At 32.3% G+C, this 65,929-nt stretch overlaps 4 protein-coding genes across 6 annotated transcripts; 3 read left to right on the top strand and 1 right to left on the bottom strand.

Annotated features, from left to right (window-relative positions):
* The first annotated feature begins 33,926 nt into the window (after positions 1-33,926).
* Positions 33,927-35,685, top strand: LOC7460428 (transcription factor SCREAM2). 2 transcript variants are annotated; one of them, XM_024587575.2, is made up of 4 exons: positions 33,927-34,170; positions 34,339-34,458; positions 34,585-34,758; positions 35,413-35,685. In XM_024587575.2, exons 1-4 carry the CDS (start codon positions 34,102-34,104, stop codon positions 35,485-35,487), a joined length of 438 nt encoding a protein of 145 aa, XP_024443343.1. In that variant the 5' UTR covers positions 33,927-34,101; the 3' UTR covers positions 35,488-35,685. The 2 variants fall into 2 exon arrangements, with proteins under 2 accessions (XP_024443343.1, XP_002323657.1); XM_002323621.3 differs by having other exon boundaries at positions 33,931-34,170; positions 34,582-34,758.
* Positions 35,686-37,585: 1,900 nt separating this feature from the next.
* On the bottom strand, positions 37,586-39,531 carry LOC7460427 (EP1-like glycoprotein 3). Its single transcript, XM_002323017.3, has 2 exons — positions 38,917-39,531; positions 37,586-38,812 (listed from the first exon to the last, which is right to left on the bottom strand). Exons 1-2 carry the CDS (start codon positions 39,301-39,303, stop codon positions 37,802-37,804), a joined length of 1,398 nt encoding a protein of 465 aa, XP_002323053.2. The 5' UTR covers positions 39,304-39,531; the 3' UTR covers positions 37,586-37,801.
* A 4,970-nt stretch (positions 39,532-44,501) lies between these two features.
* LOC7488769 (uncharacterized) lies at positions 44,502-47,481 on the top strand. Of its 2 annotated transcripts, none has more exons than XM_024587328.2 (4): positions 44,502-44,757; positions 45,094-45,530; positions 45,962-46,342; positions 47,049-47,481. In XM_024587328.2, exons 1-4 carry the CDS (start codon positions 44,601-44,603, stop codon positions 47,322-47,324), a joined length of 1,251 nt encoding a protein of 416 aa, XP_024443096.1. In that variant the 5' UTR covers positions 44,502-44,600; the 3' UTR covers positions 47,325-47,481. The 2 variants fall into 2 exon arrangements, with proteins under 2 accessions (XP_024443096.1, XP_006374042.2); XM_006373980.3 differs by having other exon boundaries at positions 44,502-44,763.
* A 6,176-nt stretch (positions 47,482-53,657) lies between these two features.
* On the top strand, positions 53,658-57,577 carry LOC7460426 (alanine--glyoxylate aminotransferase 2 homolog 2, mitochondrial). Its single transcript, XM_002323619.4, has 9 exons — positions 53,658-54,001; positions 54,201-54,431; positions 54,553-54,723; positions 55,487-55,630; positions 55,727-55,906; positions 56,216-56,441; positions 56,911-57,024; positions 57,107-57,193; positions 57,293-57,577. Exons 1-9 carry the CDS (start codon positions 53,759-53,761, stop codon positions 57,334-57,336), a joined length of 1,440 nt encoding a protein of 479 aa, XP_002323655.3. The 5' UTR covers positions 53,658-53,758; the 3' UTR covers positions 57,337-57,577.
* The last annotated feature ends 8,352 nt before the right edge of the window (positions 57,578-65,929 follow it).

The raw sequence follows: 65,929 nt of genomic DNA, 5'->3' as shown, positions 1-65,929 counted from the left end.
TGGTGAAATAACATAGCATGTTATATTCTAGAAACATGATTTTTATTAAGTGACGTCATTCTTAAACACAACAAGATATATTTATCGTGCTTGAGAATAATAATATTTAATGTTGTGTTTTTGAAGCGTGATATTATTAAAATATGTTATTTGTGGCTCAATTAGTTAACCGGTTTATAATGGTCAGGGAAATCGGTTTTGAAAATAACAATAATGATGATCTGCGTAGCGATGCAGTAGTTACTACAGGTAAAATAACATCTAAAAACTACTGTAAATAATTGAGCGCGATCTAACGGTCAGATAAAAAGTTATTACTCTTTTGAGCTGTTATTATGGTCTGGTGCGACCAAACCTCCTCTTGAACCTAGACTTGTCCCACCGGTCCATAAATATATATGTTAGACAATTCACGTAATCTATTTGGGATAGTTTCTCATTTAGTTATGATAGACTTACATCTAACTGCTTAAAATCACTCACTATTATATGACATAATAACATATTTGGAAGAAAAAATTCATAAAATCGGTGTCTGATTTTGAGTTTATAAATTATACAAAGATAATTTTGACTCGTAAAATATATTTGGAAGAAAAACTTCATAAAATTATGATTTTTATAGTTTTTATATGAAACAGTCGATCAATTAAGATGAAAAATTAGAATTTAATCACGTCATATTTTAAAAGTGTGACATGCTTAACCATTGTAATATTAAAAAAATAATTTAAAACGATATTATTGTGTGAAATTTTTCCGGTTCTACTTTTTTGTTTTTTAAAAAATCCTACTTCTTTCAGATTTTGAAGCTCAAAAACTCTCCCAAAAAGGTGGAAAGGGAGTTGTTCGCAAGTCCTTGTGGCATTTTTCAACAAAAAAATGAGTGATGCAAGGCGTGAATGGAGCATCTCCAATCAAGAGTTTTACGCAATGATAAGTCCTTTCTGACATCTCATCAGATACAGTAAAGGTTGGGAAACTAAAAGGAAAAAAAAAGAGGCAATGTCGTATAAAAAAACTACCCATTCAGTCTCCAACAATCATTCCAATTTACTATATAAAAATAATTATTCCAACGTATTTACATATATGTAGTTCTCCAATACTGTCAAAGATCGAGTATTCAAGTTGCAGTCCCATGTTAGGCAAAATATATTATTCATCTTCGCAAAACAATAAACAAAATAATTTTAAAATATTATCAAATAAGAGCATTAATTTGGTTCATCTTCCTCTATCCGGGAAAAATATTAAACCAAGAGGTAGTTGTATATGGTTGCCTTTGAGTGAATTTACTGAATAAAGCATATCAAGGAGATGATTCTTAGTTGATGGGTTTTATAGGATTTCTAAATTCAAAGTCTCAGGTAAACTTTATGATTCATAAATGAGATTTAGGGAAAAGAGTAACCTTAGAACCTCTCAAAAAAACAGAAATAAACAAATAATACTTAAGAAACATTATCGTTTTCTCTATGTTTCTCGCGAAAATATTTCTTTTTTATGTCAAAAGATGAAAAGAAAACACATATATATCCATACTATCATTATTCAATTTGACTTAGGCATGCAAGCATTGTCAAGGGATCTTCATCCAATTTTCATGGGAATTGCAGCTAAATTAGTTTAGTTTATCTGATCATTGGAATATTGAAAAACCACATGTAACTCTGCCGACTTCTCAACGTGTTTCGATGGAAATGGCAAAAACCTCCAAAAGTCACCTTCTCTTTTTTTATTTTATTTTTTTTGTCATAAAATTAATCACAAAGTAGGTACCACATCGTTTCACCTACAGTTTGATGTAATTATGTACTAGCTTTAAATTCATAGTCTTGCGATGTGGCATCATGTCTTGACGAGGTGCGTGTCCCCTTCTTTCCTTGTATATGTCACAGAGAGAAGAAAAACAAAAGTCTTTCCCTTCCTCTCTGATCTCCTAATGTGTGGGGGATTAAGCATTTTGTTCAAAGTAGTACTAATTAATCAGCTTAGCTGTCTAGTGGCTAGCTGAAGAACCTACACCTGATACTTGATAATGTAGGGATTTTACGATTTGCAGCTAGCATGCATTTTGGATGCTAGGGAGTTTGATGGGCTACGTCTACATGTGAGGAAATTGGACAGAGACTTGTTCAATTCAATAATTGATAGTTCGGTTTGCACCTCAAAACTTAAGCTTTCTAGTAGCTAGTGTATTAATTCTAAACTATGATTTTGAAATAGTTAATATATATAGAACTATTTTCAAGGTTTTTGTTTTACTTTTTAAATTTTTTAATTAATATGATTTGTGTGCTTAATATTGCAGTTTTAATAACTAAATGATTATAAGTTTTAGATGTGTTCCAGAATTAATATAAAATTACTAATAATATCTCAGTTTAAGTACTTGATTGGAATTTGTTTTTTTTTTAAATTTTATTTATACCATAATGAAGTTGAATATAAATTGATGTAATATGCAGGGATTTAAAAAATCTAGATTAGACTATTTGGCCATATTATTTAAATGGTGGGTAAGATTACATATTAATTTCGAGGAAAATTATAATGTTAATATTTTGTTAAGAGTATAACAATCTTATTAATAATTATTACAAACTAAAAAACTAGAGTTGTACTTCGCTAGTGAATACCCGGGTGAAATTCAATTCGACACTGTTTTGGATATGAATAAGAGATAAAAATCTCTAATTTCCCACAAGCAGAAGAGAATAAACATTCCCTTGTGCTCGTCTTCTGCACCCAACCGGCTTCTTCTTTCAATTTCAATGTCCAGCAGATCAAAAAGTTGCTGAAATTTGTGAAAGTGGTGCCTACTTTCAATTAGATTGGCTCATCATTCTTTCCAAGGTATAATGACCAACAACTATTTTAAAATAGCAGATTCATGTTCTACTCCTCCCACCACTGAGAATGATCATTTTCTTGGATCTAAAGATGACCTGAGATGGGACTTTCCAAAGCCGCCATCATCATACAATGCCTCTTTCTTTTGAAGCATGCCTTATACTTGAAAGAGATTGTTTCCTCTTCAAAACTTCTCTGTATAATATTGCATTCAGTGGCTTTTAATTTCAAATCTGAATTGCAAATCTAATTATATATATATATATGTCACATTTTAATATGTGATGGTAAATCTATTTTAGATATTGTCAAAGAACCATCTCAACCCAATAGCTTAAGTTGTTAGGTGAGGTTCCATGATATGATTTATATTATTCTCTAACAGATATGATGTTTCTTTATGATTTACAATGTTTTTTTTATTATTATTTTAAAGGTTGACGGGTTTACCCTCCCGACATGTAAATCGATAATTATATTAGGATGACCACTCAATCACTTTTATTAAATTGGTTTATTTATGTAAGAAAAAAACATCTTATCACAAAATTTGAAGTTTTTAGTTACTTTCTGAAATTTTGTCACCTTGCTCTATTGAATTTGAATTTGATGGAAAAATAACTTATGACAAATGATTTATTCTCAACTTTATTTATATCCGTTCTCACTGGATGTTGAACAACACTTATACCCTCCAAATTAAAATGATTTTTAAACACCTGACCACATTTTAAGGACTACCATCTATATTTTGGCCCGTGAACCATGATGTCACAAATCCCATGTCACAACAGAGAGGAGGCATGTTTGTTTGCCTGGACCTGGCCCCTAGATGTATCACTTGAACTATCATTTGTCAATTTGTCATACCCTTAAAAGATACCCCACGATACCAGCTAGCCTTGACAGTTCATAGAAAAAAATTGTTTGTTGTAAGTGAAAATTACCATGGTTTTTTTTTTTTCCTTATGAAATGAGAGGTTGGAATCCGAAATCTATACAAAACATGGGCATCATCCAAAATCGACTAGGCAAAACCTCCATGCTAGCTATCTCTGGTTGTTCAAAAGGAAAAGAAAATGCCAAGAGCCTTCCAAATCGACTAGGCAAAACCTGCTTGCAAGCCAGCTCAAGATACGTGAGATGCATGCAAGAGGTAATAGTAGCTCAGCAAGTTTCAATCACTTGTAATTATTTCTTTCTCTTCTGCTCAGCTTTTATTCTGCTGATTTTGACGTTTGATTGATTCTTCTCTATCATCTTATTTTACTGATTAAACTTCATCATTGTGTTTCTAAACACTAATATGAAAACAAGAGATTTAAGGTTATTTATTTCTTCTCTGTAATGATTACTGTTCCTAGAAACGTTTTTGCTTTATAGGGTTTGCTCGAGTGTTCATTATAGTTTGTAAACTTCAATGTAGACAAATATACATAGCTGTCAAGAGATTGTGAGACTTGTTTCTGTGGTGTGTCTTGGATATATATGTATATTGAATACTACAAGTGCCATCAATCAATAAAATTAAGAGACTGTTTATGGGAACCCTAGTCACTTTAAGAATATGGAAAATCACCGTTTTTGTTTACCCTGATCAGAGTTTTGTCTGTGCCCATGGAAAATCTGAAACCGACCCCTCTCGTCAAGTAATCAATATTTCTTCTTTGTTTTTTTACATTTTAAATTAATTATCATTACATGTATACATTCATGTGATCCTACATAATATTCGTAAGCACTGGAATACAAGTCTTGGACAGATGTCATGTATAAAATTAGAAATCTACCGTAATTAAAAACTGCTAAAGCATAAAAAAATTAACCAAAATTCGTAAATCTTTTGAAAGTCACATTTAGCCATATGGGTTTTGATAATTACAACTCATTTCTTGATTGCTGGCATTTCTACCCGTGATAAAGGGTTGCTGCTACTGCTGATAAAATGTACGTGAGGCTAGGCATGAGCAAAGGAGCACGAGCTTGATCATCAACAGTTGCTTGGCCTTTATTCATTCGTGGAAGATTCAACCAATCATCTCTTTTAATAACATCTATTCTTTACAATAAATCTTTTAGAATAAAACATAAGCTAATAATATAATTAAAGTAGAAAAGATGTAGAAACCTAACAACACAATGGAAAAATAAAAGACTTACGACAAGCATCGATTCATCATGAGGGAAAAAAATAAATTACCTCTTGTTTCCTTGCTTTTCATCATGAATCTCAAGTTTCAACAATTCTATAAAATAAAAAAGGTCATATCAATATCCACTTCATCTATAGTTTTGCTTACTTTTAATAAAAAACAACATTAAATTCAAACCCGAGAGAAAAACATAATTAAAAAAAGAACATAACGTAGCAAACATTCCATGTGTCGCACCTTGGCGCACGTCACGAATAACTAAATGTGCTAAACATATCAAGGAAAATTGAGAGTCACCACCCAATTAATTTAAAAAACTAGGGATTTTAAAATATGCACTAGTTCTAGAGACTGAGATAAATGGTTAATTATGCTTAAAAAAATAACATCACCCTCGTAGCATCCTTTCTTACGAAAGACCACCTTTACTATGTGTTTATTTTCTCAAATTTATCTTTTTGATTGACCTTAATTATTCTAATTGTTTTTAGCACTATACTTTTATTATTTTGAGAAAAACTTGACGTCGGTCTTTAGACACGTTAGAAAATGACATTAGTCCCTAAAGCTAGAAGACTTGCCAAAGATGTTGACATTAAATCTTAAAAAAGAATTTTCATCAAAATTACTAGAAATGAAGCGCTTCATTCAAAATTGCTAGCATAACCCGTATTTGATTTGAAAAATTGGACATTGGTACATTTAAAAACGAGACCTATAAAAAATATGATATTTATCTATAAAATAAAAGATTTCATCCAGATTGTTATAAGAGTGGGTATTTAACCCCTATAGATGATAAGAATTGAGCTTTGATCCCATAAGAGTAATGAAAATAGGCTTTGGCCTTTATGTTCAAAAAATCATGTAAGTTCCACGTGCCATCACAACAAGCAGTGCATGGAATCATACACCGTTGTTCATGGAAGACCGATGCCTAATGGATTTGAAATGTCATTACCTTCTATTTCTTATTTGGTTGGCGGTGTTGTTTCTTATTACTTGTAAACAAAAGAAAATCCCAAACACACACAATCAGTTTATTTCCTTATTTTTTTCAAAGATCTACTTTTATGATCAATCAGGTCGAAAGGCGAGAAGGATGATTGGTCGGTGGTTGGTAGTGGGGCATCGATGCTTCTCTATCCTTCTAGTCACTGGTGATGAGCTGGAGGTGGAGGGTGACATTGTTGTGACTTGAACTAAGAAGGCATTGTGGCTAGTGTTAGGTGAGGCAATGGTTGAGATTTCGGTTAGAGAATATGGTTGTTGTGTGTGGTTATTGGTTGGAAGAAATGATGGAGATAGGTTATAAAGGGTGGCTCATCGCAAAAAGAGGTTTTGATAGTGAGAGTGAGCAGTAATGGGTGTTGGTGAATTGAAAGATGAAAGGCAATATGTTAGTAAAATGGGGCTTTGTAGAAATGTTTGGTTTTTTTTGTTGGTCCCTGTGTTGGTTTTATGGTTTTTTTTCTATGTTACAAGTTCTTGAAAGACTGGTTGAGGAAGGCAGTGTTTGTGGGTGTGTTTTAATGGGTATTGTTTTGGTGGTTGTCACCATGAAAAAGGGTTAAGAGTTGAGTTATATAGAAAATGAGGGGTTAGTGGTGGTGATGAGGGGCTGAATGATGGTGGTAGTTGAGGAGTATTTAGCCAGGGGCTGCCACTATTAGTGTTCTAGAGGAGGTGGCGTTGCTGCTGGCCGGGAGGAAGAAGGGGTTGTGTTGATTTAGCCTTTTGTTGGTGGATGGTGTATGGCTGTCACAGGTGGGATCTGAGATGGTGGTGGTCTTAGTTAAGAATTTTTCACGTATAGTCTGTAGGTTTTTGGAATAAGAAAGTGAAGGGATTGTGTGGTGGCTCTTGCGTCAGTCCAAGGGAGAGCGAAGGGTTTTGTGATGGTGAATGTGTTCTGAGAGGCTCTCTCGATATCGGTTGGTTCTTGAGTGCTTAAGAGTTTTTTCTTTTTATGTTGTTCTGTTTTTTTTTCTATTTTTGGTTCTCCCCTTTAAAATAGAGAGGGAGCTTTAGTTTTTGAATGGTTTTGAGACTTGATTTCTTAAGGATTTGATTGAAGATTTGAACCGAAACTCTATAATTGAGGATTTGAAATTAAAAGATTGGAATCTAGACTTAAATGTTGGATCTCTGGTTTAAATGTTTGGAATTAAGTTGACTAAATTGAACCAAATCAATTCAATTAGACTTAACTGTATTGAAATCAGTGAATTAAATGGATTGAATTGAACTGGAAACAATACGACAAACATTTCCTCATTCTTATTACTATCCTTAGATTCTGAATTTTTCCAATTTTATTTAATTTGCCTTAAATCACCTTTTTTTTTTGTATCCCTAATTGAATCAATTTAGACCTTTAGATTTAACATGTTGCAAATTCATCAATGGTTTATAAAATTATGCAATTTTGATCAATTTAACTCATAATTTTAATTTTTCCATTTAAATAAGTCTATAATTGACCTTTTAATTTGGTCAAATGTTTTAGATTCATCATTGATTCTTCAATTTTTCTAATCTTAGCCAAATTAAAGAAAACTTAAGTTTTCTCTCTTTAATTTCTCTTTAATTGAATCCTTAATTGTGGCCTAAAAATTTCAAAACTTCTTTTCTGCTTGTGATACTCAATTATCCGTCAAACTTCAACCGCAACTATATTTTTATTTTATTTTTTTTGCATTTTGTATTTTTGCATTTTGTATTTTTTATGATTTTCAAGATTTGTTTTACACACAAAAATTAAATAAAAATAAAGAAAATAACAAAATGATCAAAATTAACTAAAATCACCGAAAAGATATATTTTTGAAACATGTAGAAAAATAAAGATAAAAAATTGAGTTACAACAATTTCTCCCTCTCTACAATGCTTATAGTATAAAATCTTTTAGAAGGCTATGTATAGTAAGTTTTGGAAAGAAACACAATGTTTGAATTTGAAGGGATCTGACACCCTTAAATTTAATAAAGGGATCCAACACCGTCAGAAAACATATAGTTGGAAGAAAAGAATCTGACACCCTTAAATTCCAAAATATAGTCACATTTTTATAGGTGATCTACTTAAGATGGTCTCATTTTTATTAGTGACCTACCCAAAATGGTTTCATTCTTATGAGTGACCTACTCAAGATGTGAAATGTTTTGGAAATTTGGTAGTTTAGAGAGGTGACCTGCCTAATGGCTTACAAATGACTTATCTGGTTGTAGGATATGGCCTGAGATGTCCTCATTGTATGGCCGAGTACTAACTTTTTAATGGCAAGGTTAAATTTTCCTTCCTAATGGTAGGGTTAGATTTTTCTAATTGTAAGATTCAATGAAAATTCATGATGACAAGGTTGAATTTTCCTTTCTTAAAGGTAGGTTTGGATTTCATAATTAAAAGGTTGAATGAAAATGCATGATAACATTGTTGAATTTCCCTTTCCTAATGATAGGGTTGAATTTTCCTGTCCTGGTGGTAGGGTTATATTTTATGATTATAAGGTTAAAACTTGGAATTTCTGATGACAGGGTTAAAATTTTCTCTTTTTTTATGGTAGGGTTAAAATTTCCCGATTACATGGTTAAATAAAAATTCTTTATGATAGGGTTAGATTTTCCCTTTCTAATCGTAGGGTTGAATTTCTTGATTGCAAGGTCAAAATCTTCATTGGTATTATGGCTCAAGAATAACTTTTTCATTTACTTGGATTCATTAGAGCTTTCTTAGACTTCATCGAGGATTTTTCCTTTAAATTTTCTGCAAAAACATTATGCAATGTTTTGAGGTTAAATTTATCTGGTTTGAAATATAAGTCCTTCTTTTTTCCTTACAAATTATCTCTTGCTTGATGGATGCGGTTTGTAATTTTTAAAATTAGTCTTCTTGGTCACTTAACTCTTCACCCCACTTGAATTTTTGTTTGTGTGATTAATGTGTTTGACTTCCACTTTTTCATATTGTCTGGACCTTGTGCCACAGATATTTCTCTCTTATCAAACAATGTCCCCTAAGTATGGTATTTATGTGTCATGGCACGCTCATCGTTTTCCTTTATTGAAAATCAATGCTCTTTTTTCTCACTTTCTGAAGGATTTTATGAAATCATTTACTGCTAAAGATCATTTTGAATTGCCCCTAGCTGATTTGGTAGTGAAAACCCTTTCAAAGAACATAAAAAAAGTACTTATATAGCATCATCCTCATCAAGTATCATAATCATCATTCAAAAAAGGAAACTGCCTTCCATCCATGAAGATGCTCTTTAGTTGGATCATGTTCCTCAAGTGTTATGTTACTCTCAACTGCTAAGGGGTTTCACCAAGTCATCCACTGTCATGGACTGTTCCAAGACACAATGTTACCAGTTAAATTTTTTATGCATATTCTTCTCATATAATTTCTTATTGGGTTGATTTGGCTTTAGATAGCATTACCCCTTAACTGGGGTGGCTCTTATCCATCATCATCATCGTTCAGCCTTTTAGACAACCATGACGTTGTTATTATCTAAGATATGCATTTAAGCTAAATTTGACCACTAGTCTTCTTGATGGGCCACATGAGGTGCTCATATATTAAAATCATTCTTCTTGTCCTAGGAACATACCATATAATTTTAAAATGGTATTTTTTTTTTGAAATCCAATTGTTGAAAAGAAATTTTTAAGATATAAATTTAAAAGTATTTTTCTAAAAATTAAACTTATTTGGTTGAGAATCCAAAATTCATCATTAAATGATAGGTTGCACTTTGGTATATGGGTTGAATGTTAATTGGGCTTGAGAAAGAAAAGGTTTTAAAAGTAATTTTTTTAACTTAAAAAGTGAAACCTTTTGCTCATATTGTGTTAAGCTTATCCATTTATTGGTAAGGATTGGATGATTCAATGACATATGATGCATATTCATATCATGATCTTTCTTCTCTTTATAAAGGCTGACAACTTTCAAAATAAAAAAAAAATTATCAAAAAATACTTTTAAAGATATGTAACATAGGCTATGACTCACAGCTACAAAAAAAAAAAAAAGGATTACCATGAGGCTCAAATGGTGTTTATGGAAAAAAACATTGGATTGCTTGCAGAGGTCTTTCGAGCTTGCCGTCTGGATTTTTATGTCATCATGATCTTGATTCTCCTAGTTTTCTCTTTGACATTTGTCTTTTAATGAGGTTGGCAACCAAGATATGCCTTATGAAGTAAAGAGTGGTCATTTTAAATTGGGATATCTTTTGAGGTATTCTAACTTTATCGAGAGGGCGTCAAGGTTGGTAACCTGTCTTAGCATGTTTTGACGAATGCATTTTTATTTTTTTGAAAAAAAAAGCATTTGAGAGAATGTCACCCATCATGATAATAATGAATATAATTCTGAAAAATCACGATTCACTTTCACAAACTTCTTTGGATCTTTTGAGATCATTAATTATCCTTCTTCGCAGTCTGTTTTTTTTTTTATTATTATTAGAAATGACTTTTACATGCATGTAGCATCAGTTATGGTTCTGGGTTATGAAAAAGAAAGGATGCAATAAACTCAAAAGGTGTTTAAAGGATTTAGATGACCCATGGTCACTTCAGGATCAATCTTGTTGCATGGTTATTCATCTTTGAGAATTTGTCTTGACGAGGCATCCTTTTAGCTTTAACTTTACCTTAACTTTTGTTTTTGGTATTTCTTTTTAGCATTTTGCTTTACATGCTTTTCTACAGCATGGTTGTCTTGGAGATTTTTAGAGGTTTTTTTTTTTTTTTGCACTTAGTGTGAAGTGTGATCCTGGTTAGGGTTATGGTTAGGGTTTCTTGAGATTAAAATTTCCAAGCTTAAATGGGACTAGCAAGGGATTATTTGGATTCATAGCATTGATCTTATCAAATGTGATTTGTTTGGACTTAATAGAGAATTTTTTTAGGTGAATCTATGACTTATGAACTTTCTATGCATCAATATTCACAATGCTCATCATATATGGAATTGCAAAAGAAGTTGTCATGCATGCTTTGGACTACAATCTTTCATTTAGGAATTTTTGTTTTGTCCCTCTTGGAGAATTCCAAAAATTATATATATATATTAAATGAGTATAACAAGGATAACAATTAGAATTATGAGGAATTGTAAAACAAAAATGTCTTTCTTCATTTTGAACTCAAACTTTTTTACATTGATAAATGTTAGCATTATTCAAGGAAAACATATTGGCTAACCTTGGAAAAGATGAGGTGCGATGAGTGATTCCATAACCTAAATGCATTTAGCAAGCTTTTCTCTTCATCAGGTTCATATGGAGGTGGAATGAACTTAGTCTTTTTATTTCTATCAATAGTGGATAAGGATTTGTGTTTTAGTTTTCAAATGAGTGATTGCCCCTTAGAATTTACATGTTTCATTTTAGAGTGTGACCAAATTTTAGTACTTTTGTCATTTTACTTATCTAATCATGTATGTAAAGAAGATGCTAAAATACTCTATAAAAACATTTCAGAATTTCAAAGCAACAATAAGATATATGAAAAGATACTTTATTGAACGTGCGATGAAGTTCCAAAACAAGAAAAACAAAGTGCAGAAAATATGGTCTCAAAGACCGTATTTTAATAATTGAAATGACAAAGCAATGTTGCAGCATCTACCTCATATTCACATTTGAGGCTTTCAAAGTCGACCCATTTACACCTTAAGATTGGTGTTGAACCTAATGTAATCCAATGAAGGAGCTTATTCTTGAAGGCATGACAATGTCAATGTTGTGTTTAACTGTGATTTTTCCTTAGCAATAAAGGTGGATTGAAATGGAAAACATCCATGGAGTAAGCCCTTCCCTAATCGCAACACATTAATGTTTTTAGTCTTGAAGTAAAAAAAATATCACGTTGGGAAAATATTCTCCTAACAGCATAATGTCAGCATTGCAAAAGGTCAAATGACATACATGCGTTCTTTTCTTGTTAAAACCCTTATGTTTATTGAATGTCTTTTATTCCATTTTTTTTGTTATAAACCTTTAGGACCCATACTTCCATGAAATCATTTTTCTCATCAATGTAGGTTACAATAAGTTTTTTTTTCATATTTGACAAGCCCAATATCTTTGTTATCATTTTCCTTAAAAACTGGTAGAGGCATTGGTAACAAGCTATAGCTTTTCATCTTCACATCAAATACAAATATGTTTCTTTTCCATATAAGCCAATGAAGTGAACCATTCACGGATACCTTTATTGTATGATGAAGTTACTTTTTTGTGATAACTTTACTTCCTCCAACTCCTTCCATCTCCAAGTGTTTGAGTCAAACAACTCACATCTAATGCAGTGATACAAGTATAATTATTTATCATACCAGCAAAATTTAAGCTTTGAGAATCTCACAATCTTATAGTGCAAAGGCTTTGATCTTTCTATTATCATGCCAATTTTTACGGTATAGTATCATGTCTTTGGATTCGAGGTCCTTTGCCATTGTCTAGTAGTAAGGTTGTATACATAATATTCTGGTCCATTATATGTATGACAGAGTAAAACACCTTTATTTATCGATGTCACAGTCTCTACACGGTCAAGTATGAGATCAAAGGACATTTTAGGATGGGGTATCGAGGTATCAATTGATATAGAGAAAGCATGATATTCATTTATTATCATGGTTTTTTTTAATAAAAAAATCAGAGACAATGTTGGTTCTTTGGTTATGTAGCTTTATGAAAGTGAACTTATAGGTGAGCTTGTTGCATTCCTTGGAAACAAAACTACACCTTTTTATAGTCTTTGTTGAGCAACATGTTAAAACTTCATAGATGATATTTAGGCATAGATCACGAGCCAAGTCCATAATAAAACAGAGGTTTTCATCGGTTTAAAGAACACCACAACAATGCTTCTAGATTGAAATTTCACCCCCTTGAATAAACTCATCAAACTTTTCAGCATCTCTTTGCACTCTTTCTCTTTCTTTTAATTCTTGAACTTCAAAAGGAAATTAGATGTGGGGGACCTATATTTCTCCTTCAGGTTAATAAAGTGTGCAAATTGATGGGAATACATAATTGATTGTGTGTGTAATCTGTAAAAAAAAGTGATAATGGACTAGATCAACTTTTTCTTGGAAAGTTCTCACTAAGGACTCCAAACCTATAGGAACTTCAACTGATATGGGAAAATTTATTGGCTCATCATATTAGCCTTTTTTCAAACTAGTCCTTGTATCCTCAATAGTAATGTATCCTCCATTTCACACTTTCTATAAGGATCGATGGAGATCTGACAAAACCATAGTATAAGGTGAAAGTGTATGACATGTTGTTATTAGTGTCCTATGAAGGGTCCATCTTAAAAGATAGGATCTAGACCATAAATGTCACACTCGTCATCAAATCTCCCTATTTAATCTTAAATAGGTTGAGCTAGGGTCTAGATCTTTCATTGTCTTTTCGTGAAGTGTGTGAACATTCATAATAAATATGCATATGTATGCAATTATTAAATGACATGAATAACAATAAATATCGTAAGAACAAATAAATGGGAAAATATACATAAAAAAAATTCATAGGCAAATATCTTGGCAAACAAAAAGAAAAAATTATTAAAGAATACATAAGTAGTAGGCTCAACCCAAAGTCTTTAGCGGAGTCGTCATTTTGTCACTCATCGGTGGATGTCACGAGCGACTAAATGTATATATCAAGGAAACTTAGGAGTCATCACCCAGTAATTAAAGGAAATTAGTGATCTTAAAATATACATTAGTTCTAGAGATTTAGGTAAGGGGTTAATTGTGCTTAAGGAAAAAACGATGTCACCCTTTCAGCATTTTTTCTTACAAAAAACTATCTTTACTATGTGTTTTTTTCTCAAAATTGTCTGTTTGATTGTCCTTGATTATTCTAATTTTTTTAGCCTTTTATTTTTATTAATTTGTGAAAAATAACTTCAGTCTTTAGACACTTTAGAAAATGACATTAGTCCCTAAAAATAGAAAACTCTTGATGTTAATTCTTAAAAAAGAATTTTCATTGAAACTGCTGAAAATAAAGCATAACCTATATTTGATTTTAAAATTTGGATATCGATCCTTTTAAAAAAGAGAAGTACAAAAAATATGACATTTATTTCTAAAAGGAAGATTTCATCGAGTGTTATAAGAATGAGTTTTTAACCCTTATTGATGATAAGAATGGGACTTTGAACCCACAAGAGTAGCAAAAATGGGATTTGTCCCTTTTGTTCATAAAAACATGCAAGTCCATAATTTTTTCTTTTAAAAAATACATGGATTTTTTATTTTTATTGGAATGTAGGCCCAATGGGCCAATTTATTCTGGCCGAGCTTTTAGTGGGCTAGATAAACCTGTTATCAAGCTTAAAATACATGCAAAAAATAGCACATTTTTTTTATAATGTTAAATCATGCAAAATGATTTTTTTTTGTTTTGTTTTTTCATGTTAAACATTGTATTAAAAAATGCAAAATTATGCGCAAGAAAGACTTTTTTCTATGCTACCTTTTTTTAAAAGCTTGGCTATGATGCAAATTAAAACAATGTTTATTCTTCCTAATGTTCTGTTTTTTGTTTAGTCTAACACATAAAAAAAAAATAAAACCATACATCACACACATACATTTTCTTTCACTAATTAACACACACACCCTAAAATTACTTGTATATATACAATCACAATCCAATAACAATCACAAACAATACATTAAATCACCCAAAATCCAAAATGGACCGTTTGGAACGTTGAAATTCATTAAAACTAGTGAAGCCCAAACAAAGAAGCTGCTAAAATTGTTGGAACAGTGGTGGCGCGCGGGTTCCACAAGCTGCCGCCATTCATCAAAAAATTGATGCCTAGTAGATCTAAAATGTCATTACCTCTTATTTCTTGTTTGGCGGGCGGTGTTATTCCCTATTATCTGTAAATAAAAAAAATCTCAAACACATATAATCGATTTATTTCCTTCTTTTTTGTCACGAGTCTACCTCTCTATTTAATCAATTTGAAAGGCGAGGAAACTAATGCTTCTCTGTCACTTCTAGTCACCGGTGATAAGTCTTTTCTAATCTTTTTTTTTATATAAAATTTTTTGTTTTTTTGTTTTTTGCATTTTTTATGTTTTTTATGATTTTCAAGATTTGTTTGTACACGACAAAATTAAATATAAATAAAGCAAATAATAAAATGATTAAAATTAACTAAAATTACTAAAAAGATATTTTTTTATTTGCTTAATTTTTGAAACATGTACAAAAATGAGGGTCAAAATTAGGTTACAACACCATGTATGGCAGAAATCCAAAAGAAAACAGAAAAACGTGTTCCAAAAATCTTGAAATTGTAAGAAAATAAAGAAAATTCATATATCCTAACAATTCACCACTTGGTAAATTGGCTTATAACCTTAATCAAATCTAGTCTTCGATGCATATTCTCTAGATAACAATATAGAATTATAGCAAATAGAGAATCTTTATTTCGATAAAAAAAAATAGAGTCAAATCTAAAAAATAAAAGGAATTTATAACATCCAAAGAACTAAAAATTGCAGATAAATCCAAGTAATCAAAAGTCATTAATATAAAAATTACCTATAAGGTTGCGAATTTTTTCTGAATTTTTTTTTTTATGTTCTTGTATCTTTCCTAGAAGTATCAACAACAACACCAACATCTTCATTGTCATAACCCAATTCTGGGTTATTCCCCAAAAATCAATTTCTTTTTTAAAATAAAAATCAAAAAATAATAATAAAGGCTGACAATGTGGAGAAAGCAAACCGGGGAATCAAGTTGCAATTTTGAAGGAAATTCAAGGCCTAATTGTACCCTATTATACCCAAAAATAAAGAGAAAATACAAATTCAAGGTCAAATTAAATAATTATTGGACGAATTTGCATAAAAATTAAGTCCAAGAACATAATTAAATTTTTAATAAGCCAATTTGATTTAATCATGGGCCAAATTGAATTTTAATTATGTTTAAGAATTAATTTGGGTCCAATTGAAGGATTTAATTAAGTGTAAGAACTTAATTATACTTTAAATGAGTCAAATTAATTTTATTTGGGGCTTAATTGGTGAAAATTTAAGTTTGGGAGCCTAATTTGGGTTTAATTGAGAAGATCGGAATTTTAAGAGACCAAATTTAATTTTTAACAAGTTAATTGATTGAAATTAGGGGCCAAATTGCAATAAAATTGAAGTTTTTGGGTCAATTAGAGGCTAAATTGAAGAAATTCGCAGCTAAGGACCAATCTGCAAAATGCGCCAAACTATAGGGGCTTAATTGACAAAAACCCGGGGTAAAATTGAAGAAATTAAAAGTTTAATGGTCAATTAGGGGTGCAGTTAAATCAAATTTAAAGAGGGAGGACTGAAATGAACTTTTGCCAAAAACAGAACTTTGGTACTGTTCATCTTCTTCTATAATTTTCTCTGAAATGACAACTCAGGGAAGCTACTTTGCAGATGCATTTAATGCATCTAACGTCCATAAAAATTGACAAATCTTGCACGAAAATGATCCTCTGCAATTTCTCTACAACCCCATGTGAACCGTTCAAGCTGAATGACAGTACGACGGCCCCGAAGCCGACCTAAATAGGCCAACTCAGGCAGCCTTTTCCTGTAGATTTAACAACTCAGGATGCCTACTTTGAACCAACAGTTGAGATCCTTCCCAACTGAATCAAAGGCTGAAAGTTTTCTCCAGTGTAGAAACGATTGCCCTCTTCCACCGCCTATAAATAGAAGTGGATTTCATGCCCTCATGAAAGAGAAAATCGAGTTCAAAGTTGACAAAAAACCAGCCACCCCCCTCTGTTTTTCTTTGTTTCTGCAACGAGTTCTCTCTCTTCTCTTTCTCTCCACCGCCTAAACACCTTCTTTCAGTAACAACAGTCGCGACTTTCTCTTTTCTCCTTCCTCTCCTCTCTGCAGATTTCTTTTTCTTCCTCTTCCAGCTGCAGCCGCTCCAGCCAACTCCACCACCGTTTCTGCCACTGGATTCGGGTTGTCCTCCCCCGCTAGCCAGCCATCACCGCCACACCAGGTGGTCCGCTACCCTTCCTTTCCTTTTTCTTCTTCTTCTTCTTCTTCTTCTTCTCTGTTCACTGGGTGAACAGTAGGGCTTGAATTATAATTCACGCCTACTGTTCATGCAGGACGTGGATTATATATATATATATATTTCAAAAAAATCAAAAAAATTAAAAACCCTTTCAAAAAAAATTGTGATTTTCTCAAATATTTTTCTACCAATTTTGCATAATATCGGGTTGTATATTTACACTGTAAAATACAAATCCGATATTAAAATACCTGGTTTTCTCCGAAATATTTCAAAAAAAAAATTATTTTCATGAATACGGCCAAATCCTAAAATTTTTCCAAGCATATCTTCATAAAAAAAAATGCATCTTTTTCACGTTTTAAAAAGCAAAATTGATATCATAACCAGTTTATGATTATCCATTAGGATTTGGCCAAAATATCAAAAACCTTTTTCCAACCTTTTTTCTAAGGTCCAGATGTAAACTTTAATATTTGTGGGGTGTAAAATTACACGATAAAGTACACTCAGGTATTAAAGATACATGGTGTAAATAAATGTGTTGCTAAAATCCAGACTTTAGAACGGTTAGGATTTAACCCAATAAGGTTGAGACTTTCTCATGAAGAGAGATCTACGTTGAACCTTAGAAAAGACCAACAAATAGAAACGCGATTTAGAAAAAAACAATCAAACAACATTGCAGCTTACCTTAGGTAGGATGCACTGGGGGTGATGCGTCTTCTCCTTGCACAATCAGTCCCTTACCTAGACTCTCGCAGATCATAGGTTCCCAGTGACCATTAATCATAATATTAGGTATCGACTCCTAACCATTAATCATAATTTTATGATTAAATCCAGAAACCCTTCCCAACACACAACACCTCACACAGGAGGCACGACAAGAGCCTCCACCGTCGCCAGACGACTTCGCGGCGCTCGCGACCCCCGCGACATTCATCATCATTATTATGAGAGATAAAGCCTCTCTCTTTCTCTGTTTATTCTCCAGCCCGATCTCTTTCGCTTCCTTTACCATTTAAGTTGAATTAAGGTTTTGCCTAGGTTTTGAGAATTGAGAAATTAGGGTTTTCTTCTCCTGGTGTAGGATGGGATTAGGGTAAATAGAGATGAATTATATAGTGGTGATGGTTGATTGAATTGGTTTTGTTGGGTTTCAAAATGAGAGCTAGCAAAAAAAAAAAAGAGGAAAAGAAGGAGACTTGGCATATGAAAACAAAATAAAAGAGAAGACTTTATCTTCTCATGCTTGGATTTCTTACTTTTTATGTAGTTTGTGGAAATCTAAATACTAAGATTTCAAAAATGGGATCCTGGAATGGCTTTGGTTAGAAATGATCCTTATCTTGAAAAAGAAGACTTTAGGACTAAAAAAGGTAAAGGAAAAAGAATTATTGCAATTGTTATCATGGATTTTTGTATGCCAAAATGTTGTTGATAAAAAAGTTTGGAGACCAAACTCGAAGGGTTTCTTTATCGGTTAAGAGTTTCACTTCTTTTCTTGAGTTAATTTTTTGACATGAGAAAAATCCTTTTTATAAAATATATGGTACTTTTGTGCTGCCCTAAAGATAGAGTTTCATATATGGCTTTTTATCTTGAATAAATTTCCTACAAAAGACTTTTTGTATCGAAAAGGTATGTTACCAGGTAATAATTTAAATTGTTCGTTTTCTAAAAGAGAGATTGAAACTTCAACTCATATTTTACTTTATAGTGATATGGTTTGAAAGTTGTTGTCTCGGGTGGTAGATTGTTTGGTACAACAGTTGATCCTGCCTCAATCTCTAGATGAATTCTTCTTATTGTGGAATGGAATGGTATGATATGGGGATCTATGAAAGAAAATGTGGTGTTTGTTCTTCTTTTATATAATTTTGTATTTTTAGAATGCTCGTTATATTTGGTTTTTAAAGAGAAAGAAATTGATTGGGATGGTGTATGATATTCCTTTTTTTATCAGATTGTCATTTGGGTGAAATGTAATGATGAGAGTTTTTCTTATACTAGGTTAGATTTATTTTGTTTATCAGATGGTCTTCATATATGGATTAATAGGATAAATATGAGAAATGGTTCTTCTTGGCTACCTTCTCCTATAGGTATGCTGAAGTTGACGCGTCTTCAAATGGCAAACCAGGGCCTTCAAGAATTGGTGGTGTTCTTAGACATCATGAAGGAAAATTCCTTTGTATTTTTTCCTATTCCGCGGGTAATATGGAATCTAATGAAGTTGAGATCTTGTAAATTTGAAAAGCTTTGCATTTAAATATTGATTGGTGTTATGCTTCTACAAATCAATGGGTTATGAAGTTAGATTATTAAAATGTTATTACTTGGATTAAAGGAAAAAATATATTATATGGCCTTGGCACTTGCAAGTTGAATTCAATGATATTTTCGGTGCATGCAATAGGTTTTTTTCTATGTGTTTTGAACATGTTCATAAGAAGAATCATGTTGTGGAGTACTTGGTCAAGCAAGGAATTTTTGGAGAAGATGACTTAGTTGTCTGGATATAGTTTCTGATTCATTTGGGTTTTTTTTTTTTCTTCTTTATGTTAAGTCATGTTTATAATGGCTATAATAATTGTTTAATGAATCTGTTGTATTTAATAAAAAGAATCTTAGAAGTAGTTTTATATTAATTTTTTAACAACTTTACTCAAATGAAAGCTTTTAATTTTAAAAATTATATAAGCTCAATATCAATATATCTAATTTTATTAGTTTAATTAAAAAAATAAAAATTATAAGATTCAAGTTGCTAACTATTTAATCAATAAAAACATAATAGTATATCAAATAATCACCATAATCTAAAGTTTCATTCAAATTATTGGATGAATTATGAAAATTTGTTTTTTTTATTAACTCTTTAACAATTTTCAATATATTTATATTAATCCCTTCTTGCTAGTTTATATATGGTTCTCAAAAGAGTGTTTAAACAGAAACAATCAACAATCTATCGGGCATCAAATGAAAATCCATGTGAAAAAGCTTCAAATCCTGAATGAATTAATCTTAGTCCATGATCACCAAAAAACGAAGCAAATAGCAAGAACACCACTATTTTGAGCGGGAATTTAATTCTAAATAAAATATATATAATTTGAGGATCAAACCTAGTTCACTAAAATATTTACAAAAAAAAAAACATTTATTATATAATATGAGATGAAAATAGAAAAATAGACTGCCATACCTTTAACAACAACACTTGATTAATCTTTATTCCAACATTGTGGAACTTGTCAGCCACCAACAACATAATTAAATTAATCGAACATATTACTGCTATATATTGTTCCTGGTTAATTTGCTAAATGCAAGCTTGCGATGCAATGATTAGAAAGTAATTAAATTAATCTGTTTTTAATAAAAGAATTAGTTAATCTCTTAATTTGATTTAAAAATACTACTAATATTGCATCATTGTGATCTTATTTATATTTATAAATTAATTTTTTTATTAAGTGTCCGTTAATAAAATATTGAAATTTCATCAATTTAGTTATTTTTCTTCCCTAAACACCTGTTAATTTTACCTTATGTTAATTGGAAGAAATCTAAGAAGCTAAAGGGGTTTTAGAATAGAAAAAAAAAACAATCATAGATGATTAAGGGACTAATTAAGTTACGGTTTTCAAAAATTAATAATTCATAATTAATCAAGAGAAGTGCGCAAGAGATGATTCCTTTTGCGGTATTGTGATTGTTCTCTTTCACATGCTTATAGAATATATTATTTGTTTTTAATTTGAAGTTGACTATATGTTCCAGAGAATTCATGCATTTTGCATCCTGCTATAATTACATGCTAAAGACCTTGATTTGACTGACTTCCCTTGTTGTGTTACATGCAGTATAGCAATTGCCCTTTTTTTTCCCCTTTTTTCTTTTTGAATAATTGCAGTGTGTTTGGTCATCAAGAACAAGAATCAATGCCTGTTTTGTCGAGGGGGAGGATGGGAAGTCAAGAGTGTTTTTTTTTTTAAAAAATAAATAAATAAAACAATCAAAAAAATATTTAAAGAATAATAAAGTTGACGCAGTCACATGTGACATCAAAAAAAATATTTATTTTTTAAATATATTTTATGAATAGTGTTATTTTTCCATTTTTTTATAACTGTGCTAATTCTTTTTTAAATAAAAAAAAAACAAAACAAAACCTCGGAAATCAACCTTATGATGCCGGCTATGATTTTATGAGGTGCAGCTTTGTTTGGTACAACATTTCCCTTCTGATTTTTTAATCGAATTACTGTGAAATAGGAGTATTAAAATAATTTATAAGAGGGTATGATTAAAATGTCCAATCACACAATACCTATGTTGATTCAAACAGAGTTAATTTTGGAAAAGTGTCTCGTGACAAAACATATTATTTTCTTGACAAATTAACTTTTCCTGCAAATCCATTAATTGGTAGCTAGCTAGGCAAATCATATCCAAGCCTTGAGAAGATAAGTCTGCAGTCTAACTCAAACAGGAACTTCATGGAATTGTCAGAAAGTTTTTGCCTATGATGACGCCTATATCCATATCCACCATGCGTGTGCATGTTTATATACATATATATATAGAAAGAGTTAATTAATTAGTAGCTAATTCTAATTAAACTTAATAATTATCAGAATGTGCAGTGCATGGATATTAGTTTATTCCACAGGTTGTGTTGATTTTGTCATGCAGTATAATTTTTCTGACACAATAATTTGCTTATGAGATCAGATCGATAAGACCCGAGTCACCCTTAAATGAGTGATCAGATTCATCACTTTAGAAATCCACTACCGGTGCTGTCCAAATGTCAAATTATTGAAAAACCTGTTGCCCCGACCAAGCTAATGGAGGTATTTGTTGAAATTTTGGAGGAAAAGGACGAATTACTGAGGGTCTAATCAAAGTTTACAACAACAATCTTGTTAGTACTTGATTCCATCATTACATATTTGGTCAAGGGAGAAGAGCAAGTATTGCTGATTATTCTTGAACCCAACAGCTCTTAATTTGACAAGATGTCACCTACTTATCTAAAAACTGGACCATCTTGCTTGTTTGCAAGAACTGGAAGGAACCCAATTTCTTGCATAGGAAGTCTTTGCTGTGGAATTCCACTATGTTGATGAAATCAATTTGACAAAAGCGATAAGAAGATAATCTCTCCGAGGCCCTAATCATTCATTGAAATGAAACTATGCACACCTTAATTTCTAATTTGTATTGCCGGAAAAATAAGCAAATTATAATGAAGAAGACTTTATATCGAACGTAGATGATAAGATTAGCATGTATATATTGGTGAATGTGATCATATTCATATGAAGAAAAATCTTGAGATTGCAAACATGGCCAACAAGAATATGGAAAACCATATCTCCATCAATCCACCCACTTGCTAGACTAACAAAACACGAGGGAGAGTGGGAAGGAAAACAAGTGGAGATTGAAGAACAAAAACAGCAAAATAATAAGATTATATATTGATTCAAAACTAATGGAAATGAAGCAAAATATAGTTTAGATCAAGACTCAGGGCTCCTAGCTAGAGACCTAAAAGGCTATGAAGTGCAAAATTGGAACTAGGGCAAGAGACAAGGGTGGAGCAGGTTGTGCATGTATTTGGTTCATTGTTTTGTTGTGATGATTAATTTCCACTCATGTGAATCGGTGGGTACATGGTGGTTTGTATCTATTTAATAGAGACAACATTAGCGCTTTGGGATTGACATATAAATCTTTCAATGCGAGTTCATTGTTTGTGAGGATATGTACACGAACGTACGTAAAATCATGTATGTACTAGTTTGATTCCCCGTTCTGTGTTGTGCGGTGGATTTTTTTTTCAACATAATATTATTAACGGTTTTTTACTATTAAAAAAAATAAATTACAAATTGAGAAAATTATATGTTCCTTCAATAAAATAAACAAAAATTATATATATCTATAAATGATAATAAATCTATTCATTACAACTAAAGATAGAGTTGGGAATCTAAGATAAAGATATTATTTTTTAGAAGAAAAAAAAAGAGATTGAATATATGTTTCAATTTGAAATTGAGTCTCTAAAATTTTAATTAATTTGAATTAATAAAATTAAATTTTATTTTATCAAATCGAGTGTTAACCCAACATGAAAACATATTTTTAACATCAAAGTGCCTCATATAAAGCCAACCGAAACAAAACATCAAACTCAATCCCAAGTCAACTTAATATGAAATGATTAAATTGAAAATAAAAAAATTAAGTGACAAATAAAAATTAAAGAAAAAAAGAATAAGAAAAAGAAAACACTATAGTAACTATTACTAATAAGTTGCCCTATGTGGTTCTACATTGTGAAGTTTTTGAAAAGCTAATTTGGAAACCTAACTCTAATGGGGAGTATTTTGTCAAATCTATGTGTGATATGTTATCTACTTCAACACAGTCTAATGTATGTAATTCCTTTAGTGGGATATAGAAAGGACTGGTTCCTTCTAAGATAGAGATTTTCTGTTGGATGACAATTCTTAGTAAGATCAATACTAGAAGAGTTATGGTTCGAAGGGGAGTTCTTAATGCTAGGGGATGCTAGCTGTGTTTTTTGCTTGGTTTTAGAAGAATTTGTGGATCATGTTCTCATTCCTTGTCTTACTATTTGGTATATTTGGGCTAGGTTTATTAAGTGGTAAGGTATATCTTGGTGTTTTTCAGGGAATTTGTCTAATATGTTTCAACAATAAAAATATCTTGTTCATGGGAGATTTCACATATAGGTATGGTGCATGCTTTTTTTTGCAACTTCATGGTCTATTTGGTTGATGTGTAATGAATTAATCTTCAATAAAATGTTGTCTGATTATGATACTTCTTTTCTCTTAATATTGACTAGACCGTGTGTATGAATCAAAGCTATTTTCTCAGGGTTTTTCTTATTGTGCAATTGATCTATTAATCTCCGCTAAAGGTTTAGTTTGTTGGACTAATATCAAATGTTTAAGGGTTCTCACCTCATGGAATCCTCCTTATTTGTATACTCTAAAATGGCATGTTGATGGTCTTGGGTTCTCGAATATCATATACGCGGTAGAAACTATCAAACAAAATTAATCGGGAGTTCATAGAATCTCGTTAGACAGATCTAGAGTTGTTTAAGAATTTATTACCTGAAGATCTGATCTTTTTTGGCTTTGAATAATTATTTTAGTTCAGGGGAATCGTGGGAGTCGCCACCTAGTTGTTTAGTTCAGGGTTGCTAGGAAACCCGAGTATATTAGTTTTATCAAAGATTATAAGGGTAAGGGACTGATTGTGGCTAGGAAAGGTATTAGTACCCCCAGTGCACTCTACTTGAGTTCAGCTGCATTGTATATGCTCTGAATATGGTTTAAAGGTTTTTAATGGGTTCCTAACTAGTGGTCTATGTATGGCTTGGGATGAAGATTTATTCATGTGAATAAATATGGCCTTTTGAATTTATTATGGGCTTGTGTACCCAAATGAATTCTTATGGAAAGAATTTATGTAAGTGCTCGGACAGGGTTCACCTATCTTAGAAGGCGGAAGGACTTTTCACAACTCGTGTGTTATGATAAAAAATACTCTCGATTAAAATTGGTGAATATTCAGAATAATTCTGAGAATTTCCTAGTCAACTCCTGATATTTAGATATCAGCATAGTTGCAGGTCCAGTATTTATACCAGAATATTGACCATTAATTCTCATAAATTAAAAAATTATCGGTTATTAAAATATTGACCAAATTCTCATGAATTCAATAAACTCAAGGGCGGAGACAGGGGGGGCTGGCAGGAGCCCCGACCCCTACAAGGAAATTTTTTTTCCAGTCCCTCCCTTAATAATCTATATGGTTTTAGCTAAAATAATAAAACAACTGAAATCTTGGCCCCCCTTAATTTTATTTTTTGGCTCCGCCCCTGAATAAACTGATTATTAAATTCAAAATGCATGCTAAAAAAATAAAACATTCCATGTATTTTATTTTTTAAAATAAGATATGATTTTTGTATTTTTGAGAAACTTGGTCGTATGCAATTAAGACATTTAATTTTTTTTGTCTTTTTAGTTGTAAGCATTCAAAAACATGGTTTTAAGCATTCAAAAAACATGTAAGAAAATACAAACACACACACCTATTCTTTTTTACTATATTTTACTCACACACCCTACAATTACATTTATACAAATCATCAAAATTCAAAATAATTTAAACACACACATTAAACATTTATAATTTACAAAATAGACCTCCTAAAATTCATAAATTAATATGTAAAAATTGCTGAAAAATTCAGGAAGTGCAGGAATAGTGGCGGCGAGTGGTCTCCACGCCCCATTGCCACTGGTGGCGCATGGAGCCAAGCCTCGCCTACAATGAAAACAAAAAAATAGGGGATCGGTAACATCTCCTTCTTCTTTTTCTTCTTGTATTAGCTGTGAGGGGTACTGTTACCTACAAAACCCAAAAAAAATCACATAAACAATTTTGCCGGTTTTATCTCCCTCTTTTTCTAATGCATTTTCTTCCTCTTGGTTTGTTTCCAAAGATTCAAGTGGGTGTTTTTTATGGCTCAGGGAGGAAGAAATGACTAGATCACATGGTGGAACCACTGCTAATGGTGACTAACCGACGGTTAAGGCATTGCTGGTTTATAGGTTTTGGTTGCTTACAACAGTGTAAAGGAGTCTAAGGTGAAGGGGGTTGTCTTGTGTTGGCTTTGTTGGGGAGAGCTCACCGTCGGATTTAAAAAAGAGGGGTTGTTTTGGCTGGAGATGGTTTATGTAGTGGCCAAGTTATGAAAGGTGGTTTACGATTGATGAAAGGTTGGCTGCCGTGGGTAATGGGTTAATTTAGGAGTGTTTTTTAGTCAATTTCTGGTCTGATTTGGAAAGGTTTTGGTTGGAAGTTCAAGGTTGTTGTTGGTTTACAGATGGAAGTTGTGGTTATTGAAGGGCCATGTCTTGGTTTTTTGAATGGGAAGTTTGTGATAAGAAAATTTGATGGAAAAGGTTGGCAATGGTTTGCAGATGGGGATTGTTAGATTCACAAGTTTATAGTGATGAAGAAGGGAATTGGTTTGGGAAGGTTGCTAGAGGTTCTATGGCTATTGTGATTGGTTTTGGAGAGATGTGATTTAGCTTATTAGTAGATGGAAAATTGTGTAGGTATATGAAGGTGTTGATTTGATATGGGTGTTTTGTGAGACCGAAAGGAGGGTGGAATGACAATTCCAATTGTGGATTTCTAAGTTAGTATGGGTTGAATGATTTGCTAGGATATTAACAATGGTGGATGATCCAGGGCTGGATGTTAAAGAGCTGACTAGTCTCAATTGAGTGATGGTTATGCTTGTGGTGAGTGGTTAGGCTGATGTAACCGGTGCCTAGCTGAAACTTGAAGAGAATCTCAGTTTCAATAAAGGAGAGTGTTTGGGAGAGAAGAGTGAATTAGTTTTTTCTCTATTCTTTGTGTTTTTTTAACCAATTCTTCCCCCTCTTTATGTATGTGTGACCACCTATTTATAGGTGAAAATTCTCTTTGTCTTGAAAGCAAAACGATGCAAGATCAACCATTAGATTTCAAGAATAAATCACAACCATTCATTTGATAACTTGGAGACAAAGTAAAGAAAAATGAACCCTTGGATTAAGAGAATGGTTGTAGACCATTTGATTTTAAAAAATAGGTTGCTTGGTGAAAGGGTTTTTAATTTTTAAATTTGTCATCTCCCTTCCACAATTATAATTAGATCACTAAAAATTAAATGTATTTTTTCATTTTATTTTTATTTTTTTTCTTTTTGTATTTTAAATTCTTTGGAAAAGACATTGAAAACGACGCAAATACGTCAAGAACATATTTTTTGGGTTTCTGTTGTTTGTTTTGCTATTTTTGGTTTTTTTTTAATTTTTTTCAAAAATAAGGTCAAAAATTAGGCAGCAACATACATAATAGTCATTGATCATTTGAATAAGATTTGAAACTCTTTTCAAATCTCATTCTACCTTAGCCAAGGATTTCTCAGTCAATACTATTTGAGAACAGATGAAACATTTTTCCTAATTTATCTAGGGTGATGAAACTCTCTCTTGATCACTCAAGTACCTTCATATAGTTCATACTATACTCAATGTCTGCCCTTTCATTACCTCGATTAAGATAACATGTAACTGGATCAAAGCATAACATTCTCTTTATAAGATAACTTAGTGATCTCAAGTCTAATAATCACTTACACAATCGTCACGTGAGTCTTTCCATAAACATAAGTGATCTCTCCATATGAAATTCTCATACGGGTCAATTCAATGTACATATCTTATGACAAGCACCCACATATTAGTTCTAGGTATCCTTTATACCTCAGCTTATGAGAACAACTACTTTCTTTTATAAAAGAAAGAACATAATATGTATCAATATCTGCAACTCTAATGAATATCTAGTATTTAAGAGAGCATCGACCAGAAACATTTTAGGAACAATACTTTGATGCAATAGGAATCTCATAATTATAACAAGTTTATAATTTTTTTGCAAAGCATTTTTGTCTCATGAATTTTACATTTCCTCTAGATTCATTAATCTAAATTATATGAATATTAAAGATAAATTAAGCCTTTATTAATTATAAATATGTATTTATATGAATATAATAATACCACATATAACCAACTGATTAGCTACAGGGCATATTAAACTGACAGATGGATCTTCTAAGGGTAAACTTGGACCCACTGGAATCAGAGGTGTACTACATGATCATAATGGCATAGTGATGAGATTTTTTTCAGTCTCTGTAGGAATTAAGGAGTCAAATGAGGTTGAATTGCTCACTATAATCAAAGCCCTGGAATTATTCTCTTCAAAGAATGAATTTTTTGAAAGGAATTTCATTATTGAGTCTGATTCTGCCTTGTTGTTAACTGGATGAACAAGCATCCTATTAGGCCTTGGAAATATCATGACTTATTCATTTGGGCCTTTTGTTATGTTGATCTTTAGGTTCTGTATCTTATTGTCATGTTTTAAAGGAAGCAAGTCATATGGTTGACAATCTAGCCAAACAAAAGGTTAATAGAGTGAGTGAGTTTCTTACTTGGATCTAATGTTGTGCTTCTTTTACTCTATTCCTTCCAGATATATAATTTTGGTTACTATAATTTTAAGAGAACATATGAAGATTAAACAGGGAATTATAGCTTTAGTGCATTAACTTATAGGAGGGTGATCTCTAAAGCTTTATATTGTCTTACTAGGTTATTTGAGTATTTTTATTGTATTTGTATTTGTCTACCCCCTGGGGTTCTTTTCCATTTCTTGGCATAAACTTTGTTTCTTATAAAGAAAAATATGGTAATATTTCAACCCAAAGTGGATTGTGTCTCTCTTTTATGTTGCATTTCCATTATTTGTTTTTAATATTTCTTCCATCTCATATAGCATCACGTGTTCATGATTCCAAATACCATTTCACGGTTCACTAAGCATCAATTTTGAAAAACCAAACTACAATTATTAAATGGGAAGAAAAAGGACTCAATCTAAAAAAAATTATAGGGGTGGAAAAAAAAGGACTCAATCAAGAAAAAAACAAGGATGTCAGTAAAAAAAAAAAGACCTAATAAAAAAAGGATGTGAATGAAAACAAGTTTAAGATAGTTCACCGTTCATAATCCAAATATCATTTCATGGTTTACACAGTGTTAATTTTATGAAACCGAACTATAATTGTTAAATTAAATATAAAATGACTTGATAAAAAATAATACATATAGAAAAAAAAACAAATTAAGGTGGTTCACTGTTTATATAAACAATTTTTCCGCCTAAAAATCTTTTAATATTTTTGTTAATAAGAGAGACTTCTATCATCAACTTAAGATATGTCCAAATAGTAGTCGTTGCTCAAGGTTAGTGATCTATTTCATTTTTACCCTTAACAATATTTTGAGATTAGCAATGTATTAAAATCATACAACAAGATAAAGAAAATTATTACAATCTATTAAAAAAAATAATTATATGTGCTTACAATGTTACAAGTGATTCAGCTATGTCTAAATTCATGGATAAGAAATAAAGATTTTTTTTATATCAAAACAATACAAATTCAGCTCTGATTTAAAATATACTCTATACTTACATTACATAATAAATGGTGTAAGTAAGGAGAATAAAATATATCAAATATATTAGATTGAATCGCCTCAAAAAATCATTTTGATTTTTTTGAGAGGAAAAAATGATGTATTTTTTTTAATTAAAAAGAAAAAGCATCTCCAAATAACATACAAGAGATATACTAGCATAAAACCAAAATATATCCAAATGACTGAGTCCTTCTTCCAATCTACCTTAGTGCACAAATCGTACCTAGCACAGTAATGGATTGACAAAAGGTGGGTCTAGCCCTAGCAAAGTTGGATGTAACTGATTTACATTTACACATATAGTAGTTTGTTTTTCTTTAAAAAAAAAGATATTAACTATATATTCATTAAGAGGTTCATCAATTTATCCTTGGCCCTCCCTTCTTTAATTTCTTAAATTCCTGGTAATAATTAATAAAACTATATGATGTCATGTTTGGATTCATGCCAAGAAAATTTAGTACCTAAGATCTGCAAACATAATTAACTGTATCTTCCGTACATAGACTCACGAGTATATGAATAATATTCTTGAAAATGTTGCCATTTTTATCTTATCTGTATTTGATTTTTAAAAGAAAAAATTCAAAAAAAGATAAAACTAGATTTAAGTAAAAGATGCGTGGCTGTATTGGTGACAACTTTCAAAAGCTGCCACTATCACTAGTGTTTTTTCTGTTTCTAAGAAAGAAGCATTTGATCAATTGTTAATATCTACAGCTAATTAATAAATCTTCCCCTCCCCTGATAGTGATGCAGCCATGCAGAAACACTAAGGCACCCATTTTTTTGGAAGAAGAGTACAAGCAGCTAGGCATGGCACGTGGATCAGAAGGGAAGGGAGCATTTGCCAGGGAAAGAAAAGATCATTTTACGCGTAGAGAGCTGGAAAGGAATCTGCTCGTGATCGGAGACATGGATTAAGAGGGGAGAGAGACATTGAAAGCAGTGAAGGAAGCGTCAAAGGATGTTTAGCTGTCAATCCCTCCAAACCCTTCTCACGGGGGAAGTTTTATTATATCTTACACCCTCTCTCTTCCTCTCGCAGTCATCCATTTGTCCCTCTCCCATGTAATTCCAAAATCCTCCCATACACACCCCTGGATACCTGTTCCTTGTTCTTTCATTATTCGTCATTTCTCATTCTAATTAATTTGATATGTACAGTAGCTTATTTTTGGACTGTCAATCTGGTAAACTAATAATAATAATGGTAAATTATCACATTATTAATAAGCAGTGATTAATCCTCAGCTATATATATATATATACTATCACAAGATCTAGTGCACGTGTATTTTAATTCATATATCCTTTCAAGTATTAGCAAAACTACAAACAATTTTACTTTTAAATTATCTTACTAGTGTGTGTAAAAGAGTAATGTTAAACTATTTTTGAAGTCTTGTTGGCATTTTAGGCTTCAGATTTTTTTAGATGATATGCAGATCTCAATGATCAAGTGTTCAAGAGTTGGAGTACTATTATTTTCAGATGATGTTTCAAAATCCGGGAGGCTTAGTAATAGGGTTTTTTGGTGGTTAGATTATGGATTAATCAATTGTTCATTCAATTAAATCCACTCTCGTAAAGGAAGATAATCTCTTGATGAAAGAATCTTAATACCTATAAAAGTCTCCTTTGGATGGATTTGGAGACTATCAGATACTTAAGTTAGTAACTTTATAGAAAGAGAATAATAAATGCGCTAAAGAGCATTAAATCTAAGAATAAGATTGTTTGTTTTTATTTTAATATAAAATGAATGCTCTAAAAGAAAATGGTATGTCTATATTCAGAATGGAAATTGTAAACCTTTTACATGGGTTTTTCAAGGGGTTTTATATTAGCTTAATATGCCCTATAACCAATCGGTTGGTTACATATGGTATTATTATATTCATGTAAATACATATTTATTATTAATAAAATCTTAATTTATCTTTAATATTAGATTAATGAATCTAATATTTTATTTATGAATCAAGAGTAAAAATAAAGTCTATGAGACAAAAATGTTTGGCAAAGAAAATTATAAAGTTGTTATAATTATGGAATTTCTATTGCATCAAAGCATTGTTCCTAAAATATTCTTGGTTGATGCCCTTTTAAATATTGAATATTTATTTGAGCTGTAGAGACTTGTAGATATTATATTTTTTTCCCTTTATGAAAGCAAGTAGTTGTTCTCATAAGTTGAGGTATAAGAAATACCTAGAACTAATCTATAAGTACTTGTCATAAGACATGTACATTAAACTAACTCGCATGAGAATTTTATATGGAGAGATCACTTATGTCTATAGAAAGGCTCAAGTGATGGTTGTGTAAGTGATCCTTAGACTTGAGATCACCGAGTTATCTTATATAGAGAATGTTATACTTTGATCATGTTACATGTTATCTTAATCGAGGTAACCAAATGACAGACATTGAGTATAGCATGAATTATATGAAGGTACTTGAGTGATCAAGAGATGATTTATCACCCTATGTGAATTAGAGAAAATGTTTCATCTATTCTCAAATAATATTGACTGAGAAATCTTTGGCCAATGTGGAATGAGATTTGAAAAGAGTTTTAAATCATATTCAAATTATCAATGACTATTATGTAGAGAGCAAATATGATTTAACATGTCAGACGTACTTCATACTTTAATATTAAACCGGAATATTATTTATGAAATGATATTAATTACATTGAGAAACCGATCATTGAAAGGTTGAGTCAAACCACTAATGACTTTTTCAATATTTAGGGAATCATGACATGTTGGTAGACAATACACCTGATCTTCAAATATAAATTAATCAATTGTTGAATTGATAATAAATTAAATTGTTTAATTTATTTTATTATATTTAATTAGAATTATAATTCATATTTGGGTTAACATATTAGAAACCTAATGGGTTACACACATGAAGAACCATTGGTCAGAAATTAAATTGGGATGATTTAATTAATTATAACTTAATTAAAATATATTTTAGAAATTAAGGACTAGAATATAATTAATACATGGATTATATTTCTAGACCTGGAAAAATCAAGTAAGGACTCGATTGAGTTAATTTATAAAATTATTATAAATTAATATATGGATATTATTCAAGGGGAAAATTAATATTATTCCAATTTATAAGGTTTTTCATATTTCACAATAAATAGTAAGTTATGCCTCTTATATTTTTATGGTTGTTTGTTAGATAGAAAAACTACGTAAGTCATATAATAGAGAGCTAACACTCTAGGCATAGCAATTCATCTCTTCTAAATAGGAATTTAGTAAATTTCTCATTGGTGGTTCGCGTGGATTACCGTTGGAGGTCGAAAATTGGACGGCTTGTGGTTTGCGACAACTCACACTTTAAAAAATTATTCAAAGCTGAAAAGATTGGATCTTCATGTAATAAATTCATAAATAACTCTAGATCTATCTAACAGGATCATAGGGATCCCAAATAATTATGTTTTATTGTTTTTGCTTCATGTATCATATTCGAGAAACCCAACAATTTATACCTTATATACCTTGCCTTTTTGCTTAAGGGAAAGCGTTATAAAGTTATTCTACCCTTGTGGTATTAATAAGAGATAAATATAACTTACACGTGTATTAATAAGGGATAAATATTTCTAACATAAATATTAATGAGGGATAAATACTCCTTATATATATATATATTAATGGAGGATAAATATCTCTTATATAAACATTAATGAGGAACAAATATTCCTTACAATGTATTAATTAGGGATAAAATGGTAGGCCATAGAAGACTTTTGTGCACTTAGGGTGCACATTGAGTATGACCTGGCAAAAAGAATTAAGATTTGATTAAAAAAAACATTTCAACGAGAAAAGTGTTAGATTCAAACCACAAAGTCAGACTTAAAAGGAGCCAAGACATGTGTCAAGCCCAAGAACATTTGGAAATGTACTTAGGCTCAAGCACGAGGCTAGTGTTTGAGCCTAAGGGGACGATGGGCATGCCTAGCCTCTTGGGCTCAAGTTCTACGCCTGAGCCTAAGAGGCATTGGGTGTGGGCCCAGTGCATAGGCTTGGGGGTGTTGCCCAAGCCCATGAAACACTGAACGCGAGCCATGACCATGGTTTGGGTCCAAACCATGTTTTCAAAGTTAATTTATTGAGTTTAAATTATTAAATTAACTTATGAGTGTTGCTGAGTTTAATATTTATATTCGAAATTAGCATGAGAATGAACTTAACTAGAACAGGAATGAAATGAATTATCAAAAACCGAGGGTTTTTTTTCTGATCCATTGAATTATCCTTAGCTCGATGGAACTTCAAATGAGTAAAAAGAGAAAATAAAAACTTCCAGCAGTATATATATATATTTGATAATTGATGACGAATTAATGTACGTATTTTACTGAAAGTGAAATTATATTAATCAATGTTCCGTCACTACTCTTTCTCTTTGGTGGTTGAAAGAAGACTAATCAGAGACTATATATATATATATATATATATATGCGCGCTTGGCCAATGGGCCCTACGGTTCAATGGCATTGAGCTCTTTTTCTTTCAACCGAAAAAAGGAAAAAAAAAGACAGATTTTGAAATTACTTTTAAAAGACAAAATGTCAGGAAAACAAAATGGTTAATAATGTAAATGAATTATGATTTTATTTGGGGAAACGGGAGCATCCATGCAGGAAACGAACAAGCAATGATAGAGTTCGAGAGGTCATCTTCTTGTTATAAAATCCTCAAAAGCTCGAGGTGAAAAAATAAGCAAGGGAGAGGAGAGAGCTAGCTAGCTAGTCAAGTTAAGAGGCAGAAAACAAGAATGTCTTCCAGGAAGAAAAAGAAGGCAGCTCTTTACGAGAAGTTACGTGCTGCTACCAATTCTAATGCTGTAAATGCCCGAACCCGGCCTCTTCAAGCTTTAGTTTCAGTTTTTCTTTTCTTTCCTCCCTCTCCCTTCTTCGTTCTTCTTCTTCTACTTTGTTTTCTTCTTCTTTCTTTTCCAATCTTTGGTTACTTATTTTGATATTTTCTCTTCTGCAATTGGTGATTTTGGCAGATGAACAAAACCTCAATCATAGTAGACGCGTCAAAATATATTGGAGAGTTGAAGAACAAGGTGGATAGGCTAAAAAAAGAAATCGGAACATCTTCAACCCCCCAAAATTCATTACCTGCGGTGCGAATATAAACTACAATTCCCTTTATCTGTTCATTTATTATATTTTCAGTTCTTATTAATTCCTGAAAAGCTTCCATTACTAGCCCATGTAATAATACTTCATTATTTTTTATACTTCAGCAGGTCACAGTGGAAAACCTAGAAAAGGGTTTCCTTATTAATGTATTTTCAGGAAAGAATTGCCCTGGATTACTTGTCTCCATACTTGAAGCCTTCGAGGAACTAGGCCTTGATGTGCTTGATGCTAGGGTTTCTTGTGAAGACAATTTCCAACTTGAAGCGATTGGTGGAGACCAAGTAAGAATTAAATTACTTTCTTTCCTTTCTTGGATCGACATTCTTCCTCTTAGCACACCACTTAAATTAAGGGAGCATATCTTTTTTGCAAGTATATTAAATGTTGCTGATGTTATATATATGCTATAAATGTCTCAAGCATCATTCTCAAAATTAATAAATAGTAGTTTAGACAAACAAGACTGATCTCACGTGTGCAACTTAGACACAAGCTGGCTTGAACCACATATTTTGGACTTTCCACAGTACACCAGAATGGGTGGACAGCATTGGAACACAATATATAGCTATCCATTGAGCAAGTTCATGGGACAAATTAATGTCATTAATTAGGATTAATCCATGCATCTATGTCTATTTTGGGTTTGTTGGCTTATAGCAGTGGCTTCGAGTTAATGGTTTCGGTCCATTCTCTTTTAGCTAGAGTAGAGAACTCTTAGGGGGTATAATTTTCATGGGTGTGAGTGTCTATCCACAGTCCATTCCAAGCCAATCTTAAGAAAGGGATAAGCAACGCTCATTTTCCTCCTTTAATTTCTGGAGTTTTATTTATGAATTTCAGCTTATATATATAAGCAATTCATGCATCTAGCTATATTTGATAGGAAATTGTTTAATTAATTCTTCAATAAAATATACTTCATGATTTTGCAGAACCAAGGCCATGATGCTCAAGTAGTGAAACAGGCAGTGCTGCAAGCTATCCATAACTGGAATGAAGGCAGCTAGCTAGTGAGCAAGAATGACCCAAATATTTTCTTCCCCTATCTTCCTGTACGCTACTGAGAAATTGGGAATTTGTATATTGAATTTCAAGCACACTAGGCAGTCCTAATTCCAAGTTAGTAGTCAGTCAAAATGTGCAGCAATGGGATTCTGGTAATTAATTTTCAGTTTTTAATTAAGCAACTTTTACCTTCGATGATCTATACATATATTTGAGCATAAAATGCTTAATTAAAATCCGTATGATTGGTTTCAGCTAATTAAGGAGCTCTTTGGCAAGATCATTCTGCTTGTATCAATAGTTTATTGTTCGTACACACACACACACACATCAAGCTGATTTGCTTAAAACAACTGATGAACTGTGCAACTAAATGCAACTTGCTAGCTTTCCTAAGAAATATCCAAGCCAAAGTTCTCGTGTATGAACAACAACAAACGTAAATTTTGTCCCCTGTTGTGTGTGAGGGAGACTTAAGAGTATATAAATCTCTATAATTACACAGGCCCTTAATTTAGTATAGAGTTAGGCTAGTGTTCTGTGCTTAACCTTATGCTACGGAACATTCTTTCTTTGTTGAGAAAGATCAACCCAAGGCACATCTCAAACTAATTGGTTCTCTACAACTAATAATTTAATGTTCAGTAGCATAATGACGTGCTTTAAACCTTTTTTTAAGAATTAAAAAAAATAAAATTGTTTGATAGTCACTCTTTAACTTCTTAAAACAAGAATTCTAAAATAATATTTTAACCAAAAAATCCTTAAAAAAAAAAAAACTAAGTTAACAGGTTACATTGTTGAGCTTCTTGTAAAGTTTTTTTTAAAAAAAAAAAGAAAAGAAAAGATAAATAATAAGTTCTCAAACGTACTATTAGAATATTTTAGGAATTTTAATGAAACATGAATTAATCTAGAAGAAAACTTAAAAACTGGAGAACATATTTGTCTAATAAAAATATCATAAACTTATTCATCATTTATCTACTTTTCCATCATGATCACAAAATTGACATATAAATGTCCATAGGGCTTCTAACCACTGAGTTGGTGAATGGTGGATATTATTTGCAAACCCTAACCTTAACACTTAGATAATATCCTGCCCAAAATTATTAAATTACTGGATTTGGTATCCTTGAAGTGGAAATAGAATCTCGAAGCCCTAATATTTCACCATTAGTAGCTTAAAAATTGGATAATTGAAGAGCATCTTGAAGCCCAAGATTAAAGGCATTGTTGAGTGGCTTCGGCCTTTCGTAGCTCACATTGGGATCTTTGAAATATAATCTAGTTAAGAACACAGGCTCGAAACAAAAGGCTATGGTTTTGGGCTGGTCTTTTATGTTGGTGTTAAGAACCATAAACAAAATCTAAAATTAGATTTTAAAAAAAAAAAAGAATTAATGGGTTGATGAATAGGTCATCGGTCAATTGAGTTTTTAATTGGGTTAGTTTAATTTTTTTATTATTTATTTTCAACTCGAAACGCTCCAGTCAGTAAAGTCTCGGGTTAACTTTTCAAGTTGATTCAAGTTTTAAAATAATATTTTATTCAAGTAACTTATCGAATACATGAAAAGATAGGTTAAAATACTTCGAATAAATTTCAAATTTGTTGTTTTATAAGGTTAAGGGTTTGGCATCTTGGATTATTTATAAAGGGTAATATCGATATGCAATAGCTTTTTAAAAAAATATTTCTTTCAATGTTAGAAATTCTAATGTTAGGGAGAAATTATATTAACTCTAACTATTTGTTTGATTTTTTTCGAAAAAAAAAATCTGGGTTTCGGCCAAGAACTAGTTGGTTGTTCAGTAGATTTTGATATTATAGTAATTTTGAATAAGAAGCTTGTTCTTTTCTTGTCTTTTTTCCTAAAAATTATCTATGACGACTAGATTTTTTTCAAGTCCTTTTCGTTTAACTTTCCAAAATCTACATGTTGGATCTTTGATCACTCTTTTGCTCTTTGCATTGCATATCAATCAGAAGAATTTGGATTTGGCTGTATAAAATGTTCATGCTCACCCGATTAATTATGGGACCTTTTCCATAAGCTTGTTGATAAAAGAATTTTGCTTGAATTAGCAAGCAAGCACAACAAATTTTTCTTTCCCTTGCATAAACGAAAATTTGATTTCAACTATACCAATGGTGTTAAAAAGAGATGAATACTTGTCCTATGAACATATCAGCTTGTAGAAATGAACCAAAATTGTTTCTTTTTCTTCCCCTCTCTCTATAAGCAGAAAGAATTGCAAATACGGTCATGAATTCTCATGAGAAAAGAATCACGGGCAGAATAACCAGTCCTAAGTATTGTTGTCAGAGGCAAGCACGTTTCTTCTTCTTCTTCTCTGAACCAAATAATACCCAAGCCCTCCAAAAACAAGCAGGATAATGAAACCATCAATCACTCCTACCATGACCAACACCCATTTCTTCACATTTGATTTCCCATGGGAAATCTGGGTTCCTTTTGGAACCTTAACCATGTAAGTCAATCCTGTTCCCCTTTCAACCTGCTTAACACCTGAGACCAGTCCATAAGTAAAGCATTCTCTGAAGCTTGTGCCATCCTCGCCAGTAGAATATAATGCAGCAGCACATTTACAATCTTGTAGGCATAAGTCTTCACATACTTCTTTGCTAACATTGACCCTCTTAGGAGCAGTCCTTAGAACACTACTTACACCACTTAGTTCAAGCATTTCCTGCTGTTCTCTGTCACAAAACCCTTCAGAAAACCCCCCATTGCAATCTGAACCAACCCCTTTTTTCGCTGTCAACAGTCGGATACATGAGCAAGCATTGGACAAGGTACAGATACCATAAGGTCTACAAGCTAGAGGAAGATCACATGTAGTATTGAGTGCTTGAAAAGCAGCCTCAAAACTTCGTTTCTCCGGGGAGTAAAAATACAGCCCCATGTTTCCTGTTTTATTCCCCAGTGCTAAGAATCTTAGGGGTTGAAATTGCATCCCGAATGATAAAATCTGCGCAATTTTCTTGTATTTATCATTGAATATTTCTAACCCTTTTGAACCTAATTCAATAAATGTGATGTTTCTGTTCTTGGTAGGCTGAAATTCCCAGTAAGAATAGTTCCACTTACCAGAACTCAGGTAGAGAGCAATCTTGTTGTGCTGAATCTCAAAAGAATAGAATGCTGTTGAATTGGTAGGAAAAGATGTCAAGCGAGTGGCCACATTTAGTCTCTGTCCCCATAGCATTACATCAGTCGGAAAGTTGAAACTCTGCCACTTTATCCGGTTCAAGGCATCAACAAGGACTAAATTGCCCGTCTTCAGAATCTGTAGTCTCTGCAATGAAGGGGAGAGAACAGAAAGATTAGTTGCTAGAAAACATGTGCGGTGATTTGTATTTTTTCAGGTTTTGCTGATGATTCTTTTACTATTAATGTTACCTCCACACCTTGTCCTGAAGTCCCTGTTCGCCATCCGATTCGATCATTCGAACCTTTCAAGTGTAAATCTCCATCCTCTGTCAGCGCAAGCACACATGTATCAGAAGTGTAAAAATGAGAATAATGGCCAGAATTCCACACCTTAACATCTCCAAGAAAGACTTCCAAGGAACATGAATATTTTCCTCTAATTGGTTCAACACTCAATGCTACTCTAAAATCGGGCTCCATTTGGTCAGTCTCCATCAGAAATGCTCTTCCTAGTAATTCCACACTGTACTCACTAGGTACTTCTACTGTGAGGCTATAGTCAATGTGAATGTATGTTTTGCAATAGACCTGATAAGCCAACAGAAGAACAAGAAAAACGAGCTGATGGAGCTTCATGACAGGAAAATTGCAAAATCTGAATTTTCACTTTTGGTGCTAACCTTTGCTTTTCCCTGGCAAAAGGGTATTATTTTACCAGGAAGAAGTGATGAAAAAAAGGAAAAAGAAAAAAGCTGGGCATGAGTGTGGAACTTTCCAAGTTCCAGCCCACTACCAAAAAGGATATGTGCCTTCATTTTGCCCATTATGCGCTATAAGTGTAAGTGGGGTTACTGATGGCATTATGCTGGATAGCTTGTTAATTTTGGTTACTTATACAAAAAAGCAGCCCACTGAAAGGTTTGACGAGGCACAGGCTGTCCCATGTGAGAGGGTTTTAGGAGTGTCTTATTATGATGATATTTCATCCTAGCATTAGTACTTTTACCGACCTGGACTCCATTTTGTTTATATGTTTAAAAAGTTTTTTTATTTTTTTTAAATTAATATTTTTTTTATAATTTTATATTATTGTGATGTGTCAGTTTTAAAAATAAATTTTTAAAAAATAAAAAATATATATTATTTTAATATGTTTTCAACAATTCCAAATAATACTTTAACATAATATTTATAAAACCTCACCGGTCACCGTTGAGTTTAAAAAATTCAATTTAATCTTTACGATCAAATTATAATTGATTTTAAAAAAAAAAAACAAATTTATTCTGATTTTTTTAGTAAAGAATCCAAACAGGATCTAAAACATGGGTATGAAATTCATACTATTTTTGTAATATCTTCTTGTGATTAGTTTATCTATACATCATTTTCATTTTATAAAAGGAAAACGGATTCTAAGGTGGGACACAGACTTATCCAATTTTGCTGGGTAAATCGATTGCTTCTTGCAATCTGCTCTGAGTGCGCAGGGGGACTCAAAAAGCCTTTTTGAGTGGGTTCTGGAAAGAGTGGTGAAAGGTGCTTGCAACTTGTAATAATGAAAGATGAGCCATTTGTAAAGTGGTTTGTGTGCTGACAGTGCTCTCACGTTTGAATGATGCCATGCCCTAATGCGTATCAGCATTTCACAAGTGCTGCTGCTGCCATGCCCAGCAATCGGAGGAAAAGTTGCAGGTTTCCATGATGGTGTGTTCTTGGAGATATCATTTTGGGGTTTTAGTGGAGTGAGAGTATGCCGGAGGCTCTGTACATGAAGGCCCGGTTTTATGATGTTGCTTACACTGAATTCTGCACAGCACCAAGATTTTGTTTAAATAGTAAAAACCTTACAAAGGAACCACGTTATCATTATTTTTATGCGCGATTTGATTGTTTGATCTAACAGTCCTATAAATCTGTTTTCTTCGTGTTTAAGAATAAAAATAATATAAATATATTAGATTAAAGGGGCAGGAATGAATATAGAAATAAAAAATAAATAGATAATTTAGAGTGAATTTATGTTTTTTTCAAAAAACAGGAGGTATATATTTGATAATGTGGGTGAAAATATGTTCTTAAGATTATTTATATACGAATAGGCTTGTTTTTAAAAAATATTTTTTTATTATAAAAAAATCTTTATTAATTTGAGAAACTGTAATGATTAATAAAGTGTATTCTCTGTTTTATAGTTTAAATTCAAACCAAGAAATATGAATTCTCACAAGGGTCATTAATTATGATGCGAATGTTTTACTTTTAATTCAACGAAAATATAGACTTATTGATGCATCATGCTGCCATAAGACATCAATAATTGAAAAAAATTTAAAAAAAATAGAAACTTGAATTGTTTTATTGGATTCTAGATGGCATGCCCGCGCATTGTCACGGACTTATGAAAAAAATATATATAATGGTGTTATAATTATAAATCAACGTTAGATAAATAATAGAAACTAAAGGTGTGATGAAGTCAATATTCTATGAGAAAAAAATATTTTGTTGGTCAAAACTTAGATACAAAATAGAATGAGTTGTGTGAAAAATATTGATATTGTAGAGACATTGGAAGAGCAAAGACATACGTGATTGGAGAATATTTATAACATAAATTATAATAATTTTTATATTAATACTTAAAATTATAATAAAAATAATAATATTTTTTTATGAATACTTTGAATTATAAGAAAAATAATTATATTTATAACACAAATAATTATATTTTTTATATGAATATTTTGAATTATATTTTTTAATCTTTTAAAAAAATAATGGTTTTACTTCGATAGTAATAATAGTATTTTTTAAAATTTATTAATGATAATAATAATAATAATTTTTCCAAATTTATTAATTATTTTATTAATAATATTAATTATAATAAAAATAATAATATGTATAATACAAACAAGAATATTTTTAATTATAATATTATTAATTATAATAAAAATAATAATATTTATAAGACAAATGATAATATTTAGAAACCCAAGACCCAAGAACATTGGGTCCTGCCTCTAGACCCAATGCTCTTGGGTTCTTCATCAGGACCCATTACCGTGGGTCTAGACGCTTGGCCCAACAGAATCGGGTTCCGACCAAGGGGGTTAGGAGTTGGGTGTGTGGCAGAACCCAAAGGGGTTGGGAGATGGGTCTGTCTTCGGACCCAAGGAGGTTGGATCCGCGTTCGGACCCAAGAAGGTTGGGTCCGCATCCGAACCCAAAAGGGTTGGGGGTAGGGTCCGAGTTCGAACCCAAGGGGGTTGGGGGATGGGTTCGTCTTCGGATCTAAGGAGGTTGGGTTTGTGTCCGAACCCAAGGGGTGGGGTCCTTGGCGGAACCCAAGCAGCTTGGGGTTTGGGTCTGTGGCATGACCTAAAGGGATTGGGGGTGGGTCGTGTCCGGACCCAAAGGAGTTGGGGGTAAGGTCCGAGTCAAGACCCAAATGGGTTGGGGGATGGGTCCGTGTCCGGACCCAAAAGGGTTCGAGGGTTTGGATCCATGGTCGGACCCAAAGGGGTCGGGGGTTGGGGATTGGGCCGTGTCTGGACCCAAGAGGGTTGGGTTCGTCCGTGTCCGAACCCAAGGGGGGTTGGGATTTGTGTCTGTGCCCTGACCCAAGGCGATTGGGTCTGTGTCCGGACCCAAGGGGGTTGGGCTTTGGGTCCTTCGATGTCAGGACCCAATAGGTTTGGGGTTTGGGGTTTGGGTCCTTTTGTGTCCGGACCCAGGGGGTTTGGATCCTTCTGTATCCGAACCCAAGGAGGTTGGTGTTTGGGTCCTTCGGTGGCCAGACCCAAGCGATTTGGGCTAGGACGCCTGACCCAACAGAAGGGGGTCCATGTTCGGACCCAGTGCGCAAGTCAGCAGACCCGCTGGCCTGGGTGAGCAGCCAAGCTCGTGGGTCTGGCCCCAGCGCCAGGGCATGAAAGCCGAAGCGTCAGGTGTCCGCAGCCTGAGGCGCAACCTCTCCCCCCTGCAGCTTTAGAACTCGTTGTGGGTGGGCATTACTACCCTTGTGCCAGGTGTCTGTGTCTAGGGCTGCAGCACATCATGCCCCTACCAAATGTGCAATCCGCAATGCAATGAGTTTTGTTGAACAATGATTGTTTTTAGTACTATTCTAATTCACAATGCAATGAATCTCGATAAACAGGATTTTTCCCATATAATTTAGCACACATAGCCCATATGTATGAGCATGTATAATTTTACAAATAGCAGTCTTCTGCATCATAAATATTTGAGAAGGTTGATAAAAAAAATACTCCCTCCTTAATTATTAGGAATTAAAATTTTAAATGTTCTTGAGAAACAAAAATGAATCCCATAATTACGAAACATGCTTTTAAGGGGTTGATTTGTTTTTTGTTTATTGTTTTTTATTTAAATCTTAGCGTTCATCCATAGAAAAATTAATTGATTTTCTCTAAATTTCTTTAAAAAAGTTCTTTAAGCCTCAATTAACATATAAATTAGTCTCAAAATACATCTTACCAGGCAGAGATATACATAAATTTAATGTACATAAATTATCATATCAATTTTCGGATGAGGAGAAAAAAATAGAAGCTGGATATTGCAGCCAAAAACGATAACCTTAAAACCACACGTTGTTTTCTTGAGTTTGTTTATTTTTACGGATAAAAAATATTTTTAAAAAATATTTTTATTTTAAATTAAATATTTTATATTTTTATATTATTTTGATATATTAATGTTAAAAATAAATTTTTTAAAATAAAAAAATATTATTTTGATGTATTTTAAAATAAAAAATATTTTAAAAAGCAATCATTACAACAATCTTAAATATTATTTTTATAGAGTATGTTTATTTTTATATTTTAAAAATATTTTAAAAAAAATTAAAAGATTTTTTTTTCTTCACTTCAAATTAATTTTTTTATATTTTTATATTATTTTAAAAAAATTCAAAAAAATTAAAAATATATATATTATTTTAATATAATTACAAACAACTAAAAATTAACAATTAACGCTATTAAAATACATATTAATAGTAAAACTGAAGATTGAAGAGGCAAAGGGGGCATTTTAGTGTGTTTGTAATTGTAGTAGTAAGTAATGGTTTAAAATATTTTTTTATTTTTAAAAATTATTTTTAATATTAATATATTAAAATAATTTAAAAATATAAAAAAATTATTTTAAATAAAAAAAATTAAAATTTAAAATAACTTGATTTTCATGCATTCCAAACACACTAGTTGGAAATTCCACATCGAACAAACATAACTTTTTTTTTGGAAACATAGAGTATATAAACTAATATGTTTTAAATTCACATTGAAAAAACATAATTTTTTTTCATGGAAACATAGAGTATATATACGAGAAAGGATTTCAAATCCCACATTGAAAATATATAATTTTTTTTAAGGGAACATAGAGTATATATATTAATGGGTTTCAAATCCCACATTGAAAAAATATGATTTTTTTCTTGGGAACATAGAGTATATATACTAAAGGGCTTCAAATCCCACATAGAAAAGATATTATGTTATGCTTTTAAGTTGAAATATTTAAACCAAACGGTATTTTATCCCACATTGAAAAAACATGACTTTTTTTTTGGGAACATAGAGTATATATAGTTATATACTAATGGGTTTCAAATCTCACATTTGAAAAGAAAAAAAAAAAAACAGGGTCTCGTCCGGGTTCGCCCGGGTCATGTGTCAACCCGCCGGGTCGCCCGGGTTTGACCGGGCTGTTGTCCTAGCCGGTCTTTTAGTAAACCCGGACCGATCCAGCCACCGGGTCCCGGATCGACCCGCCGGGCTGGGTTTAATAACACTGGTTGGAATAGCTGCTTGGGTATAGGTCCGCTTCCTCTTCGTCTTTCCCAGGTTCCTGTCTGGCTGCTGGTGGCTACTTGCTGAGCCAAACCAGCACTCATGGTCTTTATGTACCGTCTAATTAAAGCAAAAACTTTCCTACTATTGACATCACCAGTGCCTGTGCCCTACATTTCCCGCCAAATTTGTTCTGGGCTTCTCTCAATCAGAAAGATGAATGGTGGAAAAGACAGCGTAAGTGAAGATTCAATGCCCGGTAGAGGTAATTCTACAAGTCTTTGTATCTATTTTCTTAAATTCTAAACTGAACATTGATGTTTTTCTGATGATGTTCTGTAAAGCTTGTCTTTATATAGATAATATTCCCTTTGTTCTGTAATTAGCACATGGGTTTTCGTGATTAAGGTTTAAGAATTGAGGAAGGTTGATTTTTTCTTAGGAAGCTATAAAAATGTAGATAACAACCCAAAAATTGGATTGAATGGATTATGTATCGATTCTTGATATGTAAAAGAAGGAGAAATGTCATGCAGAGAAAAAATATGATTATTGTTTTGGGTAATTAGAAATTAAAAAGGTAGAGACTTTGCAGGGGGAGCTGGCATCAAGTTGAGGCCTTCGCCTGATTGTATTGATCGGAGAGAATGTAGGGGTGCCGTGGAAACTAGTAGCGATAGTTTAGGTGTTAGGCATGGAAGTTTCGGTAAAAGGAGAAGTAGAATTGATCTTCGATCAGAGCAGAGGAGTGGGGATGGTAACTCATCGAAATTCGGGAACAAGAACATTCCTGCTCATGTTAAAAGATCTAAATCTGGCCAGAGTTATCGCAAGCCTGATGAAGGTGGCAATCATGTTGCACCATTTGATATCTGCCTTTCTGGGAGTAGAGATTCTGCTGTTTTGAAGTCCTTGCAGGAAATGGAGGAAAATCAGGAAAATGTTGAACATCCCATTGAAGAGAGTGGTGGACAAGGAGTGTTGCGGCCTGGGATGGTTCTTCTAAAACGTTATATTTCCCTCGGTGATCAGGTGCTTCTTAGTGTTCATGCACTCCTTAATTTATAGCTAGCTTTTACTTTTGCAGTTTAGAATTGGCAGTTGAAAACTATGATGTCTTTTACTTGTCTAATAAGTGCTTTTGGATTTTGATTGCAACCATGATGAGAAGCATGTTCTAGCCGCCTGTATTGTTTGACAATAAATTGGACTTGATCAGCATTTATCCGCATTAGGGCGTTCTCAATATTGATCAACTGACTCTGATGAAAATGCAATTGTCTGACCGTGAACATCAATTGGTGGATGACAAGAAGAAAATGTAAAATTGATTCACATTTAATATTCATTCATTAAGAGTAATAGATCTTTTACACGTTTTTTTTTTCTATTTTTCACACATTATTAATAACCATTTTTTGTAATTGCATATTATCAAGTTTGAAGCTATTATTATTTTTCAGATTGAAATGGTGAAGACTTGCCGAGAAATTGGTCTGGGCCCTGGGGGATTTTATAGGCCTGGTTACAAAAATGGAGCAAAGCTTCGTCTGCAGATGATGTGTCTTGGTTTGAACTGGGATCCTGAGACAAGAAAATATGAAGATCGAAGCCCAGCTGACGGTTGTAAGCCTCCTTGTATTCCTCGTGAATTTAATCAGTTGGTTGAAACAGCAATTCAAGATGCGCATGGTCTTCTAGGAAAGGACTGTACATTAAGCAATGTGGAAGACGTGCTTAAGGTCTGTACATTAAGCAATGTGGAAGACATGCTTCCCACGATGTCTCCAGACATATGCATCGTGAACTTCTACACAACCAACGGGCGGCTTGGGCTCCATCAGGTATGTAGTTAACTGTTATATGTTACTTTATCCTCTTGCATAAACTTTGAGCACAGACATTGAGGTTTTTTTTATTATAATTATTTTTCAGTGATAAGTTTATATTCTCAAATTTCCAGGCTTTGAGTATACATCGTTCTTCATTGACATGAAAAAGTTAGTGAAGTCCTAGGATTGTTTGAGATTGTAAAAGATTCCATGATTTTTTGGTGAATTTGTACTATAACACAATTGTGTTTTCTTTAAATTTTCTGGACTTAATTTTTAGAGAGAGAATTTACGATGATTTGCTAGTTGACGTATAATATTCAAAAAAGGTTGCATCACCCTTTTTCTTTCACACATCTCAAGCCATGAGAGGCTCATTTGGTGGTAATGCTAAGTACTTAAAAAAGCTCTGGTTGAAACACAAGGTCCTGAATTTCTTTCTGCATCAGTTTGTTCATGTGTCCAGCACCCTGGTTATGTCAATTTGGTTAGTCGGTTTTTAAGTAAGAGGAGAAATATTGAGGGCTCAATTTTTAAGTAAGAAGAGAACTATAGAAGGCTCTGCTCGGAAAAAGAATTGCCAATTTTGCAATTTTGTTACTGGCAATTGCATGAGCGTTGTCAAAACCTTTTCAGATACTCTTTTTTATTGTATATATAAACATCAAAAGGGGCATTAAGACAATATTTACACTCATCTTGGCTTTTACATTTGTAGGATCGTGATGAAAGCTCAGAGAGTCTTGACAAAGGATTGCCTGTTGTCTCCTTCTCAGTAGGGGATTCTGCAGAATTTCTCTATGGGGATCAGAGGGATGTGAACAAGGCAGATAAAGTTGTATTGGAATCAGGAGATGTGTTGATATTTGGTGGCAAGTCTAGACATATATTTCATGGCGTAACATCTGTAATCCCAAATTCTGCCCCCAAGGCTTTAATTGAAGAAACCAGGCTTCGTCCTGGCCGTCTCAATCTTACGTTCAGACAGTACTAGAAACCTTCAACCTTAATCTGTGCTTCACATTCTGGACATGTTTCCCCTCTCATCTACCCTTAGCGGACTGCAAGTCTTACCTTTTCATCTGTAACAAATTTTAGTTCTTGTTTTACCGGTATAGATTGTATAAATTCGTATTCTACACAGTTTTGCACCTGAGATTGTTTACTCCTGTCAAATTTAGCAAGCAAAATAGCAGATATGAATGAACAAGTCACGGATAGCCATGCCTAGTTGTCTCACCAAGAATCCTATATCTATATATATATATATATAAAGGACAGAGTTTGTTTGCAATTTGACTACGAGATATGGACCTGAAATTCAGACACTGGATCAGGAGCAAGGCATGTGAGGAGTCTAAAACTTCCAAGTCATGAACTACGATTTCTGTTTATATTAAGTTGGATGGTCATCGTTAAGCTATATATAATCTCTTAAATAATTAAGTACTTCTGCCAAGAATCTTTGGACCTATCTGCTATGGTGATGAATCAATCCAGGCTTCAATAATCAAGAATATTTGTCACAAGTTAAGCCGCATTATATTAGTCAACACATACTTGAACATGAATTTATTACATCTTGCTTGTTAGTACGTGTCGTCTATGCCTTTTGTTTCACGTTTCAGTAGACATAACTGATCACTTCATAGGGTTTTTATTTTTTTTTAAGTGTGTTCAAGTTCATCTCCAACAATAAATCCAACATGATCGAACATAGTTTTGGAAGGTGTTTGAAAACAGAGGAGTGATTATTTTTAAAAATATTTTTTATTTATAAATATATTAAAAAAATTGTTTTATATATTAAAATAATCTAAAAATAATAATTAATTAAAATAAAAACAAAATTTCAAATGCGTTTCCAAACCACTCATGGATCCAAAGCCATCCCATCACATTGATAATGTTAACATGTCAGAAGTCAAATCAAGATGAGCTGGAAAATATAAAATATTAGTGAAGCCACGTCTGCAAGGCATTATTGGGTTAGCAAGATAAGGTGGTGAGGTTGGATTTTGCATGGTAGATAGGCTCCGACCATCTCCGTTATGGTCTTGTGCCGATTAATGAGGGTTGGAATTTATCTTTATAAAATTTATGTTGATTTTTTCTTCAAAGAGGAATTATTATTGCTTCTAAGACTGATTTTTTTAATAATAAAGTTTACCCTCATTTTAAAATATAAGTTTTTTTTTTTCATGGAAAAGCTTGTTGTTGATTTTTTTTTATTATTAATGTGGATATCTGGATTAGTTTGAGTGTATCTCGACTAATCCTACGAGTTCTGAAGTTAACGATGATGTAAGTCTCTAATGATTTTGAGAGGACTCAAACTCATAGTAAAAATACCCCTCAATTAATAATTATAAAAATAAATTTAAAATCTAATTAATTAAACTATCCCTCAAATTATTTGTTGTTGAATCTTAAACTATATAATAAGGATAGTGCCCCTTTATTACATAATAACTTAATAAATTGAAGTAATTAAATCTATTTTAGTAAAAGAAGTCGGATACGTAACCTCTAAGTCATGCCGACTTGTATAGCTATATTTATTCTTAGTTTGTCTCCTCAATCTCATGAATCATTATTAATTATTTAATTATTTATTTTCTTATTTATTTTCTCTCCTTTTTTATACTTATAATGTATCCTTACCTTTTTTTAAAAAAAAAATACCCTTTAATATATTGTCACGCCAAGGGTTACTAAGTAATATAATAACAATTATTTTTTAAACTGTTTTTTTTCTTGAAAATTTATCAAAATAATATTTTTTTTTATTTTTTAAAAATTATTTTTAATATCAATATATTAAAACGATTTAAAATTATAAAAAAATTCAAAAAATCATCAAATACAAGAGCTTTTACATCCTTAAGAATTACTATTATAATTATCACAAGGAAAATAATTCAATCAAAAGTAATTTTTTGCACAACTCAAAACTATTATCTAATTTGGCTATCTTACAACGAGAGAGCCCTCATTGGACTATCTCTTTACATCATTTACTTGGCATAGGTGGCCTCTATTATATCGTCCATGGTGGATATATTGCTAACCTTTCACATCAACTCGGGTGTCTCTATGTATGCAGGCATCTTTCGAGAAGAGGCTCTTCTCGTTCAATTATTGCCCTTCTAATGGAAAGAGTGTACTCTAGCTACCATCTTGGTTTGGTACCATGGTTAAATTAAAAAAACAAAAAAAAACATAGGTTAAGTAAAAAATAGATGTTTAATATCTCCTTTTAAAATTATGGTTTTAAAACCTTAATATATTTATATTATTATGTTCGTTAATAACGTACGCAGCGTGATGCATCTTGTAAACAAATATATTTTTAAGCTAATCTATTTTATAGTGTTGTGTTTGAAAATGTTTGGTTAATCAATATTGAATTTTAAAAAAAATAATTAAAAAAATTGTAATTTATAATTTTTTACATAATAATTGCAAAAATTATCACCATATCAAACATAAATTTAATTTTGATTTGAAAAACACTAAAATTTAATTATTATTTTTTTAAGAACATGATTTTAAATGCAAACTATGGTTATGGAAACACAATAGCAAACGAGCGTGTTACATCAACATAAAGCTTTGATTTCTTTTAGGCTTTTAATGTGATGACATTAACAAGAGGGATGTGGAAATCCTACCAGGCAAAACATACAAGATGTCATCATCCGATGTTGAAAGCCATTTTGTTCTATAGTTCTTGGATCATATATTTCATCATTTTCTTGTAAAAAATATACATTGTTGTCGTTTTGATTGCGTAGCATTCCCTTTGTGACTCCAAGCAATGACCACAGACTTCCATTGTTTATAGCTCTTGAGCACCATGTGGCTGGTATTTAATCAGCATTCATTAGCAAAGTTTAATTAAAGGTCCTATCATACCCCCTGGCATGCATGATCACTAGAAGTAATTGGTCCTAAATCAATGCTACATGCATCAAACCCTACATTTATCCACGATTTTGTCCCTAATTTCTTGCAATTAAGGTCCTATTATACCCGCAACATGTATCATCACTATAAGTATCTGGTCATAAAACAAGGTTAGATACATATTTAAACCCTGTATTTATCTATGAGTTTGTCGTTGATTATACCTTCGACATGTATAATAACTCGAAGTAATTGATCCCAAAGAAAGGTTAAATACATTAAACCCTATATTTATCTTGTTAGATACATGGGGTTGTGTTCTTAATCTATGTAGATCATTAATTTTTGGTGGAAACACCTTAATTTGTCAAATTTTACCATCATTTGACTTGGTAGTTATTCATGAGGGATTTTGTTTTCAACTTAAGGTAATTGAGGTAGTGAAAGACTTTCTTTACTTGGCAGATATTAATAAATCCAATCTAACTAGATGATATCAAATTGTAACGCATTGAATAAAATTGTCATGGATTGAAAATGGGAATTAGTCGATGATGAGACTCTCATGTCATCTTTACACATCAAGAGGTGTTATGTGGGGTGAATGGACACCAAAAATGACTGTGATCGATGCTTGATGGCGGTGCCACCACTTTCATGGCACATGAACATTGTATTGGCCAGTTTTGCTAGAATTAATGGTCCGAATTTGTATGGATTTTTCATTGGGAGAGAAACCGACTTTATTAATGCTAAGAAAAGCTCACCACGAAAAAATGATTCTGAAAGGTGAAAGAAACCTAACCAAAACATCACCTCATTAAAAATCAATGACTATTGCATATGTTTTGCACCTCCTTGCACTCTTTTCATTTTATTTTAAACAAAAAGACTTGGATTATAAATTACTTAGGTTAATTTAAAATTATATTATTTAAAAAAAACATAAAAAGCTAGAACAGGTTAATTTCAAAAGAAATTTAAATCAATTAACTCACTTAATCAGTTTTTATATAACTTAATTTAAAACCAATCACAATTAAAAGTCAGATCAATAAACCATCAAGTTAACCTATTAAGTCGAACATGGTTTAATAATATTAATTTAATTGATATATTCACACAAAAAAATCCTTTTTCATAACCTTTCATTGAATTTTCTAGCGAAATCATCATAATAATAAACTTATTGATATTAACTTGATTTTCTCTATAAATTATGTTGATTTTTAAAGAAATTTAAATCAATTAACTCACTTAATCAGTTTTCATATAACTTAATTTAAAACCAATCACAATTAAAAGTCAAATCAATAAACCATCAAGTTAATATATTGAGTCGGGTATGATTTAATAATATTAATTTAATTGATATATTCACACACAAAAAAATCCTTTTTCATAACCTTTCATTGAATTTTAACACGAAATCACCATATTAATAAACTTACTGATATTAACCCTAGCCAACATAAAATCAACTTGATTTTCATGATTTTCTCTATAAATATTGGACAGTCAGAATACTTTCTGGCTGTGAGTCCCAAACTGGGTTTCTCCGCTCAATATTCTGGGCATGCTCCTAATTTGTTTACGGCACGGCTGACACGTGAAACTTGTGTTAGGTGCGCGCTGCGCACTCTACTCTACGTCCCCATCAGTGTTACATTGTGCATGGCACCACTTTGGACTTCCATGTTTACACTTTACTTATTTTTAGTTCATTTTATTAATTATTAATTATTTCTTCACTTCAACTGTGTTTATATTTTACTAATGGCATGGGTATATATTAACATATTATCAACATTTCTCAATCAATTAAATTACTGGGATATCTTAGCATTTAATTTAATATAATGTTTCTATTTATATATACAAATATCTCATGTAAATATGTTATGGTAGTTGAAGAATAATTAAATAAATTGTAGTTACACGGTCCATTTTGGAAAAAGAAATAAATACAAGGAATTAAAAAGAAGGAAAATAACACTTATAAAAAGAATAATTTAATTATTCCCACTCACACCTTATAATAATTTTCCACTATCTCTCGTTTTTCACTCGTATTGTTTTATCTATTTTTCCTTCAAAATAAATTACATAACGGAATATCATTTAGATTTCCAGTTTCATGCATTGTGGGTTCCAATGAGTTGCTTGAAATGATAAAGAAAAAACTCATTTAATTTGAGATTTCAATAATAACTTCGAGTCAATGACTTTCAGATGAAGCGCTATATTTACATTGAATTAGCTGAATTGACGGAACATATTTTAAGTTTCTCCAGTTATGTAGCGTGATGATAAAAGATTTGAGATTTATATAGTAAGTTTCGAGTTCGAGTCAAGGTATGCATTTTTTATAAGAGACTAGAATAGCCGAGATTTTACTTATTCATCTGAGCTCACAAAATACGCTTTTCAGGAGATGAGATTTCCTCAAATAAAATATATATATATATATATATATATATATATATATATATATATATATATATTTTAAGCTTTAATTTTAGTATAAATACTATGTGAATGTTAAAAGCATAATATTTTTACCTACATTTTTTTTTCCGGTAATGACTAGCTATTAAATTCCATTCATGGATATGTTAAAATAAAAATTTCTATGTTTAGAAATGTTTTTGAAAAACTTTAAAAGTTTTTTGTATTATTTTTTTTCATTGCTTTATTTTTTTTCAGATTTTTTTATGTGCTGATATCAAAAATTAATTTCTAAAAATAAAAAAATATATATTATTTTAATATATTTTAAAATAAAAAACACTTTAAAAAATAACTATCTCCTTTTCTTGGCTGTGTCAAGTTGCCGGCCAATGTTTTTAACCCGTAAAAATCACTGATAAAAAAAAACTCATATAATTGGAAATTCCAATAATAAATCAAAGTCAGTAACTTATGCAAGATGTGATATTATTACATTAAATGAGCTCCATTAACAAACAAACAAAAAAATTTTGATTTCTACACATGCTGATAATATCTTTTGATGTGAATATAAATATCATAATATTTTTCACCGGAATTTCATAGTAAGCAAGAGCTAAATTCTATTTATAGATATATTCAAATAATATTTCTTTGTATGGATACATGATTGTTTGGTATTGTATTAACATAAAAAAATATTTTAATATAAAATTTTTTAAGAATTTATTTTATTAATATTATAATTAAAAATATTTTATAATTTAAAAACTATAATAATATCTAACACAACCTTACAATATACTTGCCATTGGCAATCCTTGTAATGAATTTCATAAAAAAATATTTCCATTAACCTTTGATATTTCCATTTTCCTCAGTATGACAAAAAAACCACTACACATGCACATAATTCCTCCCTCCGTCCCTCCCTCGCTCCTATATAAAGCTCCGCTCTGTCCTCTCCACTTTACCAACCACCATCTCTCTCGCATCCAAGTATTCTATAAAGAAACCAGACAGAGAGACAGAGAGGGGATTTACAATTAGAAGCAGCAGCTAAGAAAGATGCAGAGATTTATAGCCAAAAGGGTATTATCGTCAACAAATTCTCTGCGTTCTCATCGCTGCTTCTCTCAACTTGCCCAAAAACAAACCTCCTTCGCCGTTCATGATAATGATATCCCTGTTCCCAAACTACCCCCATTCGATTATTCCCCTCCTCCTTACACTGGTCCTTCCGCCGACCTAATCTTGGCTAAACGCAAACAATATCTCAGCCCTTCTTTGTTTCACTTCTTCAGTAAACCCGTGAGTCTGCACCACACCCTATCATTTCTCTTCTTTTTTGTTTTCTCGTGATAAATCTCGGACAGAACTGCTAGTTGAAGCAGAAATCGTGGTCTCGGCTGATGTCCCACATGGGATTCTTGTCTTTTTCTATGTTTTTTTTTAATCTAAGAATATTCAAGATTGATTTTGATGGAATATACTGTTGAATTCTTTGCAGTTAAACGTGGTTGATGGAAAGATGCAGTATCTATTCGATGAGAACGGCCGTAGATACCTTGATGGTTTTGGAGGTATTGCTACGGTGTGTTGCGGCCATTGTCATCCTGACGTGGTTGATGCAATTGTCAAACAAGTCAACCGTATACAGCACTCTACTGTTCTTTACCTCAATCATGTCATTGCTGATTTCGCCGAGGCCTTAGCCTCCAAAATGCCTGGAAACCTTAAAGTAAATTAAAAAAATCATGGGTTCATTTTGTTTTTCTTTTAATGGGAATTTTGGTTTTTTTTAATAGATTTTCCAGCTGAACTAGTTAGCGCCCGCATTGGCACATGGTTTTGATGTATAGGTGGTGTTTTTTACGAATTCCGGGACGGAGGCGAATGAACTGGCGTTGATGATAGCAAGATTGTATACGGGTTGTCAAGATATAATATCGTTGAGGAATGGTTATCATGGGAATGCAGCTGGGACTATGGGGGCTACAGCACAGTCTCTTTGGAAATTTAATGTTATTCAGGTAAATCTTCTTGAAAAATTATGGGCTTTTTTGTGGTTGAATGTTGTTTGTTTCTTTGAAAAATCCAAAATGATGACCCCAAGCTTTATGGAGTCAATTCAATGTGAAGTTAGGCGGTGACTGTGGACTAGTGGCAATCTTAGGAAGCTGTCAAGGGGGTGTGTGTTTGGCAATTTTTGGTTAAGAAAAATAAAGGATTTTGTATTTTTTTTTTTTTTTAGAATAAGGAAATAAAGGTTAGTGGAAAGGAGAAACAAATTATGTTTGGTTATTTAGGAGAGATGAAAGGAAATATTGATAAATGGAAATGTAGGGTCCACAATCTTGAATTATTGGAGGTCTTTAATATAATTAATTGTATTAAATTTGTTCTTCACTTTCAATGTTCCTGTTTGTGGGTAACTTGTCAATAGTCATGGGATGTATAATTTGTTACTTCATAACTTCTGATAATGTGGAGAGAGTAGATTTTTTTGTGGAGATTGTTCTTTCAAGTTATGAAGTTATCAATATAGCTCACTTTTGTCATCCATCCACTGATCCACTTTCCTCAGAATGTTGAGGCCATTGTCCTGTCAGAGCCTTACTGAAGGGAGTATTGTGAAAGTGCTGATTTTATTGTAATGTTCTCTGTCACTTTGTGGTTTCTGGGAAGAACTTAACCACAAATAATGTGCTGTTCAAATCACTGCTTGCCATGCTTAACCATTTGCATGTCAGTATTCATCATAAATTGTAATTGCAAATTCCATTTTGTGATCAGAGTGGAGTCCATCATGCATTGAACCCAGATCCATACAGAGGAGTATTCGGTTCAGATGGAGAGATGTATGCAAAAGATGTCCAAGATATTATTGACTTTGGGACTTCTGGTCATGTTGCTGGATTTATATCTGAAGCTATCCAGGTGATCATCATCTACTCTGATTTTTATTGATTAACATCTTATTATCTTTGGTGAGACACCATTGAGTATGCTTATCAGAAATATTTTCTGTGGTAGGGAGTGGGAGGAATTATAGAATTGGCCCCGGATTACTTGCCTGCGGCTTATAAAAGTATCAAGAAAGCAGGAGGCCTTTGTATTGCTGACGAGGTTCAGGCTGGGTTTGGACGCACGGGGAGTCATTTCTGGGGATTTGAGGCCCAGGGTGTTGTTCCTGACATTGTGACAATGGCAAAGGTTAGTCCTCCCCTGTTTGGTTCAGGCATTTCCTTTCTGTCTTTGGCTGGAAAATACAAAAACAGCTGCTTCATACATTGGCAATTGTATTTGGATGATCATATCTTCAATTCCTGGTATTAGATGTTCGTCTTTCATGCCAGGTTTTCTTATTACTTGTCATTACAATTCTTTAGGCACATCTTTAGACAAGTCCCATTGGATACATACAGATTTGCCTCATAGATTTTTCAGTATGCCTACCTGTCCTCGCATAATAAGCTGGGTTTGCGTGTCAACTTATTTTTCATCATTGACTGACATACGCAGGGGATTGGGAATGGCATTCCTCTTGGTGCTGTGGTGACCACCCCCGAAATTGCAGAAGTCTTGACTCGTCGTTGTTACTTCAACACATTTGGAGGAAATCCTTTATGTACCGCTGCGGGTCTGGCAGTTTTGAAAGTGATCGAGAAAGAAAATCTTCAGGAAAATGCACTAGTGGTGGGGTCCCATCTGAAAAAGAGACTGACTGAACTCAAGGATAAATATGAAAGTAAGTTGCCTCACATGTTATTCTGTGCTGCTATCAAACATAATGATCATTAAACCTCAACCTGAATTAAGTAAAAAAAACACCTCTCTCTATGTTGTTTGACGTTGTGTTTCTACCGTGTTTGGGAACGTTTTAAAAGTGTGTTTTGCATGAAACGGCATTAAATTGATGTATTTTTTTAGTGTTTTCTGTAGTTTTGATGTATTGATGTTAAAAATAAAAAAAAAATATCTGAAAACAATTATTCACTTTTGAAAAACACCTTGCATTTTCTGATATGTCTAATGTGCATTTTTGAAATAACACATCCTCATATGATTAAATACCTTAATTTTTAACTATATTTAAGTTTTTTTAACGTTTCGTTTCGACATCAGCGGTTAAGCAATATGGTTTTTAAGAATCTCTTCTGGTGGTATTTGCTCTTTATATTGCTATCAATGGTTGCTTTTTCCATAATTGTCTGCAGTCATTGGAGATGTGAGGGGAAAAGGATTGATGCTCGGTGTTGAACTTGTAACTGACCGCCAACAGAAAACTCCAGCAAAGGCTGAAACTCTGCATGTAATGGAGCAGATGAAAGGTAGATATTCCTCTCATCCCATCGTCCTGCTAACCTCTTGAACCAACTTCTAGTCACTAACAGGCCTTTTTTGTCATCACAGAACTGGGGGTCTTGATTGGGAAAGGCGGATTCTATGGCAACGTTTTTAGAATTACACCTCCGCTATGCTTTACTAAAGAAGATGCAGGTACAGCTTTTTCGTTTCTTTCGGAGACGACCATTATCTACTGTATATTACCAGCTTGGTTGCCATTCTTATCATCTTGTGGTACCCTTTTGGTTGCAGATTTCCTTGTGGATGCGATGGATTACACAATGTCAAAGATGTGAAGTCTGCAGCTATAATGTAGATATAGATGTCTATCCGGTCATTCACAAGCTGGTCCTACTGGTTGATCATATGCTTTACATTTTGAGTGAAAAACTATGAATGCATAAATAGGTTTCTACCTTGAATAATTTGCTAGGACTTAGTTAACGATGAGTCAACCGCTCGTTGTCTCTTGGGAACCTCTCTTTGGGTTCTTACTTAAATAATTTGCATGAATGTTTCTTTCTTTGGTTGGAAAAACCCTGGTAATCTTCTTAACAAATCCCAATTGCACTCCACTAGAATTCATTTCGAAGAGCAGAATGCATTTTCTATCACTTATTTCACCATCTAAAACCATGAATCACACAATAATACTCTTACAAATCATTAAAATTCATCTATATCTTCGATTTGTTTTTTGTTGTTCATCGAGGAGCTTGTGGTGTTTTTTAGACGACACAATGAATAGATTTCTTGTAACATTTGATTGCTAACAGTCTAGATGATCCATTCATATATTCAATTCGGTCTAAAATTTATTAGACAACAAATAAAAAAACAAAACAAAGCAGGTTAAAACAACGGAAGGTTAAATGTTCCTTAAATAGTTGTTTTTTAAAATGTTTTTTATTTTAATAAATTAAAATAATATTTTTTTTATTTTTTTAAATTTATTTTTAATATTAGTATATTAAAAATAATTTTAAATAAAAAAATTAAATTTTGATAAATCTTCATTTGGATGTAACCCAAACGGGGGCTTAATGTGAAAGGTCCATGTTAGATCAACATAATTTATCCTTTTGCCTTTAACATGAGAGGAGCCGGAAACATTGAATTATTCTTCAAAATCAAATAAATCTTTAAATATCTTTATCCTCTATAAAAAATTATATTTAAATTTATAATTTTTAAATTAGTAATAAATATTTGTTTTTTTATTTCTTTTAAATTTTTTCTATTTTGTTTGTTTTTTTTTTTTTAATATTAAACAGAATACTGATGGAATTAATTAAGTCTGTTAAAGAGTTGGAAAACAATTACATGACTTTGTAACTACAGGTAGATTTACCGACTAAGCTCATTAGAGAGTGATAGAGAATTGAAAGAAAAATTACATGATTTTATCACTCACAATTTGTAAATCACCTAGTGATTAATTTCATTGGTAATTCGAAATCAATCATCGATGGAATTACAAACTGTCTTTTCTGTCAGCGATATGCCTTACTCATCAATGAAACTACCGATTGAATGATGCTGGTAAATTCTTTTTGTTTGGCTAATTTATTTATTTATATCTATAAATTCATCGGTGTTTATATTACTGATAAAATGATCAACAAAATAAAAACCACCGACGATAGGTTTTTCAGCAACCATGTACAGTTTGTAATTCCATCGATAATTGTTTTTCTGATAAAATCTGTGTCTAAATACTAATGAAATAATGGGTAGTATCCAAATTCTGGAAGTGATTCATCATGAATTTTTAATTCAAATTTTCAATTAATTTATCCACCCATGAGAATTTCTGAATTGGAAAAGTGTCTCCGATTATCAATTGCAAAGTACAAATTTTCTTCAAATGACAATTATTAAAATAAATTATGAATGAATGAAAAATTAAACTCAGAGAATATTTGATTGACATGTTTTTATGAAACTCAAAACTATTTATCATATATACAAAAAATACAGGTTTTTTTTGTAATTTATATAATGAGAAGTTAAAGGGTTGAAATTGAGCCCAAAAAACACAAAAGCTTCTAGAGGAATATGACCTAAACAAAGTGGATTTTAGGTTTAGACCACACATGTTCGCTTGGACCTCATGTTCTAAGTTTAGATTTACTGTAAAATATTTGTTTAAAATCAACCTTAATGAAAAAAAAATTACCAATCTATTTTGAGCTTGGGTTAGGGTTTATATCTTCTTATTCAACCTAATTAGTTTTATTTAAAACAAAAAACATTTGAGTTAAAGCTAAAATTATTATGTTTTATAGAGGGTAATTAAAGTTAATAATAGTGAGAATTAATTCCATTAATTACCGGAATTAATTCCATATTAGTTTTGGTTTCAAAATCCAATATAAAAGAAGTTTGAAAGAAGAAATTTTTTTTCTATGCAATTTTACAAGAAAAAAAATTACACTTTTCTTCATCTCAATTTTCACCCTAGTTTCCTTAATTTTAAGCTCATTTTTCCTCTTAGTTTTTTCACAACTCGAGAGCTTTAAGTTTTGTCTATGTAAATGAATATTGAAGTAATATTTTTTTTAAGTTAGTAAACAAAAGTAATTAAACAAGATAGTGTTATTGAAATTGTAAAGATTTATTGATAATATTTTAATTCCACTAAGAGATAACCAATAAAATTTGTATGGATAAAGAATTTATCCTTATTAATAGCAAATTTTCTAGGAGATTTTGACTGAATCTATTGAATAAAATTTGACCAGATGAACTGAATAAACCAGTTTAACTCAAGGTTGATTTTTTTTTTTAACACCTAGCTTGTGCTGGGGGCAGGTCGGACGGCCCAAATTTAATATATGTGCTTACACATAAGTGAAAATATATTTAACCACGAACTCACATCAAATAAAATTAATTAACAACGATACAGAAAAAGGAAAGGGTAGCTAGAGAAGTAACCAACGTAAAATTAATTAACAACGATTCAGAAAAAGGAAAGGGTAGCTAGAGAAGTAACCAACGATCATGTCGAGCAGCCATTGATGGCGTAAGGGAGTACCTGCGGAAAACTGCAGTGTTAGAACGCCTAGAGTGCAAGGCAGAGTTGTATCGGATAGCTGACACAGAAAGCAAGATGACATCCAGCAAGAGGAGCGCAAGATCTTGAAAAAAGCTAATGTTTTTCCTTAGCATTACACTCATCAATGTGGACATTGATAAGCGTCGAGCTTGGCACACCATTTATGGACTTGATTGTTGACTGTGAGATGATGCAGATAGCTAGCATGAACCAACAAGAAGAGATAGTGTCTGCAAAGAAACAAGGGGTAGTGGATGGGTTTTATGAGAAACTAGGGCTAGGTCAATCATTGTAATAATGAGAACATTATGTGCTCATTCCATGGACATAGCAAGCAGCATAGTTTTTCCCGTACATCAAGATTCTGGGACTTTTTGCTGAAAATGTCGACATTTTTCACTGAATAATTAATTAATAAAGGAAAACCTCAACCCTTCAACTACCTCTTGATTCCAAGAAAACAATTTCCTCATTTATGTTTCCTGCCTATTAATTAGAATTCCTCAATTTGATCTTCCCCATATAAAATCACCACGGGTTTTTAGTTCAATTTCTCAATCATGTTTTCATCCAAGTTTTCCACCTTCAAGAGTTTTTTAATCGAAGTGGTGTCAGGTTCAAGCCATATTGTTGCTAATACGATCTTTACTGAAAGTTTACATGGTCGTTAATTTCAGGACCCGTAGGATTAGTCGAGATACGCGCAAGTTAGATTGAACATCCATATTAATAAAAAAAAATAAAAATTATTAATTGTAAGTAAACATGGTGGCAAATTTGGTGACATAATAGTAGTTATGGTGGTGGTGGTGGTGAAAAAAAAAGATAATAATAATTAAAAAGAAATAAAAGATAATTATTGTGATGATGAAATGATGACGGTGGAAGAGGAAAGTGGTGATATAGTAATGATAGGAAAGAAGATGATAATGAAGTTATCGTGGTGGTGGCAGTGAAATGAAAATAACAATTAAAATAGTTAGATAATATTGTAAATGAATTACTATTCTTAAAATATTTTATAAAATAAAAATATTTTATAGAAAATGAACTACAAGATTGATGTAAAATATTTTATATTAATTAATTTGTTTTTTTTTCTGTAAAGAATAAATACATAAAAATCTAGATAAAATATTTTAGGTGAAACAAACGGATCTAAAGAGGAGGAGGATGGCTGGGCCTTTCCGTACCTCTACATAGGCCCTACCTACAACAAGCTGAATTGGTGGATTAAGCGAGTCCAGGTGTAATGCTTGGCATGTCCATCACATCTAAATGGACCAACATCTCCCACCTTATGCCATGTAGTTTAAGAGAGAGATTATTAGAACCCATTTTCAAGTACATATTTCTTTTTCTTTTTCTTTTTTAATTTTGTTCCAAGGTATTCACAAGATAGTAATTATTATCACGAGATGAAATAATAAAGATGGCTGAGATGAAAGGAATGTATTTTTTTTATTATTTTTCTGTTATGAAATGGTAAAAATTTATTTAAAAATTATTCAAAATATATATTTTTTTATTTTTTTTATCTCAGTCTTAAATTGTCATAAACATGTTTTTATTACTTCTATATTTGTAGCATTAATTTAATGCAATCTAAATATTTTTCTTTCTATTCTTTCATCACTTCAATGATCGTTTTCTCATATTTTCTTCTTGTGGGTTCTTATAATATTCTCTTGTAAATTCAAGAGCTTAAAGAGCCTGCAACGTGTTCTAAGCAACAAGGATTTTCTCTTAAGAAAAACCATTATTAAACATGTAATTCATGTTCCAATTTTTGCAAACAAGCCACAATTGAAAAGAAATCGCCTTAAGAAAAGGGTGCTTGGGAAAAAAAAAAGGTTCCGGTTATTATATTAAGGTAATGATTATTTTTTTAAATATATTTTATTTAGAAATATATTAAAATAATATTTTTTTTATTTTTAGAATTTATTTTTAATATTGATATATTAAAATTTTATTACCATTAGAATGATCGAAGAGGCCTTGTTGGAAATCTGAAGTGCTACTTTTAACTCTTCTTGTTTTTTTTTGTATTTTTTAAAACTAAAATTTACCTAAATTAACCCATGTATTATTATCTTAATATATTTTATAAAAAAAAAATATAGCTTGAATTTTTTTTAATCGAGTTATGTTTTACCTATTATTCTATTATTTTCTAATTTGTCAAATCGACAAAATCACACTAAATCAACCTTGGATAATAAATTTTCTTTACTAAAATACATCTTTACCAAGGTAAGAAGGCTATCGGCGTATACCTCTTTCCTGTATGCTAGGATAGAACCTGCAATTTTTAGATTCGGATGGTCCAAGAAAACCTTTATATGTCCACAGGTTGACCACATTGCTGTCATGCGATATGAACATGTGTAATCCCTAAAGACTTCCAGCCTCATTATTGGTTGGATACCACAGAAACAGCACAAGACAGCAACTTCCCACGACAACCTTAGGAGCTGTAATTATGCAAGAACAGCTAGCAAGGCTTGGGAGTAGACGATCATCGTTGTTGTTAAGCAGATGAGAGAGGAGGAGAGCCCCCATTAATGGTTGTAGAGCATGAGTGCAATCCTGTAGAATGGGCCTTGAGAAAGGTGTTTTTAGTTGTGGCATTTGCAGGAACCAGCCTGGCTGAGAACTGGCATTCGTACAACTTTACATGGGTCCTCCATTAATTCATCACTCTTCGTTCAGGCCCCTGACAGAAGGATACATGGTGCCATCGTCCAGATGTTGTTGTTGTTGTTAGAAAGGGCCTTGCCGTAGTCATGACCCAGGTGACATGACCCAGGTGACCTGATTTTAACTGTCGGTGGGCTTTGCGTTTTGTGGAATTATAAATCTCGTAGTCATGAACGTATAATTCCTTCATAAAAGTGCACCAAGCATGGCTCCATCCCCACTGCTCTTTTCCTCAAAGGATCACACTAAATTCATTGATATTAGGATCTTTAACGAGACTAATCAGTAGGATCCACCAATCAAATGACAAAAAGGATTCGAAAAACCAATTTAAGATACCAATTCTATGAATGTATCAATCTTTTTTAGCGAATTTGCCTTTAAACTGTCAATCAAAGCTCATTTCTCGAGCTTGTGGTTCTAGTTTAGCTACCCCCAAACAAGCCAATGATCCAATTATAAAGAATTTCATGGTTAATAGCTCTTGAGATTAGAATGTTCAAGTGCAAATTCTACCTATAATCAAAGCTAGTTTTAAGTTTTTACCAATTACCCCTGTTCCACCAGCACAATTGGCCTATGCTGTATTTAAAGCAAAAAAAAAATGAAAACCATTAGCAACTGTCACGCGTGTATGAATTATAGTCATCGAACTTAATTTATAGACTGATTTAAAAAGAAATTGGGTTTTGGATAATCAAATCCATCTAAATTAATTATTTTATTAAAATAATAGCATTTTATTATTAGAGTTGACTTGACAGGTTTACTGGACATTAAAAATTCAGTCAGGTCAATCAAATTTTATCAAATTAATTTTTTCTTGTTTAATTTAAAACCTAACTCGGGTTAAATTTTAAATTGCAGGTTTTTTATAAAAAGAAAAAGGTTTGTATTTTTTTTTTTAGTTTAATGTGGGTGTCCGGGCCAGCTTGCGTGCACCTCGACTAATCCCACGGGCCCTGAAGTTAACGACCATGTAAGCCTCCGTGGCCATCATATGAGCAACCACAGGGCTCGAATCTGAGACCACAGAGGGAGCAAACCTCTTGGTACTAAGCTTTTACCACTAGGTCATCACCTAGATGGTTAAAAGGTTTGTATTTTGGAAATAAAAGAAGTTGAAGAGGTAAAATCGGTGATACAACGAAAAGGTGAGTAAGTAGATAAATAATTGCATAAAGTCCGAAGTGATTGGAAGGCAATTTTATATGCCCGAGACAAGAACATAGAGATTCTAGCATATTATTACTGTTGATAAATGGGTTAACAGCAGCAATCACGGCAGCAAATTGGGCTCAAACGGCTACATAATCCCATGTCAGAAGGATTTAATTTCATGGGAATATGCACGTCATGGATGACCTCTGAGATTTCATCACACACCAATTACGACCCTTAATTTCTTCTTTCCCTGGACCTTGAAATCTAGACATCTTCCACATCCATCCCCCCTGTCAAATTTCCACAGATCAAAGCGACAGGGTGCACTGTTTGTGACAGGTTTGAGCTTTAGAATGTTCAAACAACATGGAATAGAAAATTATATCATCACCAGCTATAGTGAGACCTAGTGGATGTCTTTGTTTTCGTATCGTTTCTTTACTTACCTTCCTAGTCAAACCCACTATCCTGGGAATGGACTGGTGCTATGTAGGGCTCGACTGATGTATGCTTGGGGATGTCTAGGTGATTTGGAAACTGAATCATACGTATAAATCATATAAAGATTGAAAACTCTCGTACTTGCAAGAATGCATCCTTTGATCCTTTCATGATTTTAGGCATGCTTCATGCTTAACTGTTTGTTTGTTTGTGCGGTCTACTGCGCAGTTCGCTGTGCAAACGAAACAAATATTAACCAGTCCATGAGAATTTCGAACACAACGACCTTACACTTTCAATTTGAGGTTGTTTGGGTCCTTTTCGGCAGCCATTTACAGAGGACGAGTTTGAAGGATGGGAAAAACATGCAGACATGTTTAAGATCTTGGTAGATGAATTAAGATGACCTAGATCAAAAACTTGGGAGGACTACTCTTTTTTCTTCTCCAACCTTCAAGATACATTTGATTATTTTCGGACAGCTTATACATCAATCAGAACAAGATTTTATTTTTAGGATAACTTTGAAAATTCATCCATCACATCAGCATGTTTCATCAAAATGATAATCTTCTGTGGCATCAAGATTTCTAAATTAAATAAGCTAGCAAGCTTATTTCAACACCAGGCCTGGCTATTGAGGTTAGCTATAGTATACGCCACATGAGCAGGCATCTTCTGGGAAAAAATGTTATCAAGCATGTGATCAATTAAAGACAACTAGAATTCCTCCACTCTTTTGATGTTGTCTCCTTGCCATTGCTGCCACTCAAACTCGCCATTAATGGCTTGCAGGCTTGAAGCCAACCTTGTAGGGACGCATAGGGTCCTCAGGTTGGGAATGTGTTCTCTCACGAGCTGAAGAGAGGCTTGGTTCTCGGCGAGCCTTGTTTTCTTTTTCTTATTAGTGTATAATGCACAAAAAGCAATGGGGAGAAAAGCCAGCTGGGGCATAGGAAAGGACCAAAGACGATAAAGTTATGGATTCTTTATAGTAGAATTTGAGACTTCAAGGTCAACCATTCTCTGTATGTTAATCATTTAAAAACAAATAATAATGAAAATGAGGATGGTTGTCCTTTTTAATTTTCATTGTTTAAATCTGTCTTTTTATTTTAAATTACAGTTAAAATTTCAACTTATAAAAAGTTATAATTTGTGAGTTTTTTAAACTCCATGTTAAAAAACCAATTCAATATAATAGCTTGACTTATTATGTAAAGTTTCAAGATATGATTTATATTATTTTCTAACATATCTTCTCAAGTGAAAGATATTTAAGCTTAAAACTTGTACGAACTCACACTATCTTATGCTTACTTTTTATTAAATAAAAAGAGAGTGGTGAAATTTAAACCCGTGATTACTTGATCAATCAGGAACTATGTTAAAAAGTTAATTGAACCTAATAACTTTAATATCATATTAAAAAAAACTAATCCAACTTAATAATTTAAGCGGTTAAGTATAATGTATATTATTTCTTTTATACTCCAGTAACAAAAGTTAAACGCATTGCT

The sequence above is a fragment of the Populus trichocarpa genome, chromosome 16, assembly GCF_000002775.5.
Source record: "Populus trichocarpa isolate Nisqually-1 chromosome 16, P.trichocarpa_v4.1, whole genome shotgun sequence".
Lineage (NCBI taxonomy): Eukaryota > Viridiplantae > Streptophyta > Magnoliopsida > Malpighiales > Salicaceae > Populus > Populus trichocarpa.
The sequence above is the reverse complement of the archived record's forward strand: the minus strand, read 5'-3'. Positions and strand labels throughout refer to the sequence as shown.

What these genes read in the sequence shown, in the direction of transcription:
- LOC7460426 (XM_002323619.4), top strand. Translation starts at nt 53,759, where the DNA reads ATGCAGAGATTTATAGCCAAAAGGGTATTATCGTCAACAAATTCTCTG. An exon ending in GGAAATTTAATGTTATTCAG is followed by an intron (nt 54,724 to 55,486) that starts GTAAATCTTCTT and finishes TTTTGTGATCAG; the next exon opens with AGTGGAGTCCATCATGCATT. An exon ending in ACTCAAGGATAAATATGAAA is followed by an intron (nt 56,442 to 56,910) that starts GTAAGTTGCCTC and finishes AATTGTCTGCAG; the next exon opens with TCATTGGAGATGTGAGGGGA.
- LOC7488769 (XM_006373980.3), top strand. Translation starts at nt 44,601, where the DNA reads ATGGTCTTTATGTACCGTCTAATTAAAGCAAAAACTTTCCTACTATTG. An exon ending in AGATTCAATGCCCGGTAGAG is followed by an intron (nt 44,764 to 45,093) that starts GTAATTCTACAA and finishes GAGACTTTGCAG; the next exon opens with GGGGAGCTGGCATCAAGTTG. An exon ending in ATATTTCCCTCGGTGATCAG is followed by an intron (nt 45,531 to 45,961) that starts GTGCTTCTTAGT and finishes ATTATTTTTCAG; the next exon opens with ATTGAAATGGTGAAGACTTG.
- LOC7460427 (XM_002323017.3), bottom strand. Translation starts at nt 39,303, where the DNA reads ATGAAGCTCCATCAGCTCGTTTTTCTTGTTCTTCTGTTGGCTTATCAG. An exon ending in CTTCAGGACAAGGTGTGGAG is followed by an intron (nt 38,813 to 38,916) that starts GTAACATTAATA and finishes CCTTCATTGCAG; the next exon opens with AGACTACAGATTCTGAAGAC.
- LOC7460428 (XM_002323621.3), top strand. Translation starts at nt 34,102, where the DNA reads ATGTCTTCCAGGAAGAAAAAGAAGGCAGCTCTTTACGAGAAGTTACGT. An exon ending in CTGCTACCAATTCTAATGCT is followed by an intron (nt 34,171 to 34,338) that starts GTAAATGCCCGA and finishes TGATTTTGGCAG; the next exon opens with ATGAACAAAACCTCAATCAT. An exon ending in CCCAAAATTCATTACCTGCG is followed by an intron (nt 34,459 to 34,581) that starts GTGCGAATATAA and finishes TTTATACTTCAG; the next exon opens with CAGGTCACAGTGGAAAACCT.